Source organism: Serinus canaria, chromosome 2 (genome assembly GCF_022539315.1).
Source record: "Serinus canaria isolate serCan28SL12 chromosome 2, serCan2020, whole genome shotgun sequence".
Taxonomy (NCBI): Eukaryota; Metazoa; Chordata; class Aves; order Passeriformes; family Fringillidae; genus Serinus; species Serinus canaria.
Genome location: NC_066315.1, coordinates 16,439,271 through 16,500,218, shown reverse-complemented (window position 1 = coordinate 16,500,218; position 60,948 = coordinate 16,439,271). Strand labels below are relative to the sequence as shown.

The following is a 60,948-nucleotide window of genomic DNA, read 5'->3' as shown; positions in this document are numbered from 1 at the left end:
CAAACTCTGTTGTAATATTTATTTATTTTGAAAGGTAAAGCTGTCCCCAGTAATGCTAACAAACGTTTTCTGCTTGATCTCTCTATTTTTGTGTCTTTCAAACATTTACTGAGTCTGGAAGTGATTCCAGCAGTTTTGTAGAACCGCGCAATAACTTGGGTTGGAAGGATCCTTTGGCACCCATCTCCCAAGTGCCCTGCTCAGAGCAGGGCTGCTGCCGGTGCTAGGCCACGTCACTCAGGGCTTTGCCCAGATGAGTTGGAATTACCTCCAAGGGTACATATTCCAGAGCCTCTGGGCAACCTGCCTCAGTATTTGACTAATTCATCATGACTTTTCCCCTCATAATGTCAAGGTTTTGGTAGAGGGCCTGCAGGGGTGGCCTCTGTGAGGAGAGACCAGGCCTGCCCTCAGCTGGTCACAGTCAATGCCTGCGGGATCCAACCTAAGCACGGCTGGGCCCATCCTCAGGGGAATCTGTGGCACCTCTGGAAAAGTGTCTTAAAGTGATGGTGGCAAACACCAAGCAGAAGGAGAAACAAGGCCGGGGTGGGAGGAAAAGGAGGAAAGAAATCTGCAATGGAACAGGAGGAGGGAAGAGAGCACCGCATACCTGGGCAGGGCTTGTATCCAAGGTTTTGCCAGAGCAGGAGCTGAGAGGTGCAGGCTGGAGAAGCTGCTGCCCATGAAGGAATCAGCCCCATGGGCATCAGTCCCAGCCTCCTGCGCTGGCCACTGCCTCAGCAAAGGAGCTGAGCATGGCCTGGGGTGAGAGCACTGGGGAGGAAAAGGTCTGAGGGGGGAGGAAGAAGTATGAAGGGAAGCAGGACTTTTCCTCGGAGTTGTTTGGTTTTTTTCAGTTTCCTGTGATACCAGAATCTGTAATTAATAGATTGTTAATTGGCAAATAAATTAGATTCATGGAAATTCCCTGAAGGAGGAAACAGTTTTTGCCCGTGACAATATCTAACTGAAATTTCTCTGATACCATTTGTGACAGTTGGTCCTTGTTCTTTCCCAAGATTGTTCTTTCTCTTCTCTGAGAGCAGCCTGGCTGTGTCTTTCCTGTACCTTCCCATCACATGTCTGAAGACAGCAAGAGGATGCTTTCTATCCATGGTCATCTCCAGACGAGATCCAGGTCCTGTCCCCTGGTACAATGGTTGCTCCTGGTCCCAACCATCGTGGTGCCCATCATGGTGAGATATCAGCTCACTGGTCTCATTCCAGTGAGCTGATATCTCTCTTGTGCTGGGGAGCCCTGCCCTGAGCACTGCAGTGATTATGAGGTCTTGTGGTGAAAGGAGGAAGATAATTATTTTCTTTAAAGTGCTGGCTATGCTCTCGCTAACGCAGCCCCCAATGCAGTTGGCTGTCGCCTCCACAAAGGTTGAGTTGTTGACTCATGTTCATGCATTGCTACCTCACAAATGCTTAGTTATCTTTGTGGTATATGTAGTCTTAAAATAAACCTGTGACGTGTAGATTGTTATGAAATAAGGAGGAAGGGATGTCAACAAACTTAGAACTTTTTACTTTCTCAGCTCTGTGAGTATTTATTTCCAAGCATACATTAATGAAAATCCCTATCTACTCTGTGTTTCATAGGTAGAATATATCTTTGTGATTTCTGTCCTTTCAATAAATCCCTTTAGCTTAAAGTAATTTCCTTATACAAATGCAGAGATCTTTTGCAACCATGTTATTTGAAATAAAATGCTACGAGACAGCATTTCATATAAGTTTTCCCCAATTTCTTGAAAAACTTGTTAGGAATTCTAGCTTGTATATTCTATTGTTTGGAATGTTTAGTTTACACAGGAGAAATGACAATTTTTCCATGTTTTATTTCAAGTTATGTTAATACTGTTCTTCAGCTATTTTTCATTTCTTAACTGTCTGCTTTCATGAAAAAATAGGAAATCAAAATATCATAATAAATTGTAAAGCAAAATAAATTTCCCCAAATCATTCCAGTTGGAGACCTGTCTAGAGATCTAGTCCACCCTGCCCTTCTGAAGGGTCAACTAGAGCAGGTTGCTCAGCTCAAGACATTGTCAGTTCAGTTTTGAACATCTTCAGTGGTGGATCCTCCACAACTTCTCTGGGTTACCTGTTCTAGTACTTGAGAATCCTCACTCTAAAAAGTTTTTGGTTTGATTCTTACTATAGAGGTAGTCAAGAAAAGTTGTAAAATCAGCTGTGAACACCAGTGCAGCTCTCAAGAAGCTAAGGACTGAATTTGTCTTGTTTGTCTATTTTCACAAAGTCTTTGAGCTCAGTCGTAGACTGTGGTGAAGTGTGACACAACCAAGTCTCAGAAAGCACAGTGTATTATAATTTCAAAATGCAGAGCTGTGTTCTTACATCAGGAATGTATGTCTGTAGTTCCAAGTTCTCAGTCAGAGCTGAGAATAGATGGCTTAATTCTGATCCTCTCTTTGGAATGCCAGGACAGAGGGGTATTTCCAAATGCATCCAGTCTGCCCTTGGAAAGTGCTTTGCAAATTGTGTGAGACACACTGGACACTGAGGTAAAACAAAGTGACATCAAGAAGTCGTCTGTCTTCCACCATGATGTAGCATAATTATGCCAGTGCCCTTTCTAGAGGACATTTGATGGACTTGATCTTTACAGTGGCCTCCAAAGCACCTGACAGAGAAATTATATCCTATGCTATGCTGTCATAATCTTTGCATGTGGGAAATGCAGTGCCTCAAAGCCCCGCGCCCAAAAGGAGCAGTTTCATTGTCAAACTGGGGTTTGCCAGTGGGAGATATGTGCCCTCTGTGCCTTCACCAGCCAGCGTGCCAGAAAGGATCACATTTTCCTTGGCCTTCAGGAAAATGCCCACAAAGGAATGATGGGGGTGGCTAGGTGATGGGAGCAGCAGCATGGGAGGTGAATTCCTGGTTTCCTCAAGGGTGGCTCTAGAATATAAGATTCCAAAGAAATCCCAGAAGTTTTTCTGGCACCAGGACCCAGAACTAACAGATGTTTATTCATGTTGAGGATCTGCTTTTCCTTTCCTTTGGGAGCACACAGTGACACTGTGAAATTGCCACATGCTGGGTGCTGGCAGGATGAGTGGCTCCTCTGCTTCATGATGAGATTGCATTCATTTGAATTTTTCATTTTTGGGAAGAGTGAAGGTGCCTAAGTGTTTTAACTCTCTGAGTGATACAGTAGATAGAAACTGTCTGTTTCAATTGAACATTATCATGATGAACAGAATTTCAGCTTATCAGTGTAGGATACCAGAAAGGCAAGGCATGCTGCCACATTTTATTACTTTAATTCTGAGGAATATTTCTTTCCCAGCTGACTTTTAAAAAATGCTTGTTTCCACAGTGATTTCATAATAATGAGATTTCCCAAGAAGACTGCATAAACCCCTGGAAGATGATGATATGATGTAACATGAACATCATTCTACCAAAGAACCTAATAAACTTTTGTACTTGTATATGCTTATAAAGGGTCCATAACATTTTATTTTCCTTAATGTAAATGAATGATTTCCCAACTTACTTCCATGATAACTGCAAATTTTTTGCCTCTTTGATCAGTTGTTTTTATTTGGGTGTGTTATCTTTGTAGTCTGCTTTTTTTTGCATATATGTTTATAGGTTTCCTCATAAAATGGTCAGTCATTCAGGAACTGTAAGTGCACATTATTATGGAGAAAAACAGAGTAAAACTACAGTGCCTCTCTTTTACTCCTGCTTTGATCAGGCAATATCCACTTGAAATTTTTTTGGTAGCTTTTATTTTAAACACTACCTTATATTTTGTCTATTTATGTATCAGAGAAAACTGATACTGAACATGAACTGAACTCTGATTTATTAAAGTGCAGAAACACAACAAAGATATTGCAGGGGCTAATGTGAGCATTTATTGTGTTATTTGTGGAGGGGATGACCTTTCAAATCCCTCCCCATTTCATTTACTGGAAGCAAATTTCATGCTTCCCTGACAAGGAAATTTTTTTTCTAAACACACATCTAATGTAACCACTGCCCTTCTGCTCCACAGTGTTTCTGTTCCAACAGGATATTAGAGAAGATGTCTCCTTGTCAGGTTAATCCAGTCTCTTCTGTCATCTATCTATTTATTACAGGTGTGCATGTCAGGATAATATCTTCTATTACTGGTGCAAACATGGAAGTCTGCTTGTCTGGCTCTGTGCCTGTGTTTTTTTATCAACATGTGGTTTTAAACTTCATTTTGTGAGCCAGAATATTTGCAGGGATGTCAGTACCTGCTTTTACATTCAATATAGCAGTACCCTCTAGAGAATTTCAGCTTCTTGAATTCCTGTCAGCTTGGGAGTGTGTTTCTTAGAATGTTGGCATGTCACACGGAGACTTCATATCCTTAGAAAAAAACCCCTTTTTGATCCCTGAGTATTGACAGCCACATTAAATATTACTTTTCATAAATGAACGAGAGTGCATCCTGATCCCACCTTGGTGTTCCCCTGGTACCTTTATCTTTCTTCACTCCTTTCTTTTTCCTCACTGGTCAGCAACTGGAATATGGTCCAGGGAAATCACTGTTGTTCAGTTAGCAATGCTCTCAGGTGACTTATTGTAAAACACAAATGTAACACTGGCTGTCTTCCTTTCCCTTTACTTTTCTCGGATAGAAATTATCCTCTAACTGAAAGAGTCTTTTTCCTTCCTTTCCCAGCCATTCCTCACATTCATTATATCCACTTGGAGTGGGAGTGCAGTGACCACTTGCACTGGTCCAACAGCCAGCTCTCTTCAGTGCTCCATTGCCTTAATTGATCAGATGTTGTGATTTAACCCCAGCCAGCAACCAAGCACCACACGGTTTGCTCCCTCTGAACTTCAGCTCAGGGTCAGACCAATGTTCCAGCCTGTCCAGTGCAGCAGCACTAAACCAGCAGGAGCACCCTGGCCACCTGCCAGCCCAAGCTGGGAAACATCACCATGGCTGTTATCAAGATGTTCCCAGGCACAACTCAATAAGGTGAGAAGTAGCAGAGCACTACAGCAAGCAGCAAAAGCAAAAAACAGTCACTAACTAGCACTAGGCTATAACATGCGGCCAGGAAAGTGAGCCCCATGGCAAGAATAGGTGTCCACTCATTACCAGCTAAACAACACTAACAGATATAAATTTGGTCTAGCACATCCCAATCAGATCTGTCATTATCTCAAACCCTTCAAGCACCATGTTGGGCACCAAACAAGGACAATCATGGTTTAGCCCCACTCAGCAGCCAAGACCCAGGCAGATGTTCACTCACTCCCTCCCTCACCTGCAGGATTAGGAAAGAGAATTAGAAGGATAAAAGATAGAAAACTCATGGGCTGAGATAAAGACAGTTTAATAGGGAAAGCCAAAGCTGTGCAAACAAGCAGAGCAAATGAGGGAATTAATTCACTGCTTCCCATTGGCAGGCAGGTGTGTTCAGATATCTCCAGGAGAGCGGAGCTACATGATGTGCAGTTACTTGGGAAGACAAAGGCCATCATTCCAAATATGTTGTCTCTCCCATTCCTTCCTCCTTTTTCTCCCCAGCTTGATAAACTAAGCATGATGTCGTATGGTATGGAAACTCCCTTTGGTCAGTTTCGGTCATCTGTCCCTGCTGTGTCTACTCCTAACCTCCCGTGCATGCCCAGTTTCCTTGCCAGAGTGGTGGTACAAAACGTGGAAAAGGCCTTGGCTTGGTGTATGCCCTGTTCAGCACAGATCCAAAACACAATCCCAGGTCAGCCACTGTGAAGATGGTTAATTATCCCAGCCCAAATCAGCACACCAGATCACCATATACTGTTAAAGGCTTTTACTTAGACATTCATCTCCCATGCAAGTAGATCCTTATACAGCCCCCATCTAGAGTGGGTGGGCAGTTCTAGGTAAAGAGGCTTCAGTGTGCCAGATTAATATGCAGATCTGTAGTTCACATGCCTGTCTGCCATTTCCATGAGATCTCTTCAGAAGAATAATGTCTTCTTAGGAACTTTTCTGTCAGTAAAGCAAAAGATCAGCTCTTCAATTTCTTCTGGCTCATTCTAAAGCTACAGGGTTACCAAAACAAATTTTTAGGAAGAGCCAGATTTCCACAACCAGAGACTAGTGCTGAATGGTTCAATATCCAATTGGAGATAAGTGATCAGTGGTGTCATCAGGCTTCCAAATTGTGATCAGTAGTATTTGATACCTTTATCAGTGGCACAGACAGTGGGGTTGAGTGCACCCTCAGCAAATTTGTAGATTACACCAAGCTCAATGGTGTGGTGAGAGCCTGGAGGGACAGGATGCCATCCAGAGGGAGCTGGACAAGATCGAGAAGTAGTCCCATGGGAATGTCATGAGGGTCAACAAGGCCAAGTACAAGATTCTCTACCTGGGTTGGGACAATCTCTGATACCAGAGCAGGCTGGAGGATGAAGGGAATGGGAGCAGCCCTGCTGAGACAACTTGGGGATTGACTGGTGGGTGAGCAGTGGACTTAGCCAGCAATGCACATGCAGCCCAGAAAGACAACTTCATCCAGGGCTGCATCAAAAGATGTGTGACCAGTAGATAGAGAAAGGTGATTCTGTCCCTCTGCTTTCCTCTTGTGGGACACCATTGTGGCACTGTGGTCCCCACCTTGCCTTTTTCTGCTTAAGTAATAGCCACGAATGGTGGTTGTGATGGCTGGGTCTGACTTACAGATATCAACCCAACAGCTAAGGGCCCTAAATCTTGCTCAACAACTAAGGGCAGTTCTACCAACAGCTCAGGGCTAGTTGAGCGTGCAACAACCCAAAATACATCTGGTATTTAAGTATGACTCTAAGTCAATCTTCTTATTCCATGAATAGTGCACAGCCTGGGCCCATTGAGCTATCCTGTATGGGAGTGAATTGCCAGGATCTCCCCTTGAGCAGGAACTTTTTCCTGAACCTCATGACTCAACAGGAGGGTGTCCCTGACAGTTTTGTCTGACTCTGACCTTTATGCAGCAAAAACTAAGTGTACCTTGAATTAAATCTTGTTAAACCACTGTCACATTTACTATCAGACTTTATTAAGTTGCTTGTTTATATCAGTAAACACATTGCTACTCCTCTCTTACAGGTGAAGTGAGAAGCAAGTATCACTTAATCTGTGATACTGTCCTGGAGTACTGCATTCATCTCTGGAGTCCTCAGCAGAGGAGAGACATGGAGGGGGTACAGAAGAAGGCCACAAAAAAGGTCAAAGCAATGAAACAGCTCTGAGAGAGCTACGGATGTTCAGCCTGGAGAAGAAAAGGCTCTAGGAAGTCCTTGCAATACTTAAAGGAGGCTTAAAAACAAGACTAGGACAGACTTTTTGATAGGGTTTGTAGTAATAGGACAAGGTCTCGTTGTTTTAAAATAAAAGAGGGTAGATTCAGAGTAGATATAAGGAAGAAATTTTTTACAATGAGAGTGGTGAAACACAGGAACAAGTTGCCCAGTGGGGTGTTAGGTGCTCCATCCCTGGAAACATTCAAGATCAGTCTGGACAGGGCTCTCAGCAACTTGGTGTAATTGAAGAGATCTCATAGCAGGGGACTTTGACTAGATGACCTTTAAAGGTTCCTTCCAACTGAAATTATTATATTTCAAATTACTTTGAGATCTCTTGCTTAATGGGAATGGCTTGAGTTAAAAAATTCAATAAGCAGAAGACCAAGAAACCATTATTGGGAGGTCTGTTAGGTGATGTGGAACAGAACCTCTTGCAGAGAGGCAGACCAAATGAGCACAGCAGAACACTGCTGTTCCTCTCCCAAAGCCACCTTGAACAACAGTACTTACCTGTCTTCCTTCCTCTGTTTTGTGATTGCTCTCACAGAGAGCTCTTGTCATGCAAGATAAACAAGAGAATATAATCCTGGTAGGGAGTGCCCTGCTCAGGAATAAGCAGGGTAATTATCTGCTAAAGGATAATTGGGTCAAGTGTGCATCATATTCTTGATGCTTTCATTTGGAGCATAATACTTGTCTCTGACTGGGATCTTCCTCTTGGTTCATTGCTTGTTTTGGTGTGTCTGTAGGTTTTGGTGGTTTTTTTTTTTTTTTTGGTTGGTTGGTTTTTATTGGACTTTTTTTTGTTTGTTTTGTTTTGGTTTTTTTGTCATTTGAGAAAATATGTGGAAGATGAAGATTAGTTCATGTGTCTTTTTAGGCTTATTTTATATGATATAGGTAGTTGTCAACCCTGTTGTCAAGAAATGTCATCTCATTTGACACTTTGAAGCTTTTCTACCACCTTCAGAAGAAATCAACTGTGGATTTATAAGGAAGACTGTAGCCAAAAAGGATAAACTCATTTGGTGGGTAAGACTTTAAGACTTTGATGGTGGACACTCAGCTGATAGGCTTACAAATTTTACAGTGATCCAGAAGCCAAAGGTAGGTGGCTGTAATCCCCCAGTGGGATGAGGAAATGGGAGACTCAGGAGGTGGAACAATAAGAAATGCAGAGGTTAAGGAGGGAAGAAGCTCTACTACCAGTAAAAAAGGAAATGACCACTCTGGGTGACATTGATCATCCCATGATTTACCCATAGATGGGTAATTATGTGTACCTGAGTTAAAAAGAAGCAAACAGCAACCAGGTAAAGAGGTGCCAACTTCTTCAATAGCCTCTTATTCCCTGCAGCCACTGTCCAGGAAGGGTTGATGAGGGTTGAGCCTTTAGCTGAGTGGCTGCATGAGGATGTTAAAAAGGGTACCAAGAGGGCAAGCACAATGGAGCTTGGCTCTGCAACCTAGAAGACAGGGAGCTCATTTGGGAAACTCAGTGAAAACGACTGATTCTGCTTCTGAATCAAGACTAAGGGTTTTATCTGAAACAACTACTGCCTCCACTAGCAAAATAATTCAGTGTAGATGGTTCAAAGTCTTCCTGGTGATTCCCTAGTGATTAGGTGTGTAGATGACAGAGAACCTCATTATAGTGAGGAATTTATTAGCTCTGGCTAAAGGCTGAAAATGTGTCACCATTTTCAGTGCCCACAAAGCTAAATGAAATGAATGTCATCAGAGTTATATTTTGAAATAATCTACATGTGTTGGTTGTGCTCTGGGCCTGTTAGACCAGATTGAATTTGTGGGAGTGCCTAGTGTGTCTCTGGAATCTCATAGGCTTGAACAGGATGCTTACTTTTTCAGTGCACAGAAATATTGAGTGTGAACAGGATGGCAACAACAGGAGTTCAGGGTTCTTCTAAGTTGAAGATAGAGGTATCTTATCAGTTCACATTCTGGTCTTCTGGGTGAACAAGTTTGGGGGTCTTTTTTGCTGGTTTCATTTTATTTTTAGTTAAATTTGCCTGTTAAGTCCCAAACACTCACTGAAATCCTGAGTTCTTGAAATCTTTATTTGGATATAGTCCATATTGCCTTCCTGTTGACAGTGGTAGATGAACATGTTTTGTAAGATGTTTTTAATGAGAGAACAAAAATCTTTGTTGGAGTGCAGCATGGAGTACAGAAAATAAAAGGTACCATTGCATGCTGGCATCTACACCACAGTTTCCCTTATTTAGTAATTTTTTTCTACTTCCATTACTAGTATGGTTTGGAGCCTCACTTCAACTTTCAAGTTTTCACAGAACTCTGTTGACAAGTTTTCAGTTCCTGTTTGAACAGGGGACTTGAATCAGATGATCTCTGTAGGTCCCTTCCCACGCAAACCGTTCTGTGATTCTATGAAAACTTGCATTTCCCCACAACTTTTGTTGGCATGCCAATTAATCACACCTGCAGAGAAGCAAGCGTACAGGTGGATAGAAGAGTCACCAATAGTCTTTCTCCTGGGTTGTTGTTCACCTGTTTTTCCCTGTGTTGGTGATTTTGCTGTAAAAAAATATTAATAAATACTGGAACTGTACTCTGAACTGCAAATGTCTGAGGTGGATCTAAGGTTACTTTGCCTACAACACATATTACATCTTAGGAATACTTTTGTTAGTGAGAAGCTCTGTTTCTTAGTCTGCCCATTTCTTAGTCCCAGAGGTATCTCTACAGTGCAGTGCTTATCTGCATGACCAGGTGTATGTTGACTGCTTTTCTTCACTGTATGAATGTGTTTAATTTCTCTATTTGAGAAATTAAACACGGCAAGGCTTTTAAAATTCCTTTGTCTTTAGTAAGGATTATTTGATTCCTTAGACTTTACTTATCTCTCTGTTAGCTAAGTTTAGCCACTTGCGCTTTGTGACCTGGTATATGTTTGGGAGGTGTGCATGTCTTGTGTGTCAATGTATGTGAAGTTTATTAAAATAGTTAAATATGTTATTGCTGCCTACAAGAGTGACAAAGCGACCTGTACATTTGGCCAGCTAGAGGCTCCCTTCAGAAATACCTTTATATATTTAAACAGAGTTCTATGGTTGTTTCACCACTTGCATAAGACCCTTGTGAATTGCTAGAAGATGCAATTTCTGTGAAAACTTGTTTGCTGTCTGTAATCCTGTAACAGCCTGCCAATCTGCAAAGGCTGATAGATATTCTTTAGTTGAGGGCTGCTGACAGGTTTATAGGGACCAGGAAGAAAACCAGCTTTTCTTAAAGGAACAGTTTTGAGTTGATTGAGCTGTTATTTGAGGCCTCAGGCTGCAATTTATCAGCTGTCAAATAGAGAGCTTCTACCTTACTTATAATTGTTTTGGTTGCAGGCTCGATTAAAATATACACCATTTATTTTTCCATTAAAATTCTTAATTGTTCCATAATTTAATACTGGAGAGAAGTAGAAATTATTTGCTCTTTAATATTAGGGGAAGTCAGTGAGGCATGCAGGGGTGGCAATGGTAAGGTGCAGGGGTGGCAATGGTAAGGTGTATAGCTGAACTTAGATCAAGGGGTCCAGGGGGTTCCTTGTGTCAGGGACACCCAAGGCACCCAGGCAGCTCCTGCCTGTAGCCAGCTGCTCTCCTGAGAGAGGTTCTGTAGTTCAGACCTTGCCAATAGCAACTGTGGGAGACTGAAATGGCCCTAGGGAGCAGTGTGACCCGGATGGGCAGATGGGGAAGAAGGGGGCAAACAGGGGTTGAGAGAGTGCAGCGGTTTGCACAGAAGGGCATGTGAGAAGGGCTGTGCACCCTGCCTGTGGGCCCACAGCCCAGGGAAGTGCTCTAAGTCTCTGCCATAATGGTGGGCACATGCCTCAGATATAAACCCAGTGATCCTACAGAGAAAGCCTCTGATATGTTTGAGGCTTCCATGTAGATGGGACTGGTAAGAAAGGAGACTTCAGTAGAAGCAGTAGGCTGCGACGAGTGACAGCACTGTTCTGGAGAAAAGGTAAATGTCTGCAGAAGATGTGCAGAGGGTGTTGCATCAGCTAAGTAGCGGGAAACAGTAAAAAGGCTGTGCAGTATTAGAGAGGCTAAGATGGAGATAGGTAAGCAGTTTCAGAACCATACACCTCTAGCAGACAACACAGAGAATGTGACATCTTTGACCCCTTGATCCACAAATGCCCGATTCTGCTTCGTTCCCCACCCTCCAGCATTGCAACCAAAACCAGATATGAAGCTTTAATTGCTGTAGACACCCATGAACAAGGTCTGTGAGGAGAAACAATACCAGCAGCAGGCAGTGGATGCCACAGAAGGAAATGACAAATGCTTGTAGTGGGTGACGCACTGTTAAGGGGTATTGAGGCACCCATCTGCTGGCCTGAGAACAGGATATTCTTTGATGACAGTGGCCTATTCGGGAGGGATGGAATCCACCTCTCTGGAAGCAGAAGGGTGATCTTCAGTAGCACGCTGGACAACTTAGTGAGCTTGGCTTTAAACAGGAGGACTCTGGGGGCAGGGTCCCAAGTGGTAAAATTTACACCATTGCAACCAACTGTGGAATATGTCTGGCCAACAGAGTAGTGACAAATTTTCCTTATTTGCCTGGCCAGAAGGCACCCACCTGACACATCAAGTGTGTGTTCATCAATGCACACTGTGTGGGAACAAACAGGAGGAACTGGAACTTCATGCATCAGCCAGAAAGTTATGATATCACAGGAATAACTGAGCCATGGTGGGACAGCTCACGTAACTGAACAATTATGATGGATGGCAAAAGACTGTTCTGTAAAGACAGGCAGAGATGAAGAGGAAAATGAGTCATGCTGTATGATAAGGGAAACTGGAATATGTAGAGGTCAACTACAGCAACTGAGATTCTAGTTGGACGGAAGATGAACATTTTTCACAACAGGAGCTAGAAGTCATTGGAATAATCTCACCAGGGAAGTGGAATTCCCCAATTTTGACACTTTTAAGATTCAGCTGGAGAAGGTGCTGGCCATCTGGTGCTTTTCCTAAAAGATTGCAGCAGGTGATCCTTGTGGTCCCTTCCAACCTGGGTGTTCTATGATACCATGAAATGCTTGTTTGTATTGACTATAAAAGTTACATTTGGCTCAAGCCTAGTTCTACCTTTTTTTTTTATTTAGGTGGTGTACCTGTTTCTGACCAGTTATGTTTCATCTTTTATAAAAAATAACATCTTAAACATCTAAATGTAGGCCCTGATATCAGATGCAGTTACTCAATAGTAGAATTTTCAGGGGAACTTTTTGAGATAGTTGAATGTAATGTCATGTATCAGGAATAGAGCAAGTGGGGATTTGACAGGATGTGGTATTTCCTTCTGAGAAGCTGCAATTCTGAAAAGGAAACTGGGAGTCCTGTTAAATAATAATCTTATTTCACAACTCAGACTAAGTGTATAGAGAAAACAATTAGTGTCATCCTTGCATACACAAAAAGGAATATTGAATAGGTATAGGGAAATGATTATTCTACTGCATTTGCCAGTGAAAGTGGTTTTGTATAACTTTAACTCTCTAAATTGGTCTGATTTTCCACTGCAGGTCTTTCCCTGTTGTCTTTGGAGAAGAAAGCTACATGGTTACCATAGACTATGTTCATAATATTTGCATAGCTCGGGTTAAATGGGGGGAGCCCTATCCATGTCCCAGCAATGTAGGGAGTTTACACAAGGCATGCAGATTCCAGAATCCACCTCTAGGAAGTTAAGAGAAATCCTCTTGTGCTCCATCCTTTCCTTATCATTACAATTTTAGGAAAATTTTGCAAACATCTGCATATTGTGATGTCATGTCTTCTCTTCTACTTGTTGATCATCAGGAAAGTAGTTGCTTCTGTCCATGCTCAACTATTAGCAATGGCACCACACTATCCACAGCTGGTCTGAATGAGGCAAGGCCTGGATATTTTTTCAGGCCTTCAGCAAATGCATGCAGACAGTTTTGCATCATTTACTGTCATATAAAAAGCTTGTTTTTGCAGTCATACATGAGATTACTGTTAAACTGGGGAAAAAAATGCAAGAAAAATAATTTAGAGGCCAGAAGCTGCACTTCTTTTTACCTCTGTTTTTCCTGAGTAGCCCCATGGTGCGGAGCCAATAAAAAGAACTAGGGGTTGTCACGCATATTACTCTTTGTGGTGGGGTCATTTTTCACCCTATGGATTAGTTTAGCTCCTGGCATAGCAGAACCTTGCTGTGCTTGGTGTTATTAAAAATTCTATAAAAATAACAACAACAATGATAATAAGTGTACTGGAAAACTTCACACCTGTAGAATTTAAAAAGTAAAAATTGCTCCCTTATTCAATGACACATTAATTAATTATTATTAATTATAATGATATATAAAGCTAATTTTTGAGATTTGACTGACTGGAAATTGTTTTGCCCAAGAGATGGTGCCTTTTCTTACTAGGTTTTCATGACAATGCAGAATGACACAATTGTGTCACAACCTCCTATCTTGTCAGAGCACTGCTTCAGTGAAGAAATAATATCTAGTGATTTGTGTAGTAATCCTTCTTGTGTCCTGATGGAAACAGGGAACAGGGAACATGTATTTTAGTCTTAATATCTACTTGGAATTAAAAAGCATTCAAAATTGTTTTTGTCTGTGTTGTTTTTGAAAGACATGCAGTCCCACAGATACTTCACTCATGCGTGTTTTCCCACCAGAAGGCAGTAAAAACTTGATTGAAATAATAAAGACTAGGAAAATAAATAGCTTTTTTCCTGTATTTGAGTCTCAGCTGGATGTAATTGTTTGGGGAAATACATGTGTATTTTGTTTTTCTTTTTTCATAGGTCTGGATAGAAGAAACCAAAGCTTTCGTTCAGAGGTGAACACTGTAATGGCATGGGAAAAAAACCAAGTGTAGTGCCTCCCATTTGGCAGGTCTTTTTTTCCCTTTTCAACTTTTTACTTTTAAATTTAGATTAAATGCATGACAAACCAACATACAATTCAGTTATAAATAGACTGCCTACGTTAGTAACAGACTCAATCCATTATTGCTACATTTTCTTCCATACTTAGTTCCTACTTCTGTTTCTGTCATTGCTCAAAAGGATTGGGCAAGCACTTGGGTTTATTAATATATTCCAACTATGATGAGACTAGTGTAAGTCATTAGCACTCAGGCAACACACTGCCAAACTGTAAACAAAAATGTTCAGAACCAATTATGTGAACAGCTCTTTCTTAGTCCTTCACTGGTGTTCACACTGTTCATATTGTGTTTGGATCACTGGGGTTCAGAATGGTTTAACTTGCATTGAAATTAATGACCACAGGTGTGCAGGATTCATTTCAATATTCTACCAATACCTAACCAATACCTCAAAATATGGCTTAGCAACCTCTGCTTTCAGATACTGATTGTGAAACTGTAACAGAGGTTCCACAGTGAACTCCTAGTTCACTTGATGAATCCACATTCTGTTCTGCCAGGCAATGTTAGTGGTACCAGCACTAACAAGAGTGCTCTTTAGAGATCTGTAAACTATGGAGATTCTCAACTTTCAGACCAGTCATCTTGTTAATAAGCCTTGTAATGATATCGAGGAAGTAGGTTAATTAAGTTAAAAAATCATTAAATAACTCCCAAAACCCTCAGAATTGAGAAAGGTGAGTGACTGAGATATTCAGCTATGAAATGGAGAGCAGAATTTAAAACTTTTCAGAGCAGGTTATGAAGCTTCTTGGTGGCAAAATACAACAGAATAAACTGTTTATTCTGTCTATAAACAGAATAAACTGTTTATTCACAGCACAATGCTTTTTTTGCTTTCTTTGTGGAAAGACTTGAGTCCCACCATCAAGGAAAACTTAAAACATGAGGGAATGTAATCCATTACAAAGTCAGAAGAGGAGAAAGATGAGTTTAGGTGGTTGGGATGAATTCAGATGAGGGAGAGTGAAAAAGGGATTTAGCAGTGACTGAACTTGATCCCTTCAGATGTTATTTCTGGATATTCCAGTGTTGTTTGGCTTTTAAGCAGGTGGCAGTTTTTAGAAAAAAAGTTCAATACTGCCTTTAATGTTGTGGTAGACTCAGAAATACTTTGGGACATTTGTCTTATGGCAAGACTTTTGTGCTTCTACATTTAAATGGTCATGCTCAGTAAAAGAAAGCAGCTGAGGAATCAAACATGAGATTCAGGTTATAAATTTGTAGAGAGTTTATTTTTCATTTTCACAAATGATGCCTCCAACAAAGAGAAAGGGCTTTAAAACTAGTTCATATTTATTGATATTAAGAGTAAACCAAACTGAGTTGTTACTTCAAAGACAGAGTATTTTAAATCATAGTCTCAGGATCATAAAGATTTTATGAGCTATTTCATGGCAAGATATCTCAAATTAACTGTTTTACTAACTGTAAAAAGTTAGATAAGACAGAGATTTTACTGCTGTTTGGTGTGAAAATTTATGACATCAAGAATTTACTACTTCAGGGAATTAGTTTTGAACTTTAGTCTGGTTTGCTGAGTAATCACATGACTCATTTCCATTTTTTCTTTGAAAGGCGTGAACATTTTAGCATGCCCATTTAAAAAAAAAACCACACAGAATCCTATATAAACGACTTCCACAGATTCAGGCTATTGCTCCAACCCACTGGGATGATATAAGGTAAGAGTTACATAGATCTAGAGATGCCAAAGATATATTTTATGTTATGATTGGAAGGTCATTAATTTTCTATTACTTGCTATTTAAGTAATAACTTAGGAAAATATTTAAAATATTTTTATGATAAAATATTTTGTTGGAATTTGCAGCTTTAGTTTAGTAGTTATCTTAAAATAAGAAATCATAGAATCATAGAAATCATAGACAATTTGGAAAGAATGTAAAGGAAACAATTCTTGTGTCAATTTTGAATTTACATTATTAGCAAAATAGAACTTACTCCTAGAAAGCCAGATTCTCATCTCCATATTTTTTCTAGGTGGCTTTTTAACATTTTCTGCCTTTTCTGTTCTTAATGGAACCTAGAAGTAAATTTTTCAAAGTCTGAATCTGAGCAGTTATTCCTAATTTCACCTTTCAAAGCAGACCTCCAAGAAGTGATAACTCTGAGTGATGTGTGGGGCTGTGAAACAGCCTCATCTCTGCTTCACTACTGTCAGCCAGTGACTGAGAAAGGCTCTTTGGGACCTGCTGTGCTATCCCTGGGATGGAAAACTCTTCCCACTGCCAAAAATCCCTCACAAAACCTTTCTAGAGGAGTCTCCTCCTCCTTGTGGGTGGAAGGAAGTCCAGGAGGAGTGTAGGGCTTAGAGTGGGGCATCCTAGTGAGTTCTAATTAGTTCAATTGAATTGATTCTTATCTGACAAGTTCTTTCTCAGAATCAAGGAAAAAAAAATCATCAGTCAATCCTATCCCAGGGTATGTGATTTGACCCCAAAGAAAATTCTTGTCTTTGCCATCTAATTTGTTGAAAAGATTCACCTTTTGTTAGCAGAGGATAAACAGTAAAAAGGAAGTGTTTGCGCATGAGAGAGTTTGGGGAATTAAGTGGGGAATTCCCTCTGGAAGTAGAGACAAGAGGAAGAATGTAGTACAGAGCTCTGCTCACTTGTGGGCAGTGTCATTTGTCATCACAACCAACAGTAGATCATTCCAGATTAACTAAGTGTTGAACAAGTTTGTGTGTTTGTGGGAAGTTCACCTTTTAACCTCATATTTATTCAATGGTAAATGCATAATTGTAGGACTGGACTGACAGTGCTTCTGTCTTGTGCAGCCCAGGAGATGGAGATCGATACTGCAGATGAAGTTGCTATTGTTGGAATAGGATGCAACTTTCCTGGAGGTAACTTTGGGGTGAAAGCAAAGCAGGCTGTGAGTGAACGTTGAAAAGCAGAGAGTTTTATTAATGTTGAAATGGTGGAAACCAGCAATTGTTGGTTTGTACCTTAGTTAAATTTGTTACTTTGCTGCTTGTAAGATCTTTTTGAAAGGTGGTGCTGTGGTGAAAACGAATTAGTTTAAATTTGTCTGCTGACAGACAGACAGACAAAAGAAGCTGCAGTGCTGGCTCTGGGCAGGGCATTGAGCTGTAGGTGAAACTCATACAAGTGAGCAGGATGGGTCTGGGATGATTTGAACTTTCTGTGTGTTCACTAGCTGGGTGTTTGTGCATTGTTACAAGACTCTGCATCCATAGGAACAAGGTAGATGAAGGGCTGGACATTCTTATCAGCAATGCTGATAAATAAACAGGTTGGGTTTTGCTAAAAGAAAGCTTCTTGCTTTATTACAGTAGGTGGAGTAGATGCACTGAGATGGTCAGGAAATGGGGAGAGAAGGTGGTTAAGGATTTGGTGGGGTTCCTTTGCTTTTAGACAAGCAGTGAGGGGATCAGTCATGATTTTTCATTTTCCTCTCACCAAAGAATGATCACTTCTTTCTGTGGCAGATCTGCTTGAGCAGCCCAGATCTACAGGTGGGAGGTCCTTGTTGCTGATTGTGCATTTCTGAGTCTGCGTGGGGAGGGGGAGTGCATCATTTAATCAGTTTTAAAAACTTTGTACAACAGGAGATGGAATTGACAACTTCTGGAAAGTCCTGGAGGAAGGCAAAAACTGCACTGTAGAAATCCCCCCAGAGAGATTTAATGCCAAGGAGTGGTATGATGCAGATGGTAACAAGCCAGGAAAAATATGTACAACACGAGCTGCTCTTCTCGATGAGTGAGTCTGGTACCCTGCTGCACCACTGACTTTTGTAGGACTTAGACTATGGGTACAGCTGCTCAGGGGCTGTGCTAGGGTGAAGAATAGCAAATTTCAGTAAGGTCAAATTAAGTGTCTTTTATTTGAATTCCACATTCACCTAAAATCCACAGGCTGTAGAACTTCATTCAAAGAAGTTGACATGCACAGAAGAAATCTTGTTGCCTCCTGAAATTTATACTTGGCAGGGTTGAACCACAGGACCCAGAATCACTTTAGTGCTTAGTCCCATGTTAGATATAGAACTCTGCTCTGAAATCAAGAAATGATAGAAAGATATAAATCTGATTTGGGGATCCAAGACTGAAGTTGGACTTGGTCTTTTGTAAACATGGGCCTATTTTGAAGACGCTTTTAGATATAAACACACACAAAGTATTTATGAATGTGTTGTTAGAGAAGCATGGGTATCTGTTGAAAACATCTCAGCTGATCCTCTATTTATTGGTTTTAAATTTAGAGCATTGGCCTGTATTTGCTAAAAGTAATCTGAAATTTTTGTAGAAAACAAGGTTCTGTAGGGGATTCTTTGCAGTGAGGAGAGATTCTCCTTTTGTTTATAACTTGTTGCAGCTATGACCACATTACTGCAGAGGGAGTCTCATGCTGCACATCTCATAGTTTGAGAAATCCAGTTGGTAGTAATGCAATAACCATGAGAATAAAAATGGGTAGGAGTGGGCTCTTAACTCTTAAATGCAGAAGCATTCATAAAGTAACAAATACATGAAACATCTTTAGCTTATAAACATTTTCTTCTGAATTTCATAAATGGGAACTGTGGCCTAAACACCAGTTACTGCTCAGCTTTTCATGAGGTTCCAAAAAAATATTTACTGTGAGTCTAGAAGTAAGTGGATTTTATATACACATGTCATATTTTATTCTGGTCTGTGTATTTCAGATTTAATTCATTTGACAACCACCTTTTTGGGATTAACAATATGGAAGCAGAACGCATGGATCCGCAACAGAAATTACTGATAGAGTGCACCTACAAAGCCCTGGAGGATGCAGGAGTTCCTGTGGAATCTATCAGTGGCTCCAAAACAGGGGTTTTTATTGGTAAGATGAAAATTTCATGGCAAAGAAAGTGTGTTTGAACCTCACAAAGACTGGAGCAATCTTTCATAACCTTTCAATACATTATCTAGCACTGGAGATCTAAGGCTACTCAGCTATGGCACTAGTGGTTACTTTTGGTAAGAATTACCAGGCTACTCTAGAAGTTCATGGTACAATTCTTGTATCTCTCCCCTCAATTCAGGAGGGACACTGAGGTGCTGGAGTAAGTCCAGAGAAGGGCATCAGAACTGGGGAAGGGCCAGGAGCACAAGTCCTGTGAGGAACACCTCAGGGAGCTGCGGGTGTAAAGCCTCAGAAGAGGAGGCTCAGTGGTGATTTCATTGCTCTCCACAACTGCTTGAAATGAGGGCGTAGTGATGTGAGGATCAACCTCCTTCACAGGCAACCGGAGACAGGATGAGAGGACATGGATTCAGGCTGTGCCAGGGGATTTTCAGGCTGAACATTAGGAAGAAATTCTTCACAGAAAGGGGTGATTGGATATGAGAATCAGTTTCCCAGAGAGCTGATGGAGTTACCATCCTTGGCGGTGTTTGAGGAAAGACTGGATGTGGCACTTCATGCCATTGTTCAGTCAACAATGTGTTATTTGAGTACAGGGTGGATTCAATGACATCAGTGGTCTTTCCCAATCTAACTGATTCTGTGATTCTGTGATTGTATTTCTGTGGAGCAGAACAAGGATGTTTATCCCAGAGAAGTGCTGCCCTACCTCCCCATGGTTTTTTAACAATTCTTGGTTATTACTCACAATCCTTGGTTGCTCCCTGGCTATCCAGCAATTGGTGTTTGACATGTACACATTAACCCCTTATTTTCTGGGCTTCTACAGGCCTCCACTTTCCCTCCAATAAGCTGTTTTCCAGTATAATTTTGGTTAAGGTGTTCTGGGGATTAATATCCTTTTAAAGCAGCAGAAATCCTCCTGTAGACATTAGAAGGGTACCAAGGTGCACTTGTCCAACTGCCTTTGTCAGTATCCAAAAAGTTACGGAGGAGATGATACCAGATGCTGTTGAAAGATATTTAAAAGACAATAGTAGAGTATCAGCACATTATTGTTGGTGTAATTTGTGTCTCTTTAAAAAGGAGTTTTCTGGGGCACTTTGGCTGATTTACCTATAAGGGAAACACTTTAGATTACCTTTTAGTCTGAGAGATGCTCTTCTTCCGTGGAGGGCACTAGTCCTTGCTCTCTGAATAGAGCTACTGCACTTTCCACATGTGCTCATAGACTTGGGGATGTACCATATTTCAAGTGTAGTGTTCCCAGAAGGAGGACATGAGTGCTCTCACAGGCCCTGCTCTTCTTTACTATTTCTTATTGGTTGCAAGTTTGAAAAATAAGATAAATACGAAGTATTGGATGTAGTTTGTGCTGTCACCTTTCACTTGGTACATCTGAGGAACTGAAGCTAATGTCTTGTACATTTATGTCTGAACTACCCTCTTTATAACTTGTTGATGTTAAATGTTCTCATAGCTAAACTAAAACAAGTTAGTCTCAAAAATATATCTCAGTCTCAAAGTGAGATACGCATGTCTAAGCAGACTTACAGGGAACTTAGCTGCATCGTACAGTGAGCTGAGCCATCAGAAAGGGCATTTCCTGGGCAGGTAGGAATTTCCTGTCATTTTTTGGGCAGGTAGGAATTTCTAGTGTTAGGTATGTTTGTGTATGCTGAGTCCAGGGGAAATTGCTGTGACTTCTCCCTTTGACTTGTGTTGGAGCAAAGCTTCGTGACAGGAGCCCTGATGCCCTATGGTTTCATCTTAACACTGAAAAGCAAACCACACCACCAGGTTTTGAGCTGTACATGGCTATGGTTGGCTTGGGTTAACTTGACATGTATCTGATGTTTTCCAGGTCTCATGAATCGAGACTATGAAATCATAACCAGCAGAGCTGTGAGTGAAATAAATCATTATGATGGTACTGGAACAGCAATGAGCATTGCTGCCAACAGGGTCTCTTTCACCTTTAATCTGACTGGACCGTCTCTGACTGTCGACACTGCGTGTTCGTCTTTTCTTTTTGCTCTGCACTATGCCTTGCGAGCCATTAAATCAGGTAATGGGACTGAAAAGGTGCTGAACAATGAAATGGGAATTCCTACTGTTTCTGTCTATCACCAGGGCCATCACAACATGAATATGTTTCTGTTTCACTCCAGGAGACTGTGAGGCAGCAATCTGTGGTGGGGTGAACTGCATCATTGATCCCCGCACTTTTGTATCTCTCAGTAAAGCCAAAATGATCTCTCCGGAGGGCATAAGCAAACCCTTCTCCAAAAAAGCAGATGGCTATGGAAGGGGAGAAGGCTGCGGTGTTGTTTTCCTCAAACCACTGAAAAAGGTAAGATTGCTTGTGAAGCAGCCTGCTGTACTGGTTGCTTGCCTGAATTTTGTGGCTTCAGCTCTAATAATGACTATTCCAGAGAAGTTTTTCCAATTCAAGTTTTAGATGAATGAAGCATTTCTTTAGAATTTATCAACTTTCCCTGACACAGGGAAAGGATCTCACATGTAAAAGTTAGCATCATATTCTGGTTGTTCTTGGCTGTATTGTGGTGTTTTGTTGTCTTCTTTGCAGAGAAAGCATGAGTTTATTAAAGATAATTTAATTTTTCATGGAACAGGCAAAGGAAGATTACAGCAAAATCTGGGGTGTGATAAACATCAGTGCAGTCAATCAGAACGGCAGGTCCACAACTCCAATCACGAGACCATCTCAAATAGAGCAAGAGAAGTTACTGCGCAGCATTTATGAACGTCGTGTCGATCCCTCAGTTGTGCAGTACATTGAAGCCCATGGCACAGGAACTGCTGCTGGAGATCCTACAGAAGCTGAGAGTCTGGGTAGTGTCATTAGCAAAAACAGGTCTTCCCAAGTTTCCATTCTGAAAATTGGTTCAGTGAAAGGAAATATTGGACACACTGAATCAGCTGCCGGAGCAGCCGGGTTAATCAAAGTGCTCCTGATGATGCATCATGGAAAGATTGTTCCATCCTTGCATTACTCAAAGGAGATGAGCAGCATTGATACAGAGAAATTAAAGCTTGCTGTTGCCACAGCTGTAGAGCCCTGGGAAGAATCCAGTGAGTATGGAAGAGTAGCTGGCATCAACTGCTTTGGATTTGGAGGAACCAATGCTCATGTTGTGGTCAGGCAGGTGAAGCAGCCAGAGCCTCTTCCTGCCTTTAAGAAGCCCCTGGAATTAGTTCTGCTGTCAGCAGCATCCCCTAAATCCCTTCAGATGACAATGGCTGACACAGCTGAGCAGCTGAGTGCAAGGAATTCCATAACTCTCCCAGGCCTGGCCTATACCTCTGCCTGCAGAAGAAGCCACGCCAGCTACAGGTACCGAAAAGCATTTGTCACAAATTCCCTCCAACACTTGCAGCAAGAGCTGAAGCTGGCAGCGAGTGCAGAACCTGTCATGTCCAAAGCGGAACCACAACTGGTGTTTGTGTTCTGCGGCAACGGTGTAACGCTGAAGGAGCTCAGTGAGGCACTGCTGAGCTCAGAGCCGGTGTTCAGAGACAAGTGTAAGGAAATAGAAGACCTTTTTCAGCAGCACGCTGCCATCAGCCTCCTGCCGGCGAGGAATCATAGCCCAAAGGACTTGTTGAATCCAGAGCTTTCTCAGCCCTTGCTGTTTGCCCTGCAGGTTGCTTTAGCTTCCCTCCTGAAGCACTGGGGTATTAAGCCTGTTGCTGTTGTTGGCCACTCGGTGGGGGAAGTTGCTGCTGCACACATTGCTGGGTACCTGTCCCTGGCAGATGCGGTCAAAGTGATTTATCACCGGAGCAGGCTGCAGGCAAAAACTCCCAGTGGCAGAATGCTGGTGGTTGGAAACATCCCTGTTGAAGAGATTGCTGAACGCCTGCATCCCTACTCAGGAAAGGTGTGCATTGCCGCTTTCAACAGCCCTATTTCCTGCACCTTGTCTGGGAGTGTAGAGGCTGTGGAAGCTGTCCAGAGAGAGTTAGCTGAAGCTTTCAGACAGAGAAACATCTTTCTTCATGTTTTAAATGTTCCAGCTGCGTACCACAGCCCCAGCATGGATATGATACTCAGGGAGCTGGAGAAGCAAATAGAGCCTTTAGAAAAGCAGAAGGGGGAAATAGAAGTGATTTCAACATTGACTGGGGCGGCTGCCTCTGAAAAAGACTTTGCTCAGGGCAAATTCTGGGTGCAGCATACTCGTGAGCCTGTTGCTTTTACACGAGCCATCCAAACTGCAGCCAGAGGCAGGGAAAACATGGTGTTTGTGGAAATAAGTCCTCACCGAGCCCTGCAGCGAAGCATAAAAGAAACGCTAGGGAAAGGCACAAAGGTGTTCTCCTCTTTGCAAACAGATGCAGAATATCAGACGCTCTTCACCCTGGTAGGAAATCTGTTTGAACTGGGATTTAATCCCAACTGGCAGCACTTTTTTAACGGGTATCAAAGTGTTCCTGTGGCCATTCCACAATATCAATTTGATCGCCAAAAACTCATGAGCTGCCTGGATATCCATCAGCAAGCAAACCAAAGAGGTGTCAGCGCCAGTCATCCTTTGATTTATGGCATGAACAGTGACAACTTGGAGTTTGGCTGCCTGGTGTCCCAGGAAACGACACCGTACTTATATGAGCACAAGAACAATGGGGTGGCCTTAGTCCCTGGTGCTTTCTATGTGGAGCTTGCTCTGGCCTCTGTGATGAGCAGTTTAGAACCTAAAGTGCCTCTGAGCACTTGCCAGCTGAGTATCAGTTTTTCTGCACCGTGTGTTCTTACACAGAATTCCCAAATGCTGGGTATCAAGCTGAGTCCACAAAAAGCCATGACAACCTTTGAGGTTCTTTCTTCCTCCAATGCAGTTTATGCTTCTGGCCAAGTGGCAAAGGGGCTTGAAGGTGTGGTGGAAGAAAGCAGCATCTCCTTCCAAGCCATCTATCGAAGATGCAAGTCAGTGATTAGCAGAGAGGAGCTTTATGAAGCACTGTCTCAGGTTGGCTTTCAGTATGGCTCCATATTCAGGCAGCTCAGTGATGTGCATTATTGCCAGGAGCTAAAGGAAGCTATTACAAGCATAAAGGTGAATGAGGAGACTGCCAGAGACATGTACAGCTACTGTATCCACCCAGTGCTGCTCGACTGTTTTCTGCAGATGACTGCTGTCCTGACCTCAAGGACACTCCACTCCAGAGCAGGCTTTCCTTCAGGGATAGGAAGCCTGGTGGTGCTCCGCCCACTGCAGGAGGAAATGATGATATACATGAGAATGAGCAAATCCACTGGGAACTGCCTTGAGGTCTGTGGATGTTTTGTGGACAAACATGGCTCTGTGTTGGCTGAGCTCAAGCGCGTTGCTATCACTTTCATGAAGGAATCGTCTTCCAGAGACAATGAGTTTCTGTTTCAAAACAAATGGAAAGAAGTCTCTCTTTCACAGACAGTTGGACATCTGGGGTTTAAGCCCAGAGTCCTTGTACTTGCAGACAAATTTGGGATAGCTGAGCAGCTCAAAAAATACTTGCACCCTGCTTCAAGATATGTTATGTATGAAGGCTGGGAATGCCTTGTGGAAGATGAAACACAGAACAAAATGAGAGCAGAGGTTAAGGATTATGATGAAATTCTCTTCCTGTGGGGAATTCAAAAGGTAAATGAAGATTCCCCAAGGAAAGCAGTAGATCAGTTGGCAAAGTGCTGTGAAGCCTTTCGCCAGGTAGTGGTGGCACTAAGAGAGAAGACGTCTCGCGGTTCTGTCAGAGTGATCACCTACAGAACAACAGAGAGGTATGTGGACCATGTTAACTGTGGATTTGCATTGTATGGCATGACCAGAACCTGTACTGTTGAAGTTCCAGAAATCACATTTCAGTTGATTGACCTCAGCTCCTACACTTCCCTGGACATCTCAGTGTTAGCAGATGTTCTTGTCAAGTACAAAGGCGAGGACTATCCAGAAGTCTGCATCAGCCAGGGAAGAATTTATGTGTCCGAAATCAGACGCACACCTTTTGTAGATGCAGATTACATCCAACCCATAAGATCACTCCAGAAATCACAATCATTCACTTTGTATACTTCTGATCCATACACAGCAAAAGACTTGTCTGGGGAATTATCCATCAGTGCTGCTACTCACCTTGACAAACAGAGTGTTGAAATTCAAGTGGATAAAATTTGCCTACACTCAGAAGATTATTTTCCCATTAGTGTTTCCAGCTGCAACTTTGGTAATACACTGTATTGGAACTCCCAGGCAGGAGACAAACACAGGCTTCTAGCTCTTGATTTCAGTGGCACAATCACTGCAACAGGCAGTGATGTGAAAAAAGTGAAAGTGGGAGATCATGTGGTTTCATGTTATCCCACTGCTGCATCATCCAGAGTTCAGATTCCAGGAACAGTTTGTTTCCATTCAAGGAAATTCCCATTCCTCCAGAATGTCCCTTGTGTGTCATACTTCATCATTGCATGGGAAATCTTCACTCAGAGGTTACCCAAAGGAAAACATGGCAGAACATTGGGTATTATTACTACAGAGCCATCCTCAGTTTTGTGCCACGTTCTTTCTGCAGCAGCAGAAGAGATGAGTTGGAGAACAGTCCTTGCAAAGCCCGCTCCTAACCTGTTCCAGTATATCAACTTGTGCAGTGCCCTTGTTATTCTTCCTCCAGTCAACAGACTGTCTCAGGAGGACCTGGCCCAAATGTCCTTTCTTAAAGATGTGGTGATTGTGTGTGGCAGTCAACAGTCGGAATGCATCCAGAATGTCAGTGAAATTGATCATGAAAACATCAGCTTTCATATCCTGGCCGTTGCCAGCCTTTTCCGGAAAGCGCCTCTAAAGGAAGTGCAGAAGACTGTACATGCCTGGATCAGTTCCATGGATATGAAATGGTTTAGAAATCTTTCAGGCTCTGTTTTTCAGCAGACTGAGAACTTTGAAGGGCTAAATTCTGAGATGTCCTATTTCACCTGCCCTTCTGTCCCTCTTGCTGTCCTGAGAAGGCAGAAGGACATCAGCGTGCTTTCAGATATCCCACTGTACGAGCCCCAGAAGCAGCTGTTCAAGCAGAATGCCGTTTATGTAGTCGCTGGGGGGCTCACTGGACTTGGCTTTGAAACGGTGAAATTCATAGCCGAGAACGGGGGAGGGTGTATTGCAATTCTGTCCAGGAGAATTCCCAGCAGTGAGAAGCAAGAAGAGTTAAGGGCTTTGCAGCAGCAGTACAAAGGGAGCAAAGTGGTGTCTGTGCAGTGTGATGTGGCTTTGAGCAGTGATGTTGAGAAAGCTTTCCAGTCCATTGCCAACACCTTTGTGGGGAGTCCGATCAAAGGGGTGTTCCAAAGTGCTGTTGCTTTACACGACGGTCACCTTGAAGTGCTGAAGCTGGCTGACTTCCACAAAGTGCTGAGCCCAAAAGTAGCAGGGACCCTCAATCTTCACTGGGCTACCAGAGACCAGGAGCTTGACTACTTTGTGTGCTACTCCTCTGTTACTTCCTTTCTGGGCAATGCCACCCAGACAAACTATGCAGCTGCAAACTCTTTCCAGGATGTCTTCTGTCTCTACAGGAGGAACTGTGGGCTCTCAGGCCAGGCCATTAACTGGGGTGCTTTGAACCTTGGCATTCTGCTCAACCAAAACCACATTCAGAGCATTCTGGGATCCAAGGGCATAGACATTCTGCAAGTGCATGAAATTCATGACTGTCTCAGGAAGACCTTATTTACAAACAACCCGCAGCAAGCTGTGGTCAAATTGAACTTTCAAACTTTGTATCATCATGTTTTTAGTCAGATTATTTCTCTCAAAAGTCGCTTCATATCACTTATGTCAGAAGATTTCAAGAATAAGATTGAAACGTCTGAGGAAACTGAAGTCCCAGAGACCACCTTTCTCAAATCTGAGGATTACATCACCTCGCTGGTGAGTGACCTCACAGGAGTGAACGCAGATGAACTAACCATGAATATGCCACTTTCATCTTTGGGCATGGACTCTATGTTAGCCATGACAGTTCAGAACCGCGTCTTTCGGGAGCGAAAGGTGGACATACCCATTGTGAAACTGCTTGATCCTCACACAACTCTGTCAAGTTTAGTGGTGGTGTTAGAAGAAACAAGCGATGCAAATGGAACACTTGAAAAGAAGAATGCTGTGGTTGAAAGTGCGGAAAATGGGAGCTGGCTATAGGAATCTTCCCAGTCAGGAATTGTGTAACTTTGACAATACCCAGTCCCTTTGCAGCATGTCAGAATGTGTAATTGCAGAACGTCTGGTGATGCTGAATGTACTCATCTGCGCTGACTCAGAAAAACCCGCACCAGGTTCTTCTGCCATTATTCTGCTAGCTGTGTTAATTTCAGTCAGTTGTTTGACTTTTTACTTTCAGTGTATTTTACCTTAATTTTCAATTGTTTTTACTGGAAATAAGTAGGTAATTTCATACACATTTTATTGCACATTGCATTTTTTAAATTGTATTCAAGTTTTGATGAAATCTGTATATTTGCACCTCTAAACAGTAAATATACACATAAAGCTGCCTAAGTTTATCAGCATTTTTGTCATATTATGTTGTTAATATATAATTATTTTTAAATATTACCAAATATTTTTAAATATAGGCATATTTTTGAAAGTCTGATGTCAATTTCAAAAACCTAGTGTTTTGCTTATGTCTTCAAAAATATTAAAAATTTACCAAGTGTTACCACTTGTAAAGCATACAGAAAAGCAAATATTTTTAGTATGAATTAACAAATTTTTATGAAAGCCTAAATAAACAAGTGTAGTAAAATGTTTTAAAAAAAATCCAATGTGTATTTTTATCCTATTTTATTTTTTACCCTTTATGTGCTCTCCTACTTCACATTTTTGTAAGCCTAATATTTGCCCTGCTTTTGTTCCAGTGAGAAAAAACAGACTTTTCTGCAAAGACACTGAAGAACACTTTGTTTTTAGTCTTTTAACATAGGAATAGGGTATTGTATAATTTCTCCCTTTTCTCCCTAATTCTGATGCGTTGTCCCTTGCAGATCTGATTATATTCTCTGGTGTCTGGAGTATCCATGGTCTATGAAGTCCTCCTGAAAAAATCTGATCTCCAGGCTGAAAAGTTCCCTTAGTCTCTCTTAGCTCTCGTGAGCCAGCCCCAAAGATCTGGGTGGTTTTATGCTAAAAGTGTTCAGGCTTATCTATGTCTTTCTCATGGTGGAGGGTCCAGAGCTGGAGCAGGGTTCAGGATGGGGTGTAATGAGTCAAGTGTGGTGTACTGGTGGTGCACCTTACACCAGTGTGATGCAGAGTTCCCTGTTGGCTTGCATTGCTGTCAGTGTGCAGTGAACTCATGTTCAGTCCACTCCAGCCAGGCTGCTCTGCAGCCAGTCAGTGCCTGCACTGTAATGCTGTGGTGCTTTGCCTGTCTCACATGCAGAATAGGTGCAAGAGGCTAAGCCATCCCAGGAGCAAGGCCTTGCATTCACTATGGTTGGAAATAATGAAGATTCTGTAAAGCTGTTTGTCCTTGTGAATAGTGGCCCTCCCTTTCAATGTGCCAAATGCTCTCACCTGACTTGTTGTTGGCTAGGCTGCTAATAAAGAGCTTGCAGGGGACTGCTACTGACTCACTGCCAGATGGACTTGGCACAGCTGATATCACTCCTTAGGCCTGGCAGGCCAGTGAATACTCCACCCATCTTATAGTTGTCTTTTTCAATCTACCTGGCATCAGTTTGGCTACAAGGATGCATTGGGACACTGCTGAAAGTCTTTATGGAATCAAGGTGCATGAAATCTCCCTCTCCTCAGTGTTTTCATTCTTCAAGGTAATCAGGCTAGTCAGCCCCCATATCTCTGTGGAAAATCCATGATGGCTGTTCCTAACCACTTTTTCATTAATGTCCCTTACTACCTGAGTCCTTCTGAGTTTATGGTTCTGTATGGGCAGAGATCCTTGAGACCTTGCCCAAACATTTTGGAGGGAAACATGGTAATGAAGTGAGGAGCAGTTAACTGTATACATGTATATACATATGCAGAAAGGCACAGGGAGGATTTCAAATTCAGAGTGGTTCTGGTGTGGCATAACCTGACCAACAGCCAGGCAAATTACAAAGCAGAGAATTTGTTCTCTGCAACGCATTTGTTGTACTCATTTTCTGTGCTCTTCCCCGTGCAAAAACACAAGAACCTTGTAGCACTGATGTCAAGGTCAAAGCAGTAATCCAACAGGGCTGCTTTGCACAGCGGGAGTAGATAAAGGTATGTTGGAGAGATGTTAGTTGCATGACAATCTCTCATGGATGTCCACATTGCACGTTGTGACTGAATCTATTGATTCCAGCCTTTATACAGACAGGTCTCATTCTAAAAGATTGAAGCACCAACTTTGGCTGGCTGCTGTTCTTTGGTTTTCTCTCACCAAAGCAATCACTGCTCTGTCAGTACTGTGAAATCTCTCTTATCTCTTCTGTATGTTTTGCTTTGACAGCTTCTGTGAATCTGCCATAAATATTCCAAAGGTCAGAATGGTTGAACAAAAACAAGATCATTGCCAGCCTCCAGAAACACAATGAGAAACCTAAGCTCAAAAAATGCTCTGGCAAAGCTTTTTCAGCTGCAGCCAGGGCAATTAGAATTAGCAGTTTGTAACACAGGGTAAGGCAGCAATGGCAGAGCACTGACTACTCTTTCGTTTGTGCCTGATAAATATATACACCATATGACCAGAAAAATAGCCCAGAAAATCCACACAGATGACAAAATAGCTCAGAGATATGATTGATGTCCTGAAGGCAGCAACTAGCTGAAAGAGAAGGCAAAGATATCTACAAGCAACAGAATGGAGTGCAAAAACAGAAACAGTCTGCAGTACTGTAAGAGCAGTGAGAAAGTCCTGAGTCCTGTTCTGTCCTACCAAACATCATAAATGGAACAGGTAAACAGCCCTTTGCAGTTGGCAATGCTTTTCCTAATAGAGCCCAGGGTAGCATTGGCCTTCTTGGACCTCAGGACACACTGCTGGCTGATGGACAACTTGTTGTCCTCCAGGACTCCGAGGTCCTTCTTCACAGACCTGCTTTCCAGCAGGTTGACCCCCAACCTGTCCTGGTGCAGGGGGTTATTCCTCCCCTGGTGCAGGACTCTGCACTTGCTCTTGTTGAATTTCAGGCTGTTCTTCTCTGTCCACCTCTCCAACCTGTCAAGGCCCTCTGAAGGGCAGCACAGCCCTCTGGGGTATGAGCCAGTCCTGCCAGCTTTGTGAACTTGCTGGAACAGAAGAAGCCTCTGCCCCTTCATTCAAGCCACTGATGAATAAGTTAAACAATACTGAGCCTGGTATTGAACCCTAGGGGGGCCCAGTAGTGACAGGCCTCCAGCTACACCCGGTGCCACTGATTATCACCTCTGGGATCTGGTGTTCAGCCAGATTATTTTAAATAGATTTAAAAGGTTTTTTTTTTCTTCATCAGCTGTCAAACCTGATTGCAGAGACCTGTACGGCCACTTCCTCCTGAAAAATGATGGACTTCTCATAACCTGAATTGTACTTAGATAAATTACTTGTGAAAAAAAAAAAAAATCCGTATCTGTGTTTAACAAAAGGCTTTTAGTGACAACGTTCTTTGGTGTTTGCAATTAATCTCAGTTAGTTAACTACAAAGGGGTATTTTTAATGATTCTGAGCCCTCAGTGTCCAAACTCTCAATGCTGTCATTAGAGGAAGGATCCCATTAACAGGATGCTTATTCAGTAATCAGATAAATGTGACTCTGGGACAATACTTGAAAAACTATTAATTTTTCCAGGCAGAGCCTGAAGTGATATGACATTTGGACAAACTGCTAAAACACCTGGCTCCCCTTCTCTGAGTACAAGCATAAATGCAATTAGTCAGATATGTTCTAAACAGAAGCAACACAAATACAAAATTAATGGCACAGAGCCCTAATGTTTCTTTGGAAAATGTGCTCGTGGATGGACTTTTTGCTTAGGCGCAAAACATTGCTTCATCAAAACATTGTCCTGTTGCATAACAGGACCTTGCAGGCTGAACTAATAAATGCATTATCCTGCAAGTAAACCAGTGTCTGTTTCTGGTTTTGCCGGGATCATAAAACACCTGATAACATCCATATTGGCCTGGAGGCGTGTTCTGCACCTGGATCAGGGGCCACAGCCAGCCTGTGGCAGGACTATGACACAGCAGTGGCCAAAGCTCTGCCAGGGCCCGAGACTAGGGCTGGCTGTGGCCGTGGCCTCCCCTCTGGGAGCCTCTTCCCCATGGTCCCAGCTGATCTGCCTTGGCCCCAGGGCCAGCCAGCCAAACCTCAGGATCTCATGAAGCCAACATGTGTTTCCTCCTTCAGATAACACTCCAGAGATGTAGGCATTCAGTTGATAGTGTGAATGTTACTGATAATGGCTTCTTTCAGTCATCCCTTACAAGTGCGTCAAACATTGATTTTCACTGTAAAGTAAAAATGCTGTATTGTAAATGGACCCATGTTAAAGTTTTACTTAATGTAGTCAACAGATTAAGACAGATTAAGTCAACAGATTAAGCCTTACTCAACAGGCTGTTCCTATGGTGCTGGTGGAATGTAATCCTGACTCTGCTACTCAGTGTTTGCACCTGTGACCTCAGAGCCAATTATAAGAAATGGTGACATTAATAACAAAACAAGACATACATTTTGCAAGACCCTTGGAAAGCTACAGCAAAATTACTCAGACACATGAGGCTGTTTGGATGATGAAGGAACTAGAGCACCTCACATGTAAGGAAAGCTGAGGCAGCTGGGATTGTTCAGGAGAGAAGGAGGCTCAGGGGGATCTTCTTAGTTTATATAAATTCATGAGGAGAGGGTGCAAAGGGGACAGAGCCAGGCTCCATTGGTGCCCAGTGACAAAACCAGAGGTAACAGGCACAGACTGGAGCATGAGAGGTTCCCTCTGAACACCAGAAAACACTTTTTCATTGTGAGGATGACCAAGCACTGGCACAGATTGCCTGAGGAGGTTATGAGTCTCCATCCTTGAAGGTATTCAAAAGTCTTTTAGATGTGGTCCTGGCACCAGGTTCTGTGTGTTCTGGCTTGAGCAGGGAGTTAGTCCAGATGGCTTCTGGAGATCTCTGCCAAGCTGCTGTGATTCTGTGAAATCCATTGGCAGATGGATTTGATAATCTCCATCAGTTCAAATCTTGGGTAACGTGTGACACTACCACATTAAATAGAGCCTAGTGGAAAAAACCCCAATCAATTCAGAAGCCTGTGACTCATCTCCTTATTTCCCCTTCACATCTTTTTAGACCACCCTTCATGCTCTCAGGGAAGACCAACCCCCCAGATTTGAAAGAAGTGCCCAGAGAGACAAATTTAATTATATATATGTACTAGTAAGACAATTCCACAATATCCAGAGTATTTTAAAAAGTATTTTTGTTAAAAATCAGACTATCATATGCAGTTTGACATCAAACTATAAGACATAATTTTTATACTTTTAAGAAAGCATTTTCTATTGCAAACTTAAAAGCAAATCCCATGCACCAGTAAAACACAGAATACAATTTCCATGCATGCTGTCATTACCTACGTGGAATTCATTAGGGGATGACAGTCTTATCTACTTCTTCACTCAAAGACCCTCTTCAGTTAGACTCTTCAGGTCAGACCAAATCATCCTAGATTAGTCAAGGATGAGAACAGTACTTTGAGAATAGCTGACACACTGCACAGAGCAGACAGGCTGCTTGTTTCAGCTCCAGTGTTAGTTTTGACTACCTGGATAACAGCATGTGACCCTGCAAGAAAGAAGCTGACCCATTATAGTAAAAGCAGGTGCCTCCAATCCAGGGAATGATTGGCATCTGACTCCATTGATTCAGAATGCTGAACAACATAGTTTTATTAAAACTATATTGTATTACATTACACTATACTATATTAAAGAATACTATACTACAAAGAATAATAAAGAAAAACCCATGACTGTCTTGAGACAGCCAGGACACAGCTTTGACCCAATAGGCTAATTAATATAAACAACTATCACCAGAATCTAATTAGGAACTCAGTTCAGGTAAACAAACTTCTAACACATTCTACACGTGCAAAAACAACAGAAGCAGCAAGTAGAGATAAGAATTGTTTTCTCTTCTTCTCTCTGTGCTTCTCTAGGAAAAAACCTGGGAGAGAGAATTATCTCTGTTCAGAGAACGTGAATGCCACAGACCCACTCTCTTATTATTTTCATGGGTGGATTTAGCAGAGTGACATCTTCGATGCAAAGTTAGTCACAGACACTCCATGCACACGTACACAAAGAAAAAAGAAATGTTTTCCAAGATAAAACCATTCAATAGATTTGGGTGAGGCCTAATGACTCCCCTCTCTAAAATACCTGCTTTACCACTGGCAGCAGGAGAAACCCAGGACAGCTGCTCACACAGGGCTCTCTTGGAGACAGCCAAACTGATTTTGTTCAATATTCCCAGAAATTCAACCTTTATAAGCATGGATGGAAAATCTGTAGCATTCTGGCCTTTGGCAGAAGTCTGTGCACCTGGATGGGGGGCTGAGTATGGAAAATGTCAGACACAATTCATTGTGGTGTTACTCAGTCTAGATGTATCAGCCTGCAGCACATGAGTGGCCTTGCCCGTGCTTGTGACACAGATGAGAGCTGATGGAACTGCTTGAGCCACAGTACTGGCTCAGAAAGACACACTTACCTCTTTCATGTGAGAGTAAAGGAAGATTTTGTTCAGTAAATGGGTTTCTTTTCAATACTCAGAACAGGAAGAACAGGCTTCTGTGTAGAAATGCAATTTCTTGTCATGACACCATTTATTTCAAAACCATTAAGAAATTCAGAGAATGCAATGTTCATATTGACATAATGTACCTTTAGTTCCATAGGTGAACTGAAGAAAAAAAGCTGGTCATTCTGTTTTTTAAGTAATGAAGCCACTAGGTGATGGAACTGATAATTTCTGGGAACAGAAAAAACTAATATGATGGAAACACTATTAGAAAGATTTAATACTGAAACATTGTGTACACAGCAGAAAAAGTGCATGGTGTGAGCTGTCTTCTTGTTGAGTAGATATGTTACTGCAATCTGAAACTTCAAATCAGATTTTTAGCATGGAGACTCTAATAGTGTAATACTCCATGAAGTAAATAACTTTGTTTTTCATGAGCTGTGGAAGACTGCCCCAGTGAGCATACAGTCATTCCTTAGGCTTCCAGGAATTTAACCCTCATTTTGTCTTGTAAATGGTCTTGGCTTTACATCCTGAAAGTGCCACAGGAAACACAGTGGTGATGACTGTATTTTGCATGTTTCTTCATCTATTTTTACTGTAATTTCTGGATCAACAGTTTTTCACCTCTCAGCTGTTATTTGATAAACTCCTTTGTTACAAGGGCAGATGGGCACAGAGCAATGCTACCTGTACCTTCACCTCCTATGGTGGCTGCTGTGGCTAAATGTGACTATTGTGACAATGTGGAATCCAATTTGTGGCGAGAATGGCACTGAGCAAACTCAGCAGAATGTATCTGCTTCTTTGGAAACTGCTTAAATCCCATATAACTTACTTGCTGATGCTGCAATATTCTTCCAAATCAAGAAACCACCCTCTAAGCAACACCACAGCTGCTGCAATATTCTTCAAATCAAGAAACCACCCTCTAAGCAGCACCACAGTTGCTGTGCTAGCATTGCTTCCAGGAAGATCTGTTTGAGAAAAGAGTTTTCAAGATAGGACTTATGTGTATGTGAAGTATTCTTTTGCTAAAAATTCTTGTTCCAAATAATTGCAATGAATGAGGACTCGAATTGCCTTTAATGCTATTTGGACAAAAGTCTGTTTAAAGTTTGCATTACAGCAAATATAAGCCCTTTATTAAACTGATTAGACCTGCTGAAGCGACAAGATTTTTACTTACAGCTATTGGTGTGAGTCTATAGTCCCAGGGACAGCCCCTAAGGTTTAAAAGTGCAAGAGATGCTCTGTGATTGGCAAGAAGGTCCCTTTTTGCAGCACACAGTGGTGAATAAAATAGCCCAGGTCTTCAAACACCAGGTTATGTTTTTCAGAAGGGAATTTCTGAGGTAATGATGAGCTCCTCATAGCTGGTGTTTAGACCAGAAATACACAGCGATTCCCAGGGTTCTCTGGTGGGAGGAAGATACTGTAGAAGTCAAATATTCTTCTTGGTTAGCAGAAAGACATTTGAAATTTGTGACACAGGGACAGAAGATACAGATTCAAGTATTTTGGGGGTCTTAAAGGCAGTAGTTTCAGGGTGAGATAGTGCTGTTTTTTACAACTTGAGACATGTATCCCCTCATGTACAGAGAAGGAACTAAAATATGTGGAAACACTAGAGTTATTGAGCACTAGATTTAACATGGTAGGAACAACTTTGATAATTCTTGTTGACATTTATGAGTTAATATTATGGCTGCATTTCATAGATTATATGCTATAAATGCTAGTGTGGTAAATCAGTACAGACAGTTCATACTCTGGCTGCAAACCCAGCTCAGTTTCAAACAAGACTCCATTTAGCCTATTTACCAAGTTGATCACTGATCAGTTGAGCAGCCTTCAAAAGTGCAGTCCTACTTGGTTAAAAACCAACTGTGGTTAATTAAATTTTCTTCAAAGGATGTTTACATCACATCAGTGAAGAGATTGTTCAATATCTGTGGTCCTTGAAGGCATGCACAACAGAGTTATGAAGAAGTGAAACTTCTGTGTTCAGCATCTTTATGGAAGCAAGAAGTGGTGAGTTTGGGAAAATATGGGGCTGAGGAGGGAGAGGTTTATGAGCCTCATGTGGCTGATGAAAATAAAGACTGCTCTTCCCAGTAGAGGAAGCCTGGAATTATTTCCCTTCTCTCAAAATATAAAACACACCTGGCTAGCTGAAAGCGAGAAATCAATTGCTCTCTCTGGACTTGCCAAGTTACCTGCCCACAGAAATGTCAGGTTTGCTGGTGCTTTTCAGAAACATTTGGTTTTAGCACTGCCATGGTTTAACTCCAGCTGGCCACAAACTACCAGGTAGCCAGTCATTAAATCCCTCCCCTTCCTTCTCCTGGTGGGATAAGGATAAGAAGCAGAAAAAAGTAAAACTCATGGGTAGAAATAAGAACAGTTTAGTGATTGAAATAAAGTATAATAATAGTAATAATATTAATAATAATAAATATATTAATAATATAATTGTAATAGTAATATTAGTATAATTGTAATAGTAATGGGGAGAGAGAGAAAGGAATAAAACCCAAGAAAAACAAGTCACACTTAATACAATTCCTCACTACCCACTGAGCCATCCCAGCCCCAAGCAGCAATTGGCAGCTCCAGGCCAACTCCCCCAGTTTATATATGGAGCATGATGTTCTAGGGTATGGAACAACCCTTTGATTATTTCAGATTTGCTCTTCTGGCCATGCCCCCTCCCAGCTTCTTGTGCACCTGCTCACTGGCAGAACATGGAAAATTGATGATGCTTTGATTTAGAGTAAGAACTAGAAGCAACAAAGAAACCATCAGTTTGTTATCAACTTTGTTCTCACACTACATCCAAAGCACAGCACTGTACTAGCAAGTAAGAAGAAAATTAACCATCTCAGCTGAAACCAGAGCAAGCATGCAAAAGAAGAAATGTTTGTTCTTATCTTTTAGATGTCCCAGTTGTGCTTCACAGCTTGATTACCCAACTAGAAACCAAGAAAAAATAGTATTGAATTTAAACCAACAGAAGTGGATTCAACACTGCCTGGGATTGCTGCTTCTTCAGAGGAGGCCACTGAGCAATGCACAATAAACTTGATGCTGCCTTATTTTTAGGCAAGCAGTAGCACAGAAATAGGATAAAACTCCAAGTGTTTGTAGAAACATGTCCTCAGAGAGGTTAAGTGATTTGTAGACACTTGGCACACTAACACTGGATATCACAAACCTGTTTGATCTGGGATGTACAACAGACTGGCAGCCCCTCTGTGCTCTTTACCTGAATCATTTCTCTGAGTGTCTCAGTGCCCATTCTGCAGTACCCATTATGATCACAAGAAATCCCTGGCCTGTCTGTATATTTCTGCTGCTGAGAAGTTCTGAACCTGGAACTGTCAAAAGGTCTTTCATTGTCAGGACTGGACTACTCAGAGGACACGGGGCAAAAATACAAATGTTGAGTAAACCTGGCATTTTTCTGAACTTAAATTCCATTACTACATTTGTCAAATAAAGAGAAAGGTCAGGTGCAGAACACCTGTCATGGTTTAATCCCAGCTGGCAACTAAGACACACACAACCACTCACTCTCTAGGAGATGAGGGAGTGAATTGGAAGGGTAAAAGCCAGAAAACTTGTGTGTTGAGATAAAGACAGTTTAACAGTTAAAGGCAAAAGCTGCATGCACAAGCAAAGCAAAATAAGGAATGAGTAACTACTTCCCATTGCAGGCAGGTGCTCAGCCATCTCCAGGACAGCAGGGCTCTAGCACATGTTTATCAGTGACTTGGGAAGACAAAAACCATCACCTTTTCCTTCCTTCATTCTTCTTCCCCCAGTTTTGTATACTGAGCATGACACCATATGATCTGGGATTGCTTATGGGCTGGCTACAGCTGGCTGTCTTGGTTGTGTCCCCTCCCAACTCCTTGTGCACCCCTACCTTCCTTCCTGGTGGAATGAGGAGCAGAAAAGGCCTTGACACTGTGTAAGCACTGCTCAGCCATAGCTAAAACGTTCCTCACTTATCAACAGTTTCCAGCACAAATCCAAACCACAGCCCCATACCAGCTACTGTGAAGAAATTAATTCTACCCCAGACAAAACACCACAAGCTCCAAGCATTAAAATAAAACTAATAACATTGATTTTATGGAACAGAGAAGAAACATGAAAATTTTGACTACTGCCACTAATTGTAGCATCACTTATATTTGTCTCTTGAAAATTTTATTTCCCCCTGCAACTTTTACAGTGTTCACATAACATGCAGCAAAGCTGAAAGCAGCGGGAGTATCGCTTCTCTTTGTCAGTGCAATGAGCTGTGAGCTGTATGTTTGTATTTGGGGCATTTCTGTGAAAAGGTGGGGACAAGGAAGTGGGTTTTGCTTGTAGTAAGCTTTTCCATTCTTTTCAGTGGGGAGCTCCCAGTCCCAGAGCCATTTCTCAGCAATGCTGCTTCCTGCCTGTGACAGCCCTGTGCTGCGCAGCTGGGCAGGGCCAGGTGCAGCAGGAAGCCCTCTGCCCATCGTGCCCCACCTCCAGGGTGCAGTGCCATGTTTCCACTGACCACAGGAGATCCCTGCATTACTGCAGTGGCTTAAAGCCTTTGAACCCTCAAAGTCTTCAGTTCTGGCCCCATGAGTGCCCTCAATCTCACCGTGTTACCCAGCTCTCCTCAGGTGTTCCTCCTTTCTCCCTGGGAGCTGATCAATGGGGTGCAGGAGACAGATACCACATAAAACGTTTTTAGTCATGCAAGTTCATTTCCCACAGAGGCCAGGCCATGCCGGGTGAGCTGTCCCTGCCACGTTCCTCGCTTGGCTCCTGCCATGGCCTGACATTTCTGCACCTCTCCCCTGCACCAGAGCCGGCCTGGGAGCCTGTCAACTGGACAGGAGGAAGATGAGATGCCAGCTCCAGAAAACAGTTTCTGAAAGATTTCAGCAGCCAGCAGCCTGCTTGGTTTCTCTTTTCCCTTTTTTCTTTCCATAAGGCTCATTTGCTGTTTTCAATTGCCATGTTTATTTGTTGCTGAAGCCTTGGCAGGACTTTATCTGCTGGCTCAAGTTTGTGGTAGCAGTCATGACCGCAGCAGTCAGATGAAAAGTGAATACTGAAATGCTGGCTTGGGTTGGAAACATCAAACCCAGGGAAGCAAAAACAATATTGAAACCTGACAGAGGCTTCAGACTATGAAACCTCCAAGGGGGAGCTGTTAGCTCTGGATAGTGTGTAAGAAGCTTGGAGAGATTTGTTTAAGGATTTTTATTTCTGTCCACCATATTGATCAAACTCAAAGAAAAAATGCTAGGAGATAATCAAAGGCAGGATCTAGTCTCCCAAAACCTTTCTTGGCAAACAATTGTTTAGCTTGATCCTTGAAATATTCCAGCAATGACAATTCCACAGCACCCTTAAGTAACCTGCTTCAGTGCCTCGTTACACTTAGTGTAAAGAAAGCTTTTCCTGATGCATTGCACTGCTTCTTGGTACTTCCCTCTTTGCTGTATTTCTGTCTGTTCTAATGGAATATTTTGGTTCCTTCTTTATGTGGCTCTTTTGAAAGTCTGAAGATCTTTTTTCGGTGCCTTAAAACTTCGAGGCAATTTGGTTTGTTTCATATTTATCACTTGCTCATGACTCAGTTCCAAAATACGTTTCTATTTCCCAAAATTATTTCACTGATGTACATTCATGAAACTATTTGGGTTGCATGTTTTTAAAGCTGCTCATTGATATAAATATTCTCCTATGAATTGGAAGCAGCTGTCTGTGAACCACATAGATAAAATTAATACAGTAAAAATTATCATGTAAGAATTGACCTTGGCTTTTACACAGTCTACACATGCTTACACATTCCCCTAGTGATTTCCCTGCTATTTGTTATAATTCAGAGCTGGGTTAATGTTGTGGCAAAATATTCAGAGCTTCCCAGCTTGGCTGACTAATGAGCACCAAAACCAGATGTTCATCCTGAGATTTCAAAGAAGTAGCAAATACACTTACTTCACAATTAGCAAAAGCAACAGAAATCAATATTTTTTTAACTGTAAAGCAGACAAAAAATAAATTAAAGTGGGAGAGGACCTGTCTTCTTTTACCCAATGACAAGGTGAATTTTTTAGAATTTCCTCATTTTCTGAAAACCAGAGCAAAACACTCCCTTTGGCAATACATAAGAAAAAAAGAGAAACCACTGGTTCTTCTCCCTGCAGTCAGTTCACAAAGCAAAACAGAAGTCATGCATGGAAAACTTCTAAATATCCTACTTTCTGATAGTCATGGAAATACTTAGAATTTGCTTTGGTGAGGACAGAAATCTAGTTTCAGATAGAAAGAGGAGTGCATCATGACCTTAGATATCGAATTAATGGCTTTGATTCTTCTGCTTTGAAGGAAAGGACCTAAATCACTGCCAAGTTAAACTAAAATCAGAGGATTTTCCACATCAACTCATCAAAGAATGAACATGCTGCTGTCTGCTTGGGGCTGCTGAGTCCAGCACAGGGAAGAAACATCCATTTTTCTCTCATCCTTCAGGCTTTAAAATGACTCTGTAAGCAACACTTTTACCCAGTTGCTACTTAAAATTTTCCTCACAAAAGCCTGTGGATTGACTATTCTGGCTTCTTGTTATTGTCAGTCCTAATCCTGCCATATTGTCATGGGCTCTGCTGTTATTAAGCACTGAGCCAATACCTCTCAGAAGCTACAACTCTCGGCTTTCCAAACACAGGGGTAAATTTGTAAGTAATGTTTTCAGTCATGCCAAAATGACTTGGGCTCTCAGCCAGAAACGACTTAGAGATGTATGTTTGTGCTGGCAAAAACATTTAATCCTTCATTCAGCCTCCCTGAGTGTCTGCCTGTGCTTCTACATGCCAAAGGGCAAGAGACAAGGAAGATACATCCTTGCAAAGCTTTCAGTCCATCCTTCTTTTAGCATGCTGCTGAGCTGCTTTGCATACTTGGATGTAGCCATGCGACAAGAACAGTGTTAGAAATACACACACATCCGTCTCTTCTTGACAGGAATGCTCAATTCTTTGTGAGATTTACTGTAAGAAGAGCAAATGTTTTGGGACAATGACTTCTGGCTTTTCCCTGCCTGGTTCCTGGTGTCTAAGTCATTTATTTGCAGAGCAAATCTCTCAAAGCTGACAGATCCTGATCACACTAAGCTGATGAAATAAATGCACTTTGCTGCCAACTAAGGAGATATTTCTCAGATAATCCAGTCTGCTGGCAGGACATGGTCTCTCAAGAATTGTTTCCCAAAGGCATTCCAGCTGATTCAGTGCATGAACTTGCATGAGCTCCAGGTGACAGCTGAGACAGGGCAAATCAGCACACTGTGAGTTAAAATCCCCACAGAGCTGCTGCCCCAGGGCTGACACAGAGAGGTTCAGCTGGGTGCAGGGGGGATGCTGAGAACAGCAGCCACAAAAACAGCTCAGCTTCACTGTATTCAAATGTCTCCTCCCATTCCATACCACAGTGCCTGAAGTCCCCCCAGTATGATCCTACACTAGGAAAGCCAGGCTCATGGAGATTGTTAGCAAAGGTGCAAGAAGTGGGCTTCTGACACTGTCTCGAGTTATTTTCCAAGAGTAACTGGATCTGTTTTTCCTCCACAGCTGCACATACTTCAGTGCAAGTTTATGCATGAACATTCACTTAGGAGTAAGAATTTCCTATCTTGACTTAATTAAAGTTACTTTAAAAAAATAAATCTCCTTAAATTAAGTCAAGAGTCTTATTTTTGTCCTCATGTAGCTTTGTACCAGGGTTGCTGGAAGTGCAAATTAAACCAGATGTAGTCAATTCAGTACCAGTGTATGTGACAAAGATATGCTCCTGTGAGCTGATCATATGAGGATTTTGCAATACATTTCTCCTCAGCAGTCACAAGCAGCAAAACACTTCAAGGCCTAAGCTACAGTAGCATGGTTGGATGACAGAGTCCATAAACAGCTTGCCATGGCCTGTGATTAATAGAAATATAGAAAATGAAATAGAAATAGAAATAGAATGGCTAGTTTAACTTCAGGCACAAATCCCATCACAGGACTTGACCCAAATCCACAGGGGTTTTTCCTTGAATCAGGGAGAATTCACAGTTTGGGCACCAGTCATGGCAATGCCTGGCTTCTTGCTATTGCAATTCATCAGAAAATAATAATGAAAGTAATACTTTTACTTGATTATGCTTTGTAAGCATCACTTAGTGATGCTTACAACGTGCCTGTAAAGACACATCAGTAAGGTATTCTGCTCTCTCTGCTACCAACTCCTGTACAGAGAGCTGTTATTTCTCAGCCATTATCTCTCTCAGTGGAGCGTCCTAATTGAACACAATGTATTTATTTTCATTTTAAAACCTGTCTTTGTGGAAGATGGCCTTAAAGGGTAGTTTCTTCTCCGATTACTTTCACGTCCTTTTTCTTCTATATCCAATCTCCTCCAGGTTCTCTTTTCATAATTCCTGTCTCTCCCTTATGATTCATGCTTTCTCTCAAAGTCAAAAGGATTCTTGTTTTGCAATTTTCCTACCATTCTCCAGTTAGCTAAATTGTCTAGTGACTTCTTGGGGTTAAATCAGTCGCCAAATATACAAGCTGGAAGGCCTAAGGTGCTTTTTCATTGTAAAATGGCAATTTTCAGGCAGCTGAAAAGGAATTCTCAGCACCACACAAAGATCTGAAATTCTGAAAATAGGAATGATTCTCTCTTCAGACATCTCCATCACCCTGCCTTCCTAACTCACTGCTAAAGGTGTCATTTGTTACTCACTTGCACAGATTTGTGACTGGCACCTCAAACATTGCCACTATCACATCTTTGAATTCAAAATCAAGAGGGAGAGGGACATAAGTAATCAGAAATATGCATTAAAGTAAAATTATTTATCCAATTAGGCTTCACTTCATTTCCTGCTTTGAGACCTTTAGAGGACATTTTGATTCCCATTCTCATCTGCCCACAGAGAAAGGAAACAGCAGTGTGTCTTACAATGCAGTCAGCTTGATTGTTTGCAGGAACTGCTTCCTTGCAGGTGTTTTTCTAAATGTCTGCCAGACTACAGCACTGGAGATATCACAGGTGGGGCCTTCCTTTTGGGCATTAGTTTATTCTAAATTGTGTTCCAAAATGCATACCAAAAAAGAGCCGTGAAAGGCCAAGGCTTCCCTTTACTTTCTTGCTGTGGAGGAGAATCATTCCATTTCCAGAGTCCTCACTGGTGCCCTTCCTGAACACTGTTACCTTCTTCCCCCTTTTTTTCTCTTGCTCTTTTCAAGTGTCTGGTCAAATCTGCAAGGCTATCAAATGCTTTCTGGGGGTCCATATTAGCTTGTGAGGAGAGGGTGGAAAGGGGATGGAACAGAATGGAGTAGGGTCTATTGTCTCTGTTTCTGGCACAGGAAAAAGAGTGGCAAAAGGAGTTTCCTTAACTGGAGATTCCAGAAACACACACATATGTATAGAGAGAGTTCATATTTATTCTGAAAATGAAAGCAGTCAGAGGACATGGAAAGAAAGAGCAGGAGGTGGACAATGTTTTAAATCTTCGTGTTTCCTTCAAGCACTTTGAATATGTTCTCATTAAGGGTGCAGTAGAAGTTTCCAAATCTGATACTAATTTTTGAACTTGCAAGTTAATGTTTCAACATCTATATGACACAGGTTATAGTTTATTAAACAACCATTTATTGTGAATTTCAAGTAGATATTATTCATGCTTTTATCACATATACATGAAAACATATAATTTTTTGTTTTGCTTTTTTCTTAAAGGCCTGAATTTCTCTATTTGTAAAGAATACCTGTGAATTTCAATTTTTGGAATAGAATAATTTTCTAGTACTTACACTGAATTCTTGAAAGTCAACACAAAGACATGAATATCAGAAAGCTAAATTCTGAATAATGACTTTTAATATTGTTTCTGGTGGTGCTGGGACTGGAAATGGGCAGGTTTCAAATCAGGTCTTTATATCCACATCTATCCCAAAGAGTCTGTGTGTGGAACAGAATCACCGAGGTTGGAAAAGACCTCTAAGATCATGGAGTGCAACCATGAACCCAGGACTGCCATGCTCAGCACTAACAGTGTCCCCAGGTGCCACATCTCTGTGCCTTTGTGCACCTTCAGGAATGGGGATTCCGTCACTTCCACGGGTAGCCTGCTCCAGCTCCCGACCACCCTTCCAGTGAAGACATTTTTCCTTATATCCAATCTAAACCTCCCCTGAGTTTGAGGGCCGTTTCCTCTTGTCCTGTTACCGGGGAGAAGAGGCTGATCCGCAGGTGCTGCACCCTCCTTTCAGGCAGCTGTAGAGAGCGATAAATCGGGTCCCCCCGAGCCTCCTTTTCTCCAGGCTGAACCCCCAGCTCCATCAACTGTTCCCCATCAGATCTGTGCTCCTTCCCCACCCTCGACACCCTTCTCTGAACATGAAAACACCGTTTATTATTATCCTATATAAGAGTCCTCTAACAGTGAGTTTGTCCACTCAAAGAAGTGGAAGGCTCTTTCCGACAACATCCCCTGAATCCGCGCTCGCCTTCCTGGGGCAATCCGGCCGCGTTCCCGGCGCAATCCGGGCTCAATCCGGGCTCATTCCCGGCGCAATCCGGGCTCAATCCGGGCTCATTCCCGGCGCAATACGGGCTCAATCCGGGCTCATTCCTGGCTCAATCCCGGCGCAATCCGGGCTCAATCCCGGCTCATTCCCGGCGCAATCCGGGCTCATTCCCGGCGCAATCCGGGCTCATTCCCGGCTCATTCCCGGGCTCCCGCGGTTGCGCTGCAGTACCGGCGGCGCGCGGCAGGGGGCGCGCGCAGGCCGCGTTCCCGCTCCCCGCTCCGCTCCCTCAGGAGGAGGCGGCCGGGAGGGGCCGGGATCCGGCAGCGGCACCGGAGCGGGCACCGGCACGGAGGAGGTGTTCGTGGCCGGGCTCAGTGGCGGCCACGCTGGGGTCACGATCACTGCTGATAGGGTTGGCAGCACGTTTGGCTGCCGCTCAGGAGACCCCTCAGCTTTATGTGGGGCTTGATGGTCTTAGAGGTCTCTCGCAGCCGAAATGATCCCGTGATTCTGCAGCGCTGAAAGCCGGCGTGGCTGTTTCAAGGGCTGTATCACAGGCACCTGCGATACCGAAGGTGGATTTGGGGAAAAAACTGGGCCCTGGGGAAACAGCTATGGCTGGTTAAAAGGTCAGCGATTGTTTGCTTGCCAAAGGTGGTAAAAAACCTTGAGCAGATCCTGCTGTGAAGCTCTTGCTCAGGCAATGTGTAAAGTGCTTGGTTAATGTAAAACACATATTTATAGTGATTTCTTTTAAGTGTGCTATAATTTAATAGGTAAGAGCCTGGTTAGTGATGACATGAAGGAAGGGATGATAGCACACAAATATTAGGAAGAATACTGTAATATCTTTGGAGGAGTTATGAGGATCCTGAGTTCCTACAGCACTAAATTTTATTTGAGGGGAAGGGTTTTTTTGTTGTTATTCTTTTCTTTTTTTCTTTCTTTTTTTTTAACAGACAGTATGGAATTCAAAATGGAAAATCTAAGATTAAATCTAAAGCTTCTAGCTTACAAGTGAGAGGTAAAAATGTGTCAGTCTTCAAAGTAATACTATTCCACATGGCAACCAGCAATATTTTCCATTCCTGTTTTTCTTTTCAAATGTTTTTTTCTGGTGCTGCTGAACTTCTTGCCCTCTTGAATGCTTTGCTTTCTGATACTAGAAGCACTGCAAGCTCATCCTTCTTGAAAGGGGCTATTTATTCAGTAAAGCTTTTGTCAGACCACTTATGTAACTTCAAAACCAATTCCCAGTGCTTTCCTTTCTCTGCCTCTTTGTGAAAAGCATATGGATTCTTGGACTGAAGGGGTATTATATCAGTACTGTACACTGTGCTGCCCTCTCAACATCAATTGCTGCAGTTGGGTCACCGACGCTGTACAGATGCAGAAAGGAAATGGTCTTGACAAATAGGATACATGGGATTTTTCCAGGACAGTATTTAGAAAGAGCTCCCTCGTGAAATCCCCTCTAGACAGCAGCGCAACAAATATGCAGGCAGGCTACATGAAATGCCACTGCAGCAAATGTGAATGTCTCCCTTTTTTACTGAATTCTTGCTTGCTGCAATCATCACCATGCCTAAGTGAAGAACAGCAAAATGTATTGCATTATTAAGCATAGGAAAGCTGATGGCTAATAGAGAAAAGCAGCTTCACTCCAAGGCACAGATGGGAAGCACACACTGTCCTGAATTTGTCTGCTTTTCCTTTAGGGAATGACAAGTATTTAGCATTATGCATCCCCTTGGTATTGGTGTTGCACCACGGGTGTTAGACACATGTAACATTTCAAAGCAGTCATACTGCTGGCACAGTTACAAACACACTTGATTAAACCATCCCACACTATGAAAAGAGGTTTAGAGCAATAGATTCAGGGTCAGCTTTTCTTCTTGGCATAAACCTGCTCAGAAGGCTTGAAACAGGTCAATTTATGGGCCTCTGAGAGAGCTGAAGTGCTGAAATAGATGATGTTGTTGAATGATTAAATTATATTTCATTGTTAAATTGTTTTTGCTCTTCCCTCTTTGTTTATCCTAGTACTAAGCAGTGGGGTTTGCATTATTCATACAAGCTAGCAGGGAGACTGCAATACAGGAGTACTGACATTGTTTCAACATGCAGTAATATCCTGAGATTATTCCATGCTCTTCCCACTAAGGATGATGGCACCCAGCTCCATCAAATAAGGCATACATGGCCCATTGCTAGTAAAAATACTCTTTTTCCATTAATAGAACCTGACAGGAGGAAAAACAAGACTCAGCCCACAATCTGCTGTCTTGAGGTTGCCATTGACAAAACATTTTACCCAAATATTTTCAGGCATTTGTTGAGGATTCAGCGTCAGATGGATTGAAAAAGGAAATGACAGGAAGATTGTGAAGATTTTTGGGACAGACCTGAAAAGTGAAAATGTCTTTTCCAGACCTTTCCAACATTCCTCAAGCTGGCCAAAAAAGGGAAGGCATTTTGGATCTAAAGGCTTTTTTAGCAGAGAACCCAGAAAGTGCTGCTGGGGAAAAAAAAACTTACCTTTGAAAACATCTTGGCTATCAAAGGAAAGAATTAGACTGTCACTGATTAAATGATTTGAAATATGAAGGATACTATTGAAAGGGGTATTGGAGATGATGGATTACACCTATTTGCTACACAGTGGCAAAATAGATGCATAGCAGTACAGTTTCTAGTGTGCCTCTTTTGTATTTCTAGTGATTTACTGGCAGAATGCCTGTAAAAATAATGGAAAATCAAACAAAGCAACCAGTTAGTTAAAAAATGATAGCATTAATACTCTTAATCTGTTCAAAAGCCATATTTTTATTTTAAATAATATTAGTCACTTTTTAAATAGAGTATTGTAAGTTGTGTCTGAGGTCAGAGCAGGTACATGGTGTTTGCATAACTCACAGGATACAAAGATCTCTCTGCTATTTCTGGATGCTCAGAGCACCACTGAACCAAAACTGTGCATTTGTAATGCACATTTTCTTCTTGAAACTCATGTGTATCTCTGATTATAATTCCTACAAATTACTTGAATGTCTCTGTTTAAAGTCATGTGTCAGAGTCAAGTCTTTTTAACAAAGTAATTTGCAGAAAATTAAAATATACTGAGCCCTTTTATCCTAAATCTTATACTCCTGGCAGAAGAAATGGGTCTGAGTAGAAGAATACTAACTGTTCATATGAAAAACTGGAAACTGGAAAAGAGGAGAAAATACATGCACTGCTAACAACTGCAATCTAAATTTTTTTTTTTTTTTTGGATGCTCTAATTCCGAGAACTGAGAGAATGTGTGTTCTGCTGATGAGGTATCTTCACTGATGGAGAAGCAACAGCCTGAAAATAGATGAAAATTTACAGGGTACAGTCTAAAAATAATTTACCATAAAAACAACTTTTGAAAAGTGCCATTTCAAAGTCTGTTTTTATAATGAAGGATACAAAATTACTTATCAAGTGCTTAATCACAGTCTTCTATAGTTTCTTGGCTGCTTTCTGAGTATTGCCATCCAAACTGATTTAGTTGGCCTCTTCCCTTGATGGCTTAAATTATTTACTATCCATCCTTCTGAGAAAACAGGCTCCAGGAACACTCATTACAATCTCTAGGACATGCCTTTTCTAAAGATGGCTTTGGGTTTGTTTGGGTTTTTTTCTGGGCATTGGTTTTGTTGTGGTTTTTTTTTTTTTTTTAAGGGGGGTGATGTCTGTGGTTTTTTGTTTTGGTTTTTGTTTTTTTTCGATTGGTTGGTTTTATAGTTGTTTTTCTTTTGTTTGGTTGGTTTGATTTTTGGTTGTGGTGGTTTTGTTGGTTTTTTTTTCTTTTTTTTTTTTTTTTAGTGGGGGGAGGAGGAGGTTTGGATAATTTTTTTGCCTTCTTATCCCTTGGATGAAACTGCTGACAAAACACAACCCATAGGTTGTGAGGTGGGTGTTGCACATTCCATTTGGACCAGTTCAAATACTAGACACATACTAACTCTTGCTGAATACTGAGTTTCCTCTTGCATCAGGGAAGATGAGAGTAAAGAGATAGAGTAAATTTACCAACTTTTGTGGCAGATAGTAGGTCAGTGATAGCTGAGATAGGGAGAGTATGAATTAACTAGGATATATATATTTTTTGAGAAATAAGTGCAACATGCTTGCACATGTTCAGAAGCAACTCTATTGTCTCCTATGTCTCTTCAGCCATCCTTTGGTAAGTTTGTTTAACATTCCAGAGTTCAAGAGACTTGAACTCAGTCTACCCTGTAGCCCCTGCTCTGTGCCTGCCTTTCCTGCCTGAAAAGCCTCCTCATTTCTCCAGACCACCGTGGCAATACCTGTGCAGTGGGAACCACCAGGCAGCCTGGGCTCAGGTGACCATCTGCTGGGGAGATGGAGGGATTTCTGCTCTCCTCTCACTCTTGGTTTATGCTGTGGTGCCTTTGGTTCCAGTCCTCTTCTTCCTTTCAGTTGGGCAGGAACTGTGAGGAACAGAGGGAGTAGGCAGATTTCCTTAACTGAAGTACTGGTTTGTATTGACAATAGCAGCATAATAACACCTGAGAGGAAAGGATTTGGAGTAGCAGAGTTATATATCACATATGTGTGCACCTGCCATCCTGATCTCAAGCAGACTTCAATTCCCTAAAGACTGTGGGCTGTTGCCCTGCTCCAAATCACCCCACTCTGCCTGGCTGGCTTTGGACAGTCTCTCACCTGCTTACAGCATGTCCTTGTAATTTGCTGTGCTCATCAGTTTGCTGGGCTCTTTCTGCTGTGTTCACAATAAAACCTATTTCAGTGAGTTCAGCAGGGGCTTAAGGGTAAAACACTCAAGTGAATACCCTTTCTATCAGTAGTCCTGTGGATTTGCTGTCTTCAGCCACTATCATATGGCCTATTTTATCTTCCAGGGTGCTGTTACACTAAATCAACATAATTACACAGAAATGCACCAGCAAGAGGCCCACAGCCATACCTTACCCAGAAAATAGCAGGGAGCAGCTGTGATACAGGAAGAGCTGGTAATGCTGACCTGTGCCTACTTTTGTCATTCTTTAACTTGAGAAATGAACTAACTGAACAACAACTCCATTGGGCTGAATTTTGTGGTTTTCATCATTAAGACTTATGTGTTTAATGTGAGTTTTGACTTAGGAGCCCAATCTCACATCTTTATTAGAGAGAGAGTGAAACTGAGTGTTGAAATAGAAGCAGACAGGTAAATGTCATGTTGGATTTTCTCCTCTAGACTCTGCTTTCCTGACTAATATGTTTGTATTTAGTCATTGAAATATAACATATTTGTAAACACATGTAGAAATAATCCATTATTCTGTACTATTTGAGTACATCCATTGTTTTGTCTTCTTTTTACCTTTTTTCATATATTAGAGATGCTCAAAATCATGCAGTCAGAAAAGCTAATGTGTTTTATTTTATGTGTGTAACATAGGAGAGCCAAAAGCTATGCCAGTTTTTCCATTTGCACATACTAGTGTTTGCAGAACATAGCCATAAAATTTTCTTTGATTACTATATACATTTTGAATGCACACTGCTTGATATCTGCAGCAGAATACACTGCCCTTGTGACCAAGGGACATTACAGGCAGTCTCTGTGTAGGCAGAATAGGCAGAATTAATCCAAGTTACTGAGTGACTGGAAAAATCTCTAGAGAACAAGCTTAGGCAATGGCATGGGTGATGTGCTAGATTGGGCTCTACCATGAATGAACATCCCAGTTCTATACTGAGAGGCCTTTTCTGAGGAAGGCACTCACTATATTTTAGATAAAACATAAAACTGAGACTCTCACTGCTTGCAGTCATCAGAGAGCTTAAACTACTTCTGTGGTACCAACACTGATAGTGTGGCCAAGAGCCACACATGTCATTGCCTTCTACCCAGTCAAACCCCCCAGTTGTTTCAGTGGTTTGTGAGACCCTTCTCAATTTCCACCTCTCAGCTCACATTCAAAATCCTTCATTGTTAGGCAGTTACTGTGGGGTGGGACCCCTAACTCTTGGAGCTACTGTACAACATTTAATATTTCATCTTTCAGGATCCTCTGAAAGAGGGAGACCTAAAAAGCCAGAAGAAGTACATGAATGTATAAGTATTTAAAAGCTTGTTTCATAATTCCAGAGATGAACACCTGTCATACCTAGCAGCAGTTTAAATCTTGAGCAGAACTTTGCAGGAAGATCACAGTTGTGATACGAGCAACTTTTCTGAAACTCTAACAAGGGAAAATGCTGGATTCTGCACCTGGGATGGGACAGCCCTGGTTCTGTGTAGAGACTGGGCAATGAGAGGCTGGAGAACTGTGCCATGAAAGGGACCTGGGGGTCCTGGTCCATGGCCAGTTGAACCTGAGCCAGCAGTGCCCTGGGGCCAGGAGGGCCAACCCTGTCCTGGGGGCATCAGGCACAGCAAGGCCAGCAGGGCAAGGGAGGGCACTGTCCTGTTCTGCCTGGGGCTGGGGCAGCCTCACCTCGAGTGCTGGGGGAAGTTCTGGGTGCCTTGAACTCAGGTATCAAAAGGACACTGAACTGTCAGAGAGTGTCCAAAGAAGGCCTCCAAGGATGGTGAAAGGTCTGGAGGGGAATCCATATGAGGAGTGGCTGAGGTCACTTGGTCTGTTCAGCCTGGAGGGGAGACTGAGGGGACACCTCAGCATGGTCTTCAACATCCTCAGAAGGGGAAGCAGAGGGTCAGGCATTATCTCTTCACTCTTGTGACCAGTGACAGAACATGAGGGATAGGCATGAAGCTGAGTCAGGGAGGCTTAGGCTGGATATCTGGAAAAAGTTTCTTCACCCAGAGAGCTGCTGGGCACACTAACAGGATCCCCAGCACCAAGCTTGACAGAGTTCCAGAAGCCTTTGGACAAAACTTTCAGGCACATGGTATGATTCTTGGGGTGTCCTGCAGACAGCCAGGAGCTGGACTTGGTGATCTTGATGGATCCCTTCCAACTCAGGATATCCTATGATTCTCTGAAGTTTTAGCTATTGGGTAACTGATATTCAGGGGAAAACTCTTTCATTCTGCAGGTAGATAGGGCTGCTATTTATTTCTCATTCCCTTTTTAGTGTCCATTTGTTCTTTCCAGTTATTTATTTGTAATGGAAATAAACATGGAGTAGCTTTCTTTGCAAGAAGTAGCAATCCTTAGCAGCAATTGCTTTGTTGGAAACTTAGATGGATACTTAGGAACCTTGCTTAAGTGGAATCCAGGATGGAAGACATCCAGGAAAATCTACTGGCAGCTCAGATTGTACTGAATAGTGTTAGAAGATTTAAGTCTCTCCAGAGATGCTTAAATCTCAACTAGATTCGACAACTGCAGCATCTGCTGCAACTCTTGTTAAAATAAAATAAAGTAAAAGAATAAAATAAGATAAAAGCCAAATAAAGTTAAGATACTAATAAGCCATGCTAAAGTGCAGTATCAATACTCAAATGAAAGGTAAGACTAGCAGCATGCAGTCTAGAAAAAGAGATGTAACTGAAATCATATCAGAAATAAACTTCATCAATGTCAGCCACTAGGCAAAGGTTTTCAAATAGCAGGTCCCTGTACAGGTGCATGGGGTATTGGCAACAGAACAAGAAAAGTTCAGCTGTGACTCAATTTCACTGGAAAGGAGAGAAAGTTATTGATATAATGAACACAGTGAAAACAGTTATGTTTCAAGACTGTCATTCAATTTTTTTTGTGCATCTGGAACATATTTTTCTTGGAACACAGGTAAAGATAAATCCTCATTTGAAGACCAAAGAACTCAACAGAACCCTTTAAATTGACTTCAGTTGGTTTTTCACCACATCTGTGACTTGCACACCATGTAAGCAGAAGCCATAAATGAGAATCAGATAAATACTTTTGCCTTGCACTGTTGTGGACACCATTGCTATCATTCTGGATGGGAGAGCAGAAATATTTTTATTCAAGTATTTTGCTTTCTTGCAATGTTAATGAGGCATTGGTGACAATACCAACACCAGAACCTTATAAACAGCAAGAAACAATAGGGCTCTGGAGGGATGTAACCCTACCAGAGCTAACCCATCAATTTAATTTAAACCTGGCTCATTTGCTAACCTGGAGCCAGAGTGCCCAATGCCAGGCATTAATAAATCCTCAATGCCCAGCCATCAGGAGGCTGCCACAGGGACTTAAAATACCAATTTCAGGAGCTCAGAGGTTTCATGGTATTTTCCGCTATAGTTTTACCTCATTCAGCAGTGCTTAAGTTTCTTTTGGGCTTTCCATGAGTAGGCACTGACCCAGTATTTATCCTTTAATGAGGAGCAGAAGCATTAAATGCTCTAAAGTTTTCCAATAAAGATGCGAGCCATTACTGAAATTCACTCATTTTATCCTAATAGCATTGCATTTCCTGCCAATAACTTAAAATATGCTGTTATTCTGCCTGAAAAGAAAAAAGGCCTTAACTCTAAAATAAGACTCTGGAAATGATATAATATAAACATGTGCTGACATTAATTACTGTAATATTTATGTATAAAACAGATGGTAGTGCTTTCAAAAACGTGTGAGCAATGATCAGAATGAATTCATTAGGCATTTATACCGCTGTCATGTACTCACATAGGTGTTGCCTTGGACCCTGCTATATGCTAAGGGGCTCTTTCTTTTTAAGTGAGGTTTTACCAAACAGATGGAAAACATTATTAACTACTGTTTTCCTTTCTTGTCAAATATGTTTTGTCTAATCATCACTATAATTACACATCCACATTCTAGTAAATCATGCTGTATAAACATTTAGAACAGAGTGGATTATTAGGGTGAAATGCAAAGTATTCCAGACATTAAAACAAAACAAACATGGACTGGGCTGTGCTGAATAATAACAATTTTTAACATCGAGGACAGACAAAACATAATTTAATAGCTTTGGCTTTTCTTTCTTCCATTTCTCTCCCATTATTCTACATACAGTGCATCCTGGGCGCTTTCAAGTGCCTCCCTCCCCTTTATTTGTGTGAATATTTAAACAAAACTACATTTTCCTTTATACAGCAGCTTCCTTCCACATCTTGGTGTCACTGTTTTCTTCTTTCCATTTAATATACAACCACTAAGCGCTCAGGAAGAAAGTGGACAACAATGAAATCTGAGGGCCCTTTGTTTCCTGAGACAGCCATGAAATTTCCATTCTAGATGAAGCAAGTGTGTTTGATGAGGGTAACCAACTACTGCAAGACCAGAGCTGCAGTACTCAACTTTTCCATCTGCAGTGTCAGGTTCAGAATCACAAAATATCAGCAGAACAACTACCTTTCTGTAAGTCTTGTGACTGCACTCAAAGGCTGCCACAGCCCCTCTTCGGGCCACAGACACAGACAGGGAGTGGCTGGCCCGGGTTCTGGTGCAGCACAGTTCACACCACGCAGCCGTGCTGGCACTACCTGGCCCTGTGTGGCCAAGCAGTGAGTGCAGGGGATGGATTTGATGTAACATCTCTGCTGTAGGTGCCAATATTTGTGCTAGCCATCCTCTGAAGACAGTGTGAAGAAATGAGCTTTTATGGCACTGGATCAATTGACTGTACTGACAGGGCAAATTCTGCTCTGGTCCCCACTTCTTTCTTCTTCAAGGCACTCTGAACTTCTAGGATTTAAATGGTACTGCTTGAAACTGATATATTCCTATAATCCCAAAGGCTTGTGAATATTGCCTTACAGTGTCAGAAAATGGAGTTATTCTTCTACAGACATCCTGAAAGGCGTTTGTTCAATTGTTACCGACAAAATTCAGATTCCATCAGAGACTAAAAGAACATTCGTTGCATCCTACATTTGGTTCTCACTTGGAAAACAACAAATACCCTGGCACTGTACACAATTCCAGGACAATTTTCACACCTTTTCTAAGAGTCAGACTGCACCAATATATTCCCCATGTTATTGCACCAGCTGTTTCTTGCAAGATAAAAAAATTATGATAGCTATGGCCAGACACTAAAATACAGAAAAGTTTAATTGGACCTTTTCTTCATAGTGGTACATCCAAAATAGTATTGTGCAGTAACCTGCTATTTCTCAAAAGACACCATGAGCTGCTGTAGAACTAACAGACTACCAATGATACTGGTTAAATGAAGTTGACTTATAGGGGAGCTGAAATAGTGGGAAAAAAAAAGCCTTGAAAGACAGATATAAGTAGTTCCTATGAAAAGCAGATTAACTATGTTTAATGATAAAAGAAAGTCTGTGTGTACAGAATTGATTTAATATCTTGATCCCTTGGTCTTTTCTGGATCAATATCAAAAACTATTTAAAGGATAAACATGCTGGTGTATTTTTTTTAAAAAAAACAAAATGGTGAATTTTTTTTTTTTTTGTGTACTAATGCTGCTTTTATTACTATTTAAAAGTTATTAAGGAGTACGAAGCAATTTTTTCCTGCTGCACATCAATATCTTTTCATCTACAAACATTTACCCAGAATGTTCCAAGTTCATCATGCATTAGATCTTATCAGCAACATTCTCTTTTTTTGGAATTCTATATGCTGCCTGAGAAAACCACAGGTACAGAGCTGGCTATTTCTACAAGCTGATTACAAAGTCTGCAAGAAATTGGGAGTGTTAAGGCTTGATTAGTATCTGCTACAATCAAAAATTCATGCAAATTGTTGCTGCATCAAAACAGGTTGATCATGAGTACATCTGTTATACCTTTCCACAGATGCATTATTTTACAACTTCTTTGGGGCATACCTCAAAACCCAACCTTCTCAGCTCTCCTAAGTGGGTGGCAGAGGATTTATTCAGCTTAGTTTTGCTGTGTTGAATGACCCTGCAATCCTACTATGCCATTAGCTGGCAAGGCAGTAGGTGTTTAATGGTGCTCTTTCAAAGCACATTAAGGCCACCACAGCTTTCCTGACTCAGGAGATGCATTTCCAGCTGCTGCTGCACCCTGCCAATACAGGGCAAGGACTGCCCACGTGTTCACCCTCTGTATCTAACACTGCACCAAGGTGTGATCACAGAATCATGCAGAATATTGAGTTGGAAGGGGCCCACAAGGATCACCGAGGTGAGGCTGACCAGATGACAGCTCCCACTTAACTGCTGGTGCATGGTTAGGATCAGTCTGTTTGCAGTGGCACTCTCAGGGCTGTATCAGCACACTCAAACCTTTCAGTAAGCTGTTAAGGACTGCCATGCCTCTTATCTCTACCAACAGCAATGCAGGGGCCTGGCACATTGTGCCTTCTAGAAAAAGTGAATATTCAGGATGCCTTTGTGAAGAGCCACAGAAGTCAGGAAAGGAAAGGCTACACAAATCCAGGCCACATGAGGGCTCTCTCATGCTAAAAGAAAGACAGGACAAAACCAGATCTCTGGCTGCTATGAAGCCACCTGCTTGCATTGGAACAGGCTGGAGAATTTGCAGAATCATCCTCATGTCACATTTTAAAGCTGACATCAGTGAGCTGTCAAAGCTGTCAAGGACACTGGGACAGACTGGTAACAGCAGGAACTCATTCCTTACCAGAACATCTTTGACACAAAGTCTACAGCAGAAGGCAAAATCAGCCCTAACCCCTCAGCTGGGCACTCTGCAGGGAAGGCTCCTCTGGTAAGTACTGTTTGTGTATCACATACTGGAGCAGCTAGTCTGGAGACCCTTCTGGAGAACACATCTAGTAGCAATTTTCCTGATACCGTGGGAAAAGGATTTCTAGGATGCTGCTAAACTTTTTTATTAATTTGATCTTAAGAGGTAATGTGATGATATATGATGGTAAATATTATGATATATGACTGCTGTTTATGATTAAAACTTTTTTTTTTGGTGCTACCTAGATGTTGATGTTTTGAGCAGAACTGAGCCACTAAATAGCCTTTTCAATGTTGAAAGTAAAAAACAGAGGTATTACTTTAAAAAGGACTGTGAAAATTCTGTCTAGCTTTTCCTTTCCACAGACTTCTCCTCATTTCTTTCAGTCAGCTGCCAGCCATAGTAAATTCTTCCCACCAAAATGTAGCTGGGAAGGTGAATCAAAGAAGATTGTGCAGGAAAGAGCTGTTTAGGACACTGCTTCTCAAAGAAACCAAGAGTCCTTTATCATCCAGCCAAGTGTTCCTCTCTCAGTTTGTCATGGACAACACAAAATGGCACATATATTCCTCTTCTCTTCAGTGTACCAACATCAATAATATTACCTTATATCTTAAGGGTGGTAGTGAGACATTTTCAGCTTGCTTGTTTAATAGTTGGACTAGTGTCCAACTCAGCAGAGAAGGACAGAGAATAGAGTGTAAAAAGCCTTATCCTCAAATAATCTTACAAATGACATCTATGGCCCAAGCAAATGTAGGAAAGAAATGGGAGATACTGAGCAAGGTCCTGGAACTCACGAGGATACAAACAGCCTTGACTGAAAACATGCTCAGACAGCACCTTCCTGCATTCATGGCACTTGCTTTACAGTCTGCAGAGTGCAGGTGCTCTGATCAGCTTCTTCCCAGACAGATTATGAAGTTTGGAGAACAGAGACTCCTAAGGGACAGGCCTTTGAACTTCCAATCCTACAGAAGGTCTTATGCCTTGTCATTTTACTTTTTGAGTTTCCAGACAGATAGCAAGAAGGAAAAACTGGAGTAAAAGTACTCAGTGCACACACCTCAAATTGGCTAGTTCCTTTCTGTAGGGAGAAGAACCTGACAAAGTTTATCTAGTAACCAGAATTACCTGAGCAATGAGGGGGCCCCACCAGTAGGTGCTGCAGAGGTGAATTTGGCACCTACTGCAGCAGAGTGCCAGTGCCTCACTGTCATCAGCCATGCTGCTCCTGCCAGGTCAACAGCAGAGCCCTTTGCTGCCAGCTGGGGACCTCAAAAGTAGAATTACAGAAATGGCAAGTGAACTAGAAATTATTTCCAGACTAGTGTCCAGTCAACATGCAGTTTCCTAGTATTTTCATTACCATTTTCCTACTCTTCCTACGCTGATGGCGTAGGGACGGGTATCACTGAAAAAACAGTACAAACCCCAACCTGGTAAGTTTACTCTATTTGCAAAATTTTGGCAGACTCTCAAACACATTGCTAGAAACTGACAGCTCCAAGAGTACTTTCTCCATGCTAGCCAGCAAGAGATCAATAGCAATGCTAATTTTCAAAGCAAGCAGAGATCATAGGAGAGCAGTAAAACAAGGGAAACTGTGAGTTTCACCTGTCATTCCTGTTGATTCTGGATGGTTTCTGCTAGTAATTCCATAATGCATCATGAATTTCCATAAGGCAGAGGGCCCAGCATGAGCATAAAGAACGTTTGGAATTTTTGCCCATAGGGTTGAATGCTTAATAAAGAGGAAAGATTTGATCTATGGAAATACAGGCTGAGATTGCAGCAGGGGACAATTAGCCATCTGGACTCTGGCATTACAGGTCTTTTGGTAAGCCCCAATGCAGTACAGGTAAGTGTAATCTCCACATGGGAGCAGAAAGATCCTGTGGCTGCTCCAGCAGCCTCTTCAGCTGCTGTTTAGGGACTCCCTGGTATCAGTACATTGACTCCAAGCTGGTGCCAGTGTGAAACCAGGCACATGTCCTGGCAAATGAGTTCAGAGGTTATCTGTACTTACACTGTGAGAATATTACGTCTGCAGGAGTCTACCTCGATTTGCAGACAAAAGGAGATGAGCTACATTGCACATGGATAGACTCACATGGCTGCATTTCAGCATTGCACTAGTGTGTCGTCATGCACTGCAGAGACACTGATTTTTCCCAGATGCCAGCCAGTGGAAGAACTGCAGTGACAAGGACACAGTCAGGGAGAAGAGAGACTTCTTATTGCCCCTCAGCAGCCTCCTCCAGCCTCCTGTGCTCAGCATGAAGTTGAGAGCAAAAGGTGAAAGACTCTGAAGTGTTTCTCTGCTGGAAGGATACTTGTCAGGAGATGGGGTTTTTGCCAGGGCTGAGAGGAAGCAACCAGGAAAGAAGTTTCTAGACAGCAATTATAACACAATCCCAAAGAGCAGACTTTAGACAGCTCAGTTTAGGTCATAGGAAACAATTTATGAACCTATCATGTTCTGTTTTTCACTAGATGGAATGCTGAGTACACAGACAGTCCATGGTCAGGTTTCTTCACCCCTTGCTGTGATGGAAGGAGATGTGCCAGGCACCCGGGTTTCAAATGAGGCACGTAAAACAAAAAAAAAAGGATGATACTGTTTATAGAGTGAAAGGTTCAGGAAGTAGGACTAAAAATCACACTTTTAAAAGGTAGGATAGAAAAAATATAATGTTTTTTATAAAAGAATGTAGCACAGACTTTACAGAATTAGGAGAAAAATTTCATGTATTTTCACTGAAATATCTTGTGTTGCATTTAATCTGTAAGGAAATGAAAAGAACTATGGAAAAAAGGCCATTCAACCATTGATTGCTTACTAAGAGTTTATTTACAGGCCACGTCTCATTTCAGACATCTCATCTGTGTCATGATCAACATGCATGTTGAACCAACTCAACAGACATCTCATCTGTGTCATGATCAACATGCATGTTGAACCACTTTGTTTTAGTGGTTTCTTCCAACTATGGAAGAAAACCACTAAAAACAATAAATAAAATGTAACACTACCAGAAGATGATAGCCCTTATTCAATTTTTCTCTCTAGGGTTCAAAAAGTTCAAGAAATTTCTATACTTTTAATAATTTTCTAGTGCCTCTGTAGCAGAAAAGAATCTGTGATCCTTTACAGAGGCTTATTAGTTCAAACTTTCTGAATTCTGTGCACCTTCTAAACTTGAAATATTTCAATATTCAATGTGAAATTCTTCTTCTGACATCTTTTAGCAAAACAATAATGATCTAGTTCACAGTGGTGGGAAGTATGTGTTCTTGCCAGATCATCAGATTTTACAGTCTTAAAACAATTTTTATAAAAACTTTTTTTTCTTTAAACAATCCTGTTTTGATTTGAATTGTATCAATCTCCACATCACCATTCAGGAAAAATTAAAAGAGACAACAAGCTTAGGGTTGTATATGACCCCCTAGCTTTCAAAATAATTTGAAAGCTAGGGAAGATTGTATCACCTGTGGATACATGATCAGCTTGTTATGAACTCCCAGGACACCACAGTGAGCCCAGCAGTGTATGTGATGTCTGGAGAAGATGTCAACCACTATCCAAAGCTGCTAGTTCCTGCTCCATGTACACAAGGGAATAATTAGGCAATATAATTTTGATGATGTAATGTTTGCAATTTTGTATCCTGTTTCCACAGTGTTGGTGGGTGGAATTCCTAGACTGAAATTACCCTTGAAGTTAATATCTTCCACTAAAAAAGGTTGGTTTCATCAGTTGTCTGCAGAATCTATCTATAATAGTGGTACTCAAAGCAGATGGCTATATCCTTTGTTACAAGCCAGATTCTGACTTAGAGGTTCTAATTTATGAATCAAGATAAGTCTTTGTGGTACCTATTTGCTTGTATAATATTTTCACAAGTTTTCACAGAAATAAAGCTAAACAAAAACTAAAGAAAATTGGTAGAGATTAAAAGTCATTTTTTTTCCTGCTTTGTTGGCATAACTAACATGGAGAAATGCAAGTTACCTTAATAGCAGATTGCTATAGAAATGAAGGAATTTTCTTATATAAATAAAGTTTATCAATTTCCTGGTTTTGCATAACCTGAAATAATCTAAATTCATACTGAGTAGAGACTGCAAGAGTGACTCAAGAGGACCTAAAATTGTGGGGAGACCCCCTCACACCCTTTGGCTTCATGCTCCTGCCCCTGCACCTGTGCCAGCTCTGCCCATGTAATGCAGTCACTGGGAAGGGAGAGCAACTTGGTGATCTGACAGAACCCTTCCTTCTGCAGAGTTTGTTTTCAATCAGGAGTTGGGGTTTTACCACTGCTCATGGTCAGGAGGCTGTAGGGGCAAGCAGCTGTGAGTAGGAAAAAAGTACTCAATTTTGACAGCAGCATGGTCTCAGAGAGGCTCCTGCAGCCTGTGGCATGTTCCCTGGGTGCCTGTACTGAGTTTGAGCAGCTGAAAAAGTCACCCTTTAGCTTTAGTGAAAATAAGATTGTAGAAACTATGCAAACTCTTTTCATCCTGTTGCAGTCCCTCAGTCAGATACTAATTTTTTGTACTGACAAGTATATTTCTATTCTGAAAAAGTGCTGCTGAGTATTAATGGATTAGGAAGGAGGCCTTCATTTTGAGAGGTGAGAGAATAATAAAATTATGTTCTTCCTAAATTAGAGATGATTATAATACCAACTTTTGTCCTGGACCTAATCAATCTCTTTTGCAAGTTAATAATTAATTTTCTTTTGGCTTTAGAGTCTATAACCCTTTAAAGCCTGCAGTTCCCTGTAATAT

The 60,948-nt window shown here is 41.8% G+C and overlaps 1 protein-coding gene across 1 annotated transcript; it reads left to right on the top strand.

Moving 5' to 3' along the window:
* The first annotated feature begins 15,904 nt into the window (after window positions 1–15,904).
* Window positions 15,905–27,723, top strand: LOC103813083 (mycocerosic acid synthase-like). Its single transcript, XM_018909287.3, has 7 exons — window positions 15,905–15,982; window positions 17,101–17,169; window positions 17,896–18,049; window positions 18,996–19,156; window positions 21,045–21,248; window positions 21,352–21,533; window positions 21,817–27,723. Exons 2-7 carry the CDS (start codon window positions 17,109–17,111, stop codon window positions 27,373–27,375), a joined length of 6,321 nt encoding a protein of 2,106 aa, XP_018764832.3. The 5' UTR covers window positions 15,905–15,982; window positions 17,101–17,108; the 3' UTR covers window positions 27,376–27,723.
* The last annotated feature ends 33,225 nt before the right edge of the window (window positions 27,724–60,948 follow it).

Bases quoted from the DNA above. Each gene is read 5' to 3' on its own strand.
- LOC103813083 (XM_018909287.3), top strand. From the start codon at position 17,109: ATGGAGATCGATACTGCAGATGAAGTTGCTATTGTTGGAATAGGATGC. The intron at 17,170-17,895 runs GTAACTTTGGGG...TTTGTACAACAG, and splicing joins AGGATGCAACTTTCCTGGAG to GAGATGGAATTGACAACTTC. The intron at 21,534-21,816 runs GTAAGATTGCTT...TTCATGGAACAG, and splicing joins TCCTCAAACCACTGAAAAAG to GCAAAGGAAGATTACAGCAA.